Raw genomic sequence first — 60,948 nt, 5'->3', positions numbered from 1 at the left:
ATCCCTCTAGTAACACTGGAGCCAGTGCCCCCAGGGAGGACTTCAGAGACGCCTCAGTCAGGGCTTCTCCCCTGCTCACGGGAGCTGCTTTCATGAGGTGACTCTGACTCTCGTCCCCACCTGAGCTCCAGCTGTGTCTCTACCAGTCTCGAGTAGGTCCTGGGCCTTGGCTACTCTGACAGGTGATTTCTGATATCACAATGGCACCTCTGATGGCAGTCTGCCCTTCTGATAAGAACCAGGACCTCTGCCTGGACCTATTTAGCTCTCACTGGTCCTATCAGGGGATAGGGAAAAAAGAAAAAGAAAAAAACCCAAACCAAACCACATCTAGGAGTCAAGGAGGCTCTCACCAAGGGTCTCCAATGAGATATGCACTTGACTGGAGATACCCCACTTCTCTCACTACTGCCTGAGTACTGGGCACTCTGGGTACTCTGAACAAGCCCAGATCTCTCCCACCTTTTTAGAAGATGGTGGCAAAAAACAGTGATTGTGACATGAACCCCTCACCAAACCACAGGTTGGGGTTTGTAAGAACAAAACCAGCAAACGACACAAGCTGAAAGCAGGCTGAGGTTTCCTGTTTCAGCTCCAAACTTCATATATATAGATTGCCATTCTGTACCTGTCACCTGCCTGGCCTGGCCATAACAACTGTTTTGGCTCTTCAGAACAGTGGTAGAAGATGCTGCTTCTCCTTCTGCTCGCAAGTGCTTTTCTCCTTGTCCCATGGGCTGGGGTTGGTGAGTACAGACAGACGGGGTGTAGAGGAGGACGTACAAGGGCAGAAATGGGCACTGAATAGGAAATATGTCTGGTGCCTGCCTTGTCTTTTCTCATATCTCTACTCTCTACTCTACTCATATCGCTCAGCTCAGACTGTGGCTGAAACCAATGATGCATTACAGGTAGCCATGTAGTGTTCTTTGACAGCATTTTAGACATCCAGAGTCAGGTGTGGTCAGTCATCCCCAGGAAGTGTTTGTTTTTCTCTCCATTGTGCATAAGAAATGCTTTGGACAGCCCCAGGAAGGAGAGTTATTGGCATCATTGGCATATGACATCAGAGGATGACTCTCTCTCCTCACGTAGCTCCGAACTTGATGGGAAATAGTGGTGTATGTGATATTAACACTTCTTATCTCTCTTCCAGGAAGGATCATTGGCGGGTCAGAAGCTAAGCCCCACTCCTGGCCCTACATGGCTTATTTATCAATTAGAAATGAGTTAGATGATAACATTTGATGTGGAGGATTCCTAATTCGCCCAGATGCAGTGCTCTCATCAGCTCACTGTGCGGCTGAAGAAACGTAAGGCCCATTCTTACTTGTATGTGGAATTTTTTCACAGTCTCACACAGTCATGAAGAGCCGCAGTCCTGCTTTGGGGGGAAAGAGTCCTCTGTGTCTCTTCAGGCACAGCAGGGCTCTCTGTGAGGTGATACATCCCCTCTGAGTTGCAGGAATTGTCTGCCAGGGGCTGTGTGCCCCTGGGACGGGACTCCTTGGCAGTGGTCTCCTGGTCCATGGTTCCAACCATGGCTCGGAGCTACTTTTGCAGAAGAAAGGCCAGTGTCTCCCATTCCCTGCTTCCCTTTATTCTTCAGAATGGGACACCTCAGCCCTATGCCAGCGTGGAGTAAGGGACCCCATGTGGTTGTGGTCAGTGTAGCTGAAATGTGTTGGTGTTTCCTGGCAAAAACGTGAATATCACTGTGATCCTGAGAGCTGACAATGTAAATAAGGGCAAGCCAAGTCAGCAAGCTTTCCATGTTGGCCACTGGGTCATCCACCCCAATTATTCAAGTCATCCCTTTAAAAATGACATCATGCTGCTGAAGGTATGCCATCACACATCCTTGCTGACTGAGGGATCTCCTCCTGCTTGCTTCCCCAAGCCCATGAACTTGTTTCCCTTCCTTTGCCTGCTCTAACCCCATGCTCTCTCTGCTTGGCAGCTGAAGCGAAGGGACAAGAGAACTAAGGAAGTCTCTTATATCCACTCTTATATCCAGTCACAATGAGCATGTGAAACCAGGAAGTAAATGAAAGTGTCTGGCTGGGGCAACACTTTGGTAACAGGGGATAAGACACTGATGGAGGTGGACCTGGAGTGCAGCGTGACGAAGTGTGTGAGGGTCATTTCAAAGCGGGACGATATCTGCGTCAGTCTATGATCTGTGCTGGTGATAAGAATGGCAAAAAAGCAGTTTTCGAGGTAAGTGTTGTTTTGGGCTCCAAGTTTGGGATGAAGTTGGGACTAGACAGTCAGGTTGGTTCTCAGGCAGGGGACGAAGGGGATTAAAATGAACTAGATTCTTCAGGATGATGTGCAGAGGTTCCTTTCAGGAGGTCTGGAGCCCAACTGTCAGCATCGTGTGCCTTTTTACATGCCTGGGAATATTCTATCCAGCATAGCCACTCCTCCACCAGGCTGCAGATCTCATGCGAATCCTTCACTATATCCTTCTGACACACTGGGATGGCTTGGATATGTCCACATGTCTGAAGTAGGACTAGATTCTTCTTTTTGGGGATGTGAATGCAGTTTTTAAATCTCAGATACAGATCAGCTTAGAGGAGTAGGCAGCTACAAGGCTTGCAGAGCTGGATCTGAAGAGAGCTAGTCCAATAAGAAGGTTCTTCATGTGGAGGGAAGCAAGATGGCCAGTTTCTTCCCTAGGGCAGGGGGAGCTGTGCTCTGACATGTCTGACCCCTCCCACTCCTTTTACCTCACAGGGTGATTCTGGTGGCCCATTAGTCTGCAATGGGAAGGCTCAAGGCATTGTTTCTTACAGACACAGACATTGCATCTTCCCTGAAGTGTTTACTAGAGTCTCTTATTTTGAGCCCTGGATAAGTGAAGAGCTGAGGAAGTTTGCACTCCAAGACCTACCTGGCTCTCCCTCCTCTGACTAAAATGCTCAGTGCCCCATTTCCACAATGCATCAAACACCTGCTGATGCTCAGAGGTTTCCGGGGGCAGTTGAAGTGGAGTCAGAGATGCTCTCATGGCATATGCACAGGCTTCTGCGCTTAGGAATATCTTGATGGCAAGGTAAAAATGCAGGTCCCAAGTACATGCAGTTTCACATTATTCCCTTCCTCTCTCTCACTGCTGCCCAACAGTGCTACCTCTTGCTCTGCTTTCTGGCCACCAATAAAAGCATGTTCAAACTTGCTTGTGTGTGCAGCCTTCTTGGAAACAGGATTGCACACTTGAGGGTCAGAATCCAGAGACTCGGTGCCACGTGGTAGTGATGGGTAGTGAGCTGATACCAGCAGGATATTGTGATCTTTCTGTATGGGATGCCAAACAAAAGAAAGCTATTCTGTGTTATTTCCCTTAGCTGAGGTTTATGACAGAAAGCATGATTAGTAAATTTGAGGGACAAAAGTCCACTGAAAGTTACTGAACAGGAAGGAGAAAACAATTAATTTTGCCAGTTCTAGAAAAGTTTTCTAAACTGCCTTTGGTATCATGGGGTAGATACAGACATTTCTGACATCCTGTTGGCAATTCTATAGCATGAATCCCTACTTGCCATGCAGACTATCATTCAGAAGAAAAATGCCCTCAACGTGCTTACTTCTGTTATTCAAAAAGTAACTGGTGGATGACTAGTTTGAAGAGTACGGGGCAATAACATTACCTGGGGAATTAGTGCCTTTTTATTACAGGTTATTCCATTTTGTCTACAGCTGCTGCTCCAGATGGTACACAGTACATCCTGTGTTGTATCACCCAAATCATGATAATGACTCTGATACCCTAAAAAACTTCTATTTAAGTCATTTTTGAAACTCAGAGGGGTGATCACATTCAGATGTTCTAGTATGTTCAGCCCCTACTGTAGAGGAGCTGAATCTTGCGGTGCCCTTGCACCATATCTACTAGCCCTGTTCATGTTGTAGTCCAGAGCATCTAAAGTAGCACAAGGTGTCAGTAAAGTAAAGCTCTTCACTAGGAAGTCAGACTGCCTTTCCTATCCCTACGTGTTCCCTCACCAAATTTAAGTAAAAGACACCAGGTCTCTGTCATGGTTTGGCCTCAGACAGCAGCAAAGGACCACGTGCCGCTCTCTCAGAGCTTCCCTCCCACAGGGAAGTATCAGAAGAAAAAGGCAAAACTCGTGGGTTTAGACAAAAGCAGTTTAACAGAACAGCAACAGGGAACAAGAAAACCACAACAATAACACAGATAGAGGAATATACAAACACGATTACCGAACCGCCACTCAGAGACCTATTATGGAACCACCGCTCACAGACCGGACCTGGGATGCCCCAGCCCACTCCCAAGCAGGGACTTCCTGCCCCCTACCCTGGCAGCTCCCAGTGGGCATGGCTCACATGGGATGGAATACTTGTGTCCCTGCCAGAGCCTGGGGAGAATTAACCCTCTCCCCGCCGGAACCAAGACAGTCTCTCAACCATGAAGGTGTCAGACACAAGTATGGTTATGACAGCAACACTTTTCTTCTCCTGTTCCAAAATCCACTGAACAGGAGCAGGGTTGTTTGACAGATGTACAGAACAGTCACCATCACATAAGCTGCATCACCTGATATTCTTTTCCCCTCCCACGTTTTTCCCCTTTATCACTGGCTGCCACTCTCAAATAAAATGCCCACCTCTGCTTACCCTTTCCTCATTAGCCTACATTTTTCTACATTTAATGACAACTTGGATATTTATGACGTGGTTGCTCTGGTAATTTCTACCTTGTTGATTAGTTCTGTTAAGCTCATACTCCTGATTTGATATCAATTTCCATGTTGCTGTTTTGTTAACAAGGCCCTGAGTCAGGCCAAACTATATGCACATTATACCCCTTTTGCTGCCTGTAATGCCTTCTGATTACTCCTGTTGATGTCTCTTAATGTAGGCCAGGAATGGCCATTTGTACACATATCCTAATGCCTATTTTTAGATGTCTATACATAGGTCCAGATCAGATGCTGAATCCGATCACTGATGTTAGATAAGATTCTTCCCATCCTAGCTTCCTAAAGCTTAAATAAGATGGGTTCCAGCAAGCATGACATGAATTACAAAAACCTACAAATGTCACAAATTGGACACTAGTTCCTTCATTCCTTCATCAGTGAAAAAAAAAATGCAGCTATTTTAGAAAACATCTAGCATTCTTCCCATCTTCACTCTCTGGATAATAGGAGTACCCTATATATAGCCGATACCCTTTATCCATTGAGGCTTTTATGTATACAGCAGAGACTGATCTATCACACACTACGTATCACTGAGACTCGTGAGGATGGAAGGCTCAGGCCTTCAAAGATATTCAAAGATAGCTGATGATATTTTTCCCTCTGTCTCATACCTTTCCATCCTCTCTGATTCCATTCCATTGAAGGAAGGAAGTGTTCTATGTGTACAAGTAAATAACACAGTGATGTTTGCACAAAGCCCTTTGTACTTCCCTTCGTTCTTCATGTGGACTTGGACTATCCAGTAAGAGAGTGATTTGTGGACTAGCCACCACTATCCTAAATCATTCACCATGGAGAAAAGAAAATCAGAAAGTTTGTGGGAAGAAAAAGAAAGGAGAAAGAACATAAAGCATAATTTAACTTTCTGTAATTTACAAGATTATTGACAATTGTTTGAAGATGGATTGATGAATAGGTGGGTGGATTAATGGATGTATGCATGCATGCATGCATGCATGTGTGGATGTTTAAGGAGAGACAGGAATGTTATTAAATTGTTTTCTTTCCTGTTCTTGATTCACACAAGAATTCATACATTCAACACCACCTCAAATTTCTGGGCGTTAGAAATAATTATACTCCATTTGATGCTTTCGCTTAAGGCCTCCCGAAACTGTGCGTTCCTTAAGCTTCAGATATATGGATCAAGCAGAGGAGATACCAAAGTATTCAAGATGGACACCACCTTGCTGAGGTCTAGTCTGTTGGTCTGGGTGGGTACATGAAGACACACCTGTCATACGTCATAGACACCACAGTGAGGTGAGAGGCACAGGTGGAAAAGGCTTTCTGTCTGCCAGGCACAGGGGGGATTTTGACCACAGCAGTAATGATGTTGATGTAGGATACAGTCGTAAAAGCTAGGCTACCCAGTAGGGTGAACACTGCTGAGATTAAATTCGTGCACTCTAGGACTTTGTTTTTTCCACATTAGAGCTAAATCTTTGGTGTGCTATCACAGAAAAAAATGTTTAATGATGTTTCACCCACAGAACAGCACTTGGAAATATACTGCTGATGGAGAAAGAATGAGGACAGCCCCACCAATCCAGGCAGTAATCACCAACAGGCTGCAGGCTTGCAAATTCCTAATGGCCATATACTGTAGAGGTTTGCAGATGGCCACATACCTGTCAAAGGACAATACAGCTACCAGGAGAAACTCAGTGGTACTTAGCATGAAGTAGAGAAAATTCGTGTGAGACAACCCCTTAAAGAAATTAGGTTTTTTTGCCTAAACCAGGGTGGCCAATGCTTTGGGGATGACAGCGGTGGTAAAGCCAATCTCTAAAATGGAGAGGTTCCTGAGAAAGAAGTACATGGGAATCTGAAGATGATGGTTTATCAGGGTGATGATGACAATGTTACCTGTTAAAGTCAAGATGTAGGTGACTAACAGGATGGTAAAGAGCACATACTGGAGTTGATCATCATCAGTAACACCCAAGAGGGTGTTGTTTGATTCTCCCTCTGTAGCTCACCTTTAAACAGATAAAACTGTTTCGAGGGAAGAACACACCAAAAAAAAAAAGTAATGAGCAAGAGCCTCCAAAACCTTGTTCCTGAAATCAGCGAGTGTTCCTTTTTTAGTGGGTGTTCTTCCAAAGAAGAGGATTCATCAAGGTTCAATCTTATTGATCTCGACTTTGAATTGCCTCCTACCGCTCCTCACTGGTTTCTAAGATGAAGTCTACACTGCCTTTCTGAGCAATACTCCCAATGCTAAGCGTGTAAAGGTAAGTGAATCCATACTGTAGAAGAAGGTATTGAGCAGTGATCCTTCCTTCCTTCTGTCTGATCTTCAGAGTCTAAAGAGACAGTTAAAACAAAACGGGACGTGACAGGGGAGGGGGAATGGAGAGTTAAAGGACTGGAGCTTTACAGCGGATGACCCTGATATAACTTGTAAGCATAGGCATTCCCAACAGGAGCTCTGAAGAGGAACAACACTTGATTGAATGTAGCCTTTATGAATACCTCCACTATTTCCTGCATTGTCTATAACTATCCCTTAACCAAAAAAAGACAAAGATGTAGATTTCAGTTTAAGTGAGAATAATCACACTTAAGGTAATTAACCTACACTTGGACAACTGGGATGGACCTCAGTTGCTTAAACATAGATGTCTAATAACATCTTAGGCACCCTTGAATATCCAGGACATTGATATAGTGCTGGCAGATTGTACATGTATTTATAGTTTTCTGCAAGCCGGAAATGAAATGGGACACTGTAAGGCATGTAAAATGTCACTGAGTTATTCTATTGAATTTTATACATTGACAGAAGGATCCACTTGAATTCCAAGACTAATGAGACACCTAGAGGAGTGGCAGACACCGTGGAGGACCATTGCCCTTGGGGACACAATTGGAGGCTAGTCAGGTAACCTTAAGGCATTTCAAACGGAACTAGAGACCTGTATGTATGCAACCAAATCAGACATTTAATGCTGCCAAATGCCCTAAATGAGGTGTCTAAAGCTTGTGCAAGTTTTGAGTTAGTCACAGCAGGTTCTTCTAATTAGTTGATGACAATAAGCATTGGCAGGGATAACTTAGCTCTGTCTTAAGCAGGTAGTGAAGATAAGTCTGAAAATTGCCTTCTGGACCTCTCTTGCTCTCTCCACTCACAATACACTGAGCTTAAAGTACTTCCTCAGATTTTGATGCCTAACTTGCAGAGATGAATACTGCCTGCACTCTTGTGCAATGATTTTAATAAAAATACTTTAATTCATGTATCTTACAATGAAAGAAGTGTGAATTACTCCTAAAGATTAACAAGAATCCTGACATGAATCTATCAACAAATCTTGAATTACAGCAGAGACAGTAATAATAGTAGGAGTAATAACATAGAATATTTAAATTGATAAAGTGACTATTTCTAATAAATTAATTGTACAGTACATTTAGAGAACTTTGCAAGGGTTAGAAAACCTCTTCTTTGGGGGAGAAGACAATACGCATTGTCTCAATAGGCAGGTTTTCGTCGCCTTCAGGGAGTTGGATCACATGTCATTCTTCAGCTCTACATATTACTAAAAGGTTCAACACCAAATGCCCAGAAAGAGAAAATTCTTAATTCAGTGCCATTAAAATTGCTTCCATTTTGCAATTACTTTAAAGGGTACCAGACTAGCAGCCCTAGCTTCTTCTGAGAGCTTTTTCTGTGTGAGTCATTACATCAGTGCTATTTAATTTGGTTTGTTCTAGTTTTCTCCCTTTCCAAGATGACGTGCGATGATCTCCCCAGAGAGATCCTTTGTGGTCTTCTGGGAGTGTAATTGTCACAGACGTGCCTTCTTTCTTGGCTTATTCAATTGCCTGGGCTTATGGTTCATTCCAAGAGGGAAAAAGTTGAGACAGCAGTAGATACGATTCATCTTACCTGTCTTTAATATCAATGCTATAGAGCTTTGATTCAGTTCCCTGCACACAGATCTATAACAGCAATTTATACCTTAGGATATCCAGGCTTCTTTTGTGGTTTCAGAAGGGTTCAAGAATATCTGCCAAAGTCTCAAGGTATCTTCCATGTTGTCAAATCCAACACCTGCATGAGGTGCAAAGGACAAGATTAAGGACAGGATTCATCTGAGGTGACACTTTAAATCCAAGACAGTGGTTCAAGGACTGTCTTTAGTCAAGAGAGGACGACTGATCCCTCCAAAGGGTGATTTATACAATAGTTTCAGCCATCAGCGTTAAGAATAATAAATCACATTCCATAGATCCTTTTTGGCCATGCATAAAGCAAACAACTGTAACTTAGAAGTAAAAGTCAGAGGTCACAAAAGCTTAGGAAGATTCATGCCACTTTTTTCCTTGGGTCTGTCTTAAGCACATTCTCTTTTGAAAAGGATGCTGGCTTGTAATGATCAGGCCACGAGGGTGACAAGGACATGAAGCACCAATGCAAGCCATCCTAAATTGCAGAGGGGAGAATCAGCTGCAGATGCAGACTTCTGGATTTAGTACAGTGAAGCTTTGTGTCTGTGATGTGGGTGTCTCATCATCTGATACAGTCACTACAGATCCACTTAGTGAATTAATCTGATCAAATGCAGGTCTCCTCTAAGGTGAGCTGAAACATTCTCTTGCTTCATTGGCTGTGTTGAGCAGCTCTCCCCTAATAGTTGGGGAATCAGAAGATCAGAACTTGGGCACCTCACAAACGTGGGGACACTGACATGGAAGACACCAGAAGCGGGAGGAGTCCAGTGTCTGAATACTGATGTCTGAATATTGACATCTAGTGACATCTTTGCACGCTCAGGGACCCCACCTGCCCTCCAAACAATGCTCCAGGGGGTAGCATCCCTGAAATTAATCTAGACTCAGAAAATTCCTATCTTCAGAAAGTTCTTAGTACTCCAGGTACATGACAGGGACCTTTACATTGCATAACTAGCCATAGTGCTGGGCAACACCTTTGGATGAAGTATATCAGTGGTGTCTAAAGTGGGGTGCACAAAACAATCCACTGGGGCATAGGAAGAAACTATTTTATTACCATTAATATTTTTAAAATAATTTTTAAAAGTGTTTATTTCATCTTCATCTAATCCTGTTTTTATTTCTATTTTTATGTATGTTTCATAATGTACATAATGCGTTAGTGAAGTAGTATGTGTATATAATTTATAAATAAATATACATATATTGGGAGTTGTGCTCAAAAATTTTTTACTGATGTGTTGTGCAGTCAAAGAAGTTTGGAGACCACTGAACTAGATGATGCTATGGCCTATGATCACCATGAGTACCAGACCTCATGGCAATCAGCCAGAGATCATTTGAAGCACTAACTGTATATCTTCGATGTCACTATACCTCTCCAGTGGAAGATAGTCATAAGCAGATGGGCAGGGGAAGAGGCAAACGTCAATGAGGTAGATGCAGGAGTTGAATGGAAGTTCGCTGATGATACTAAACCAGGAGGTGCTGCTGACTGTCTTGAGGGATAAGAGGCCTTGCAGAGGGATCTGTATAGATCGGAGCATCGGGCAATGATTCCAATGGATGGAATTTAACAAGTCCAAATGACAGATTCTGCACCTGGGATGGAGTAACACCAGGAACAAGTATAAACTGGGAGAGGAGTGTCTGGAGAGCAGCCCTGCAGAAAGGGATCTGGGGGTGCTGGTTGGCAGCAGGCTCAACAGGAGTCAGCAGTGTGCCCTGGCAGCCAAGAGGACAAACCACAGCCAAGAGGACAAACCACAGCCAAGAGGACAAACCACAGCCTGGGGTGCATCAAACACAGTCCAACCAGCCGGTCAAGAGAGGGGATTATCCTGCTGTATTTAACGTTGGTGTGGCCTCATCTTGAGTACTGCGTGCAGTTCTGGGCCCCACAATTTAAGAAAGATGTGAAAGTACCTGAATGCATCCAGAGGAAGGCAACAAAGACAGTGAAAGGGCTGAAAGGTATGTCCTATGAGGAGTGAGTGAGGACTTTGGGTTTGTCTAAGAGAAAAAGAGTCTGAGAGGTGACCTCATTGCTCTCTACAGCTTCCTGTGGAGGGGAAGTGAGAAAGGAAGGTGCTGATCCCTTCTCCCTGAAATCCAGTGACAGGACACATGAGAATGGTTCAAAGCTGCATCCAGGAAGGTTCAGGGTTCACATTAGGAAACATTTCTTTACTGAGAGGGTGGCCACACATCGGAACAGCCTTCCTGGAGATGTGGTTGATGCCCCATGCCTTTCAGTATTTACGAGGCATTTGGACAATGTTCTTTATAACATTCTTTAACTTTTGGTCAGCCCTGAAGTGGTCAGGCTCCCCTCCCCTCCCCTCCCCTCCCCTCCTCTCCTCTCCTCTCCCTCTTTTCATCTGAAATCATATTAAGAAATAAAGTGCAGATGTAGCTTTAGATTGAGGGAAAACTTGGAAAATTTGACATTTTGATGTTCATATGGAACTGCAGGGCCTTGATTCAGGTTGCTCAGTCAGGTTACCTAAGAACATCTCTGGATACCCTTTTCCAATGCTTGACTGCTTTTCAAGGTGAAAAAAGTTTTCCTTTAAATACAGTCTGTTTTAAATTTAAGCCTCTTATTTCACATCTTCCCACCTTGCACAACTATGAAGAGCCAGGCTCCTTCCTTTTCATAACATTCATAATGTACTGAAGGGCTTGCTGTTAGGTTTCTCTGAAAAATTCCTTTTTCCAGGATCAACAAGCCATCTTCCCTCAGCTCTTCCTCACACGGCATGTGCTAAGGTCACCAACCACCTTAGTGTCCTTCCTCTGAAATTGCTTCAGTTCATTCGCTTCTGTTTCCTGAACCAGGGGACCCACAACTTGATGCAGTAGCCTACATGTCGTCTAATGACTTCCCACTAGAGGGAAACAGTCACTTCCTTTGATGTAGTGACTATGCTCCTGTTAACGCAGCCCAGCGTGCTGTTGATTTTCTTTGCTGCTAGGGCATACTGCTTGTTTTATGCTCAACTTGCTGCTCACAGGGTCCTCTAAGTGCTTATCCATAGAGCTGTTCTCAAGACAATCAGTCGACAGTCTGTATTTTCACCCAAGGGGAATGTACATTGTTCTTGTTAAATTTCTTGCAGTTCCTTTTGTCCCCCTTCCTCCTGCCTAAGTCCTTCTGAACGGCAGTCCTGCCTTTAAGAGTATTGCCTGGTCCCCTCAATTTGGTATCATCTGTGAAACTGACAAGAATGCACTCTCTTGCCCCTCCTCCAGGTCACTGATAAACATGATGGGTTCTAGTACGGACCCCTACAGCACTCTACTTTTTATCAGCTTCCAAGTTGAGGACAACCTATTAACCACTGTCTTCCGAGTACAACTATCCAAGTAGTTTTTTTCCACGTCTAACTGTCCACTCATCCAGATTATAATGACCTAACTTAGATACAAGGATTTTATGGGAAACAATGAGGAAATCCTTGCTAAAGTCAAGGTAAATGATATACCATGCTCTCTCCTGGTCCACAAATCTAGTCAATTTATCGTAGAATCATAAAATGGATTGGGTTGGAAGGGACTTTAAAGGTCATCTAGTCCAATCCCCCTGCCATTGCTGAAATCCCTGACCAACCTGACCTTGAACAGTCTCAATTATCTGACTTCTACAACTTCTCTGGGCAACCTGTGTCTCATCACCCTCATCATAAAAAATGCTTCTTTATAGCCAATCTAGAGCTACCCTCTTTCAGTATAAAACCATTGCCCCTTGCCCTGTCACTACAGGCCTTGGTAAAAGGTTGCTCTCCATCTTTCCTAGAAGCCCCCTTTATATACAGAAAGGCTGTAATAAGGTCCCTGGACCTTTCTTTTCTCCAGGCTGAACACAGCCTTTCTTCATAAGGTAAGTGTTACGACTCATCATTTTATCAAGTGTTATCATTTTTGTGGCCTTCCTCTGGGCCTGCTCTAACAGGCCCACATCTCTCTTTTGCTGGGGACCCCAGAGCTGGATGCAGTACTACAGGTGAGGTCTCATGAGAGTGGAGCAGAGAGGCAGAATCACCTCGCTTGACCTGCTGGCCATGCTTCTTTTGATGCAGCCCAGGATATGATTGACTTTCTGGGCTGCAAGTGCACATTACTGGCTCATACCCAATTTTTCATCCACCAGTATCCCCAAGTCCTTCTCTGCAGGGCTGCTCTCAATGGATTTATCCCCAGTCTGTACTGATTCTGGTGACAACCTAAACCAGGTGCAGGACCTTGCACTTGGCCTTGTTGAACTTCATGAGTTTCACATGAAGCTAATAATCAAGCCTGTGAAGGTGAATCTGGATGGCATCTCTTCCCTCAAGTGAATCAACTGTGCCACTCCTCTTGGTGTCACCTGCAAACTTGCTGAAGTTGCCCTCAATTCTGCTATCTATGTCATTAATGAGATCTCCTTTGATGGCTTGGCCCTTAATTTTTATCCACAACCTCTCAATCTGTTCATTGCTGTTTTTCAAAGACAGTAATAGGCAATCAGGTTGACCACGTTGATCAGATCGGTACATGCAGACTGACTTTTCCCAAGTAACCTTTGTCTCCTATATATGGCCAGAAAAGTGTTCCAAGAGGAGAAGCTCATACGTTTTCTAGGATTTTTTGTGTCATTTGAGATGCCAGAGTTTATGTACAAAATCAGTACAAGACCGGTAGAGAGTGCAGGACCCAGCAGTAAGTCGAGCAGCAAGGTATGATATCCTGGGGTTATTTTGAGGCATCCTCAGTTGCCATGCACACCTCTGTGAGCAGTTGAACTCTAATGTTGGGTGAGATGGATCACATGGTAACTGTTCACTATTGCTCTTCCTTTATTCTTTTGAGCCGACACTCCAGTCCCAAACTCCATGCCTTTTAAGATCAAAAATATTACCTGGAAGGCAGGAATCAAGACACACTGAAAAGTTTACAGTAGTGTTCAAACAGTGAAGGATGCAGAGAGCGGACTAGGAGGCTGTGAGATCACCTAGAGCATTAAAATTGTGTGACACAGAAGTGTTTCTGAGATCATGGCTAACACCTCTCAAAGACTTCCATTCCCCCTCTGGTCTCTGCACAGACAGACTGAGCTGGGAATTGGGAATTCTGACTGAGATCATCTGACTGATTTACTTGAAAAGGACAAAGTAGAGTATCACATTGGTATTTTCTAGCTTTACATGTAATAAATGCAGCAGAATTTTACTTTGAATCTCAGCTTATGAACAGTACAGAGCTCCAGGGACTATGTTGAAGAAATCCTTAGAAAGAAAGACTCCCATTTCATGCGTGAAAGCCTAGAATATGAAAATGCATTGCTCACTTGAATAGTAATTCTGACCAGCTCTGCCTGTCACTTCAGACTCAAAAGGAAGAGTGGGGGATTTGAGCCATTTTACCCAGCAGGCAGCACAGGGACCAGAGGGAGAAAAGTCAGATCAACAGAGGACAGGAACCTGAGCTGCTTTTACAGGGGGAGGACTTTGCTCCCCCAGTCCCTGTATCGTCATGTGAGTTATGCCTCTATGCTTCAAATGTACTGACTGGAGAGCAAGAAAATAAAAGGACTTGAGAGAGACATTCAGGTCCCCATAGCAAGAACACTTATATTTGATCAGATGTTATAGATTGAGGCCCAATAATTGACAGGAACCAGTCCAATTAATCAAATTAGTTTATTAAGCAAGCGGCAACAAGCAAAACAGCGCTGGGCGGCCGGGGAGTCTTTGCTCCGCCAACGGTGCACCCCCACTTCCCGAAAGTAGTGATTATATACTCTTCTGGTTCCCGTATATGTGTCAATCCTGGTATATTCCGTGTCTGAGCGACGTGTTGCTAGGGGGTCGGTCTTGTCCCGCCTCCTGATGGTCGTGAGGCTGAAGGCTCCTCATCTTTATCAGTGTCCTTGGGGAGACTCTTTGCAGCTTATCTCACAATTTAGCTCTTCCCTTTGAAGTGTTAAAACACACCAGATGCCTGTGATTTAGGCCTTGAGGTGTCAAAGTGCCCCAGACAGCACACCGGATGCCTGTGATTTAGGCCTTGAGGTATCAAAGTGCACCAGATAACGCGCTGGATGCCTGCGATTTAAGTATGTGAAGAGTCGAACAGTGTAAGTTTTCACCAGCCTTTAAGAAAGCCTGATTTGATTAACAAACATGATTCTTTTTTTTGGCTCCATTGGTTGTTCTGACCGTTGGATGCCTGATTCACAAATAAATACCAGGATTTGGGCACCCCAATGTAGGTCCGTTAATCTCTCCTCAGGTTAGCTAAGAGTAATCCCACCCAAGAACATCCACAGGAGGTCAGACAGAAGCCCCACCTTGCTTGGTAACTTGATTTTTTAGGTAACCATTAGTGTACAGGCAAGACTGGAAGAATAAATCAAAATATAGTGCTAGGGCTACAGAATATTTTGCTAGCCTCCAGAAACTTGTACAGCAGTATATGCTGTCATTCTTTGACACTATAGCTTGTTTAATTCCAGTAACTGCATTAACTGGACCTGCAGGGATAATAATGAAGATTTAAATGCCCAATTTACATCTTCAGTTGGACACCTAGATTTAAATATCCTCATCTTCACCTAATTCTTGCCCATGCTGACTACACAGCTGAATCACACTGTCCCCTATAATGAAGACTTCTTCACTGGGTATGAAGTAATTGCAGATATTTGGAATGCATAAAGACATCAGCAAATGAAAACTAAGCATCAGGCTTTTTCCTAACAAAAGAACTAGGAAAGGAAAATATGTTTTGTACCCATTTTGGTGAAAATAGATTCTTCCCTACAAAGTCTCCTGGGGTTTGTCTTTCCCAGAAAGAAATGGATTTTCTTTAGTGCTGTCAAATAACTCTTCTGATTGCTCTTGGCACCTGGTCCTCTGAATGTCCACAGGGTGGAACTGACTGTCAATTACTTGTCTCCATCTGGAGTGAAACAAACACGTTTGTAGAGTAGATCACTCCAGGAATCCCTTTCAAAGAGGCAACATGGATAAGATTGGAACAGGTTTTGTTCTTTCTGCTCTACACTGTCATCCAACGCTACCTAGGTAAGCTCTGCAGTGTCTACCACCTGCAATGGCTCTCAAGCAATTCCTTCAGGGCTACAATGCAAACCCTCAGCTCCATGACATAGAAGTTTTCTCCTGGTTTTTTTTGGTGACTACGCATAGCCCTCATAATAGTTCAGGATTTTTGAACAGGGAAAAAAAAAATAAAGCCTCATGTAGAACCTAGATGGCTCTCTCTTAAGTAGAAATCTATCTGCCAGTCAGACAAACCGTGCCTGGAACTCAGATGGCTGCACTGGCTGGATCTCCAATGACTATTGGGAAATATGCTTATAGATGCCTTGATGTAGATATCTTAATACTGAAGTAAGTCCTGCCCTTGAAGTTCTAATCTCATAAATTCCACCCTTTCTGAACTTCAAAAAATGCTGTAGGTCCCCAAATGCAGTTTAAACATTGTTCCTGTCAAAGAGCTCGGTGTAGGCTCTAAGAAAAGAGCACCGGGTCCAAAACAAAACCAGAGAATAAACATAAAAATTGAAAATACAGTTTCCCTGGTTCTCCCCCAACAACTAACAAGAGACATTTCAGCATAATTCTGATTTCTAATTATTCTGCAGAAATTATTTTCTAATTATTTTGTACAATATATAGTCTGCCTTCATCATCTGAAGTGCACACTGCTGAGACACATTCAACACCTTGTTCACCAGGCCTCCAGCCTGTCCTCTGGAGGGGGCTTATTTTGTCCCAGGTGCAGGACTTTGCAAATGACTAGCTATACTGAAATTACAACAACCTCTTCTATGATGTAAATAAATACTGTAAGAAGGGCTTTTGGTGGATTTCAGCTCAATCCACTACGTTCACTCAAAATACACCCTCAAGTCCAAGCTGCCTTTGGAGGGTCTCTCAAGAGTCAGTCTGCTGAGAACATCAACTGGAGTCTTGTGCACTTTTCTAGAAAAGTCAGAACATGCAAGGCTTGGAGAAGAAAGCTACTTTAGTCCATCCCTGGAATAAGTACTGACACCCAAAAGCAAAACGTTATGAATGCCTTAATAATAAAAGCAAGAAACAAGCAATAAACTTTAGAAGGAAATACTACTTCACTACACCAAAAGATTTTTTTATGATCCATACATTTTTAACTGTAAGAAGTGTTGATATTTGCCTCTTTCCCATCTGTCTATTGATTATAGTTTGATTATAGATTGATTATCTCATGATTATATTTTTGTCTTGTTTTGCTATTCGTTTGCTTTTGTTTGGCTATAAATAGTATAAGAATTTTAAATGAACAGTTCCAACAATTAGTTTACCATTTCCAAAAAAATCACAGAATCACAGAATGGTTTGGGTTGGAAGGGACATTGAAGATCATCTAGTTCCAACCCCCTGCCCTGGATAGGGTCACCTCCCACTAGACCAGGTTACTCAAAGCCCCGTCCAACCTGGCCTTGAACACCTCCAGGGATGGGGCATCCACAACTTTCCTGGGTATCCCTCTATTTCAGCTGAGTCCATTCTTCACATTTGAAATGTCTTTGTTGTAACTTCCCGTGTTCCCGACATGGAAATGTTGAAAAATGGTGTTAACTTTGGAGAAGAAAAGCCATCCTAAGAGAATGCTCCTGTCCATAGCTCTACCTCACTAACGCTGTAATTCCTGAAGCAGTCAATCAAGTCGATACTCAGTTGTCCTGTCCATCTGCTAAATTATCTGGCAAGCCAATGGCATTCTCTTCTGCATGAGCATGCAGTTTTCCTGAATTTATTCCTGTTCATCCCATTGTTTAAACATTCCGTAGTCTAATTGCCCCTGAAAATTTCTATCACCTGTCCCTCTCTCCATTGAGCCAGCTATTTTCAGGGTTCATGTCCTGAGGAAACTGGAGGTCAGTGGGACCAGAGTAAAAGATATCACTTTCTTTAATAGAGATTTTTTTCTTTCTTTCATCAAAAAAGACCTTGAAATTGTTTTGCAGTGGTGACGAACATTCCTCCTGTTTCTGTGCATAGTTAGTACCAGGTAAAGACAGTGCTAATTAGAGCAGGCAAAGGCTTTGCAAGGAGAGCCTTTGACCCTGCTGTGGGCTGCGGTGACAAGAGAATAGACTGTAATAAGAACTATCTTATTCCCAGCACATGAATCAAAGTTTGACTATGGCCACTTGTTGCTTGGCGACAAAGATACTTTTCCTCTCTCTGCCTTATTCCCTCCAGGATATAAGCGGGGCTAATTTCCTTTCAAAACACCTTCATTTCTATTCTTCTTGTCATGCATAATTAAAACAAATGACAAATGAAAATTATACTGTACTTATTCATTGAAACACATCTGAGAGGCCCCTGATCAGCTACAGGATGCTTGCAACTCTATGGGGAGTGGCAGAAAACCACACGCAGAGCTCATTATGTCTGTCAGCATTTTAATGAGCCCCGTGAGGAATGTGGTGCTGCCTCCCTGTTACTTTGTAGCTGTGGCAAAATCTGGCAAGCTGCCTTGAAGAAATGACAGGCAGAAGCAGAAGGAAAAGTTACTTGGAGTTTAATGGAGCCCAGTGTGAGATGCGAGACCAGAAACGTAATTGGACAATGTGCTCCCACCAGGACTCAGCAGAAACTCACAGACTTTGATTACAGGCAGCACAGAAAGCCATAGACATCTCCTGTATCAAACTTCCCTTACAGAAGTCAAACGGCAATCCCCAGGTGCCGGGAAGGTGGTCCTCTCAGTCAGCAATCTCCACACACGGCACGTGGAAAGGAAATGGCCGTGGACCCACCTCTCCAAACCTGCCCTTCTGAAACACTGGCAGATGCAGGGGTTCTGCTCCCCAGGCTTCCGTTATAACGATCAGCCAAGACACTGTGACTGCAACACACACTGCTGACACATTCATGAACCACAAGCCACCCTAACTCACAGCTCCCTCCTTCCACCTCGATCTGAGCCATCTCTGGATTCAAACACCTGCAGTCTTAAATGTTGCACCGCAGCCCCCATCCTCTGTTACATTTGACCTTGAACATCTCTTTCTCTGCTCTGTGAGATCAAAACCATGGGCTTAATGGCTTTTCTTGATGTCGTGTATCCCACTACCTCTTGCCAGAGCTCTGATAATGCTCCAAGTAAGGACCTACAACAGTCTACTTTATGGTGTAAGAACAAATTCCAGCAATGTTCATTACCTCCTTGTTACAATGGAGATAAAAGAGACTGACCAAATGATCCTTTGGTACTGCCCTCTGCTTCCCAAGTTTTGCTCCCTGCAACTCACGGAGAACACTCATGCTGTCACCATCACTGAATGAGCACTTGTTCACTTCTTTGGAGTGAAACCTCAAGTCTACATCACAACAAAGGCAGAATATGGGCTTGCAAATAGTTTGAGATTCCCTGGAGTACCCCACCTGGCATCCAACTGCATACTCAGAAGAGTGTGGTTTTCTTATAGTTTCTACATCATATTTAGTGGCCTGATGAGAATGTCCAGGTACCCCAGGGCACCTCAAATGTTTGGACAGATGAACTGACCTCTGTACAGCTGTATTTGGCAACCCAAAGATGGGCATAAATTCCAGAAGCCAAAAGGAGTTCATTCCATCTTCGCTGCTGTAATAGTCACAACTAGACTACAAGAACTGGCCCAAGAACTATCTTTTCGATCTATAGTACAACAAAGATGATATATCAAGTCTGAAATAGTCATGTTTGCTCTAGCTGGAGTCCTGGAGAGAGAGAAACACCTCCAGAAGACAACTCTTTCCACATGTCCTGGAGACATCCCTTGCCACTATACTCATCAGGCACCTTTTTCTCCGCTACATGTCTAGATTTGCAGCATTATTATTTTTCACATGTACTGTGACTGACAGAGTCCCTCTAGATGCACAGGGTGCAACCAGGGTGTGAATCACATAAGTTTTCACTCCATTCCTGAATTCCAAGTTCCAACCGTCCACAAGAAGGCAAACTTCATTCACTCTTGGGCTAATCCACAAATTCCCTCTGTGTTGTGGTGAGACTCTCCAGCTTGCTTGTTTCAGGGACTATAACCACAGACAATAGGAACAAAATCTCATTATTTGGCTCCCTCTGCAGTTCTCCATCAGTAACGCAGGAAGTCTTGCAAACCCAGACACTGCTGGTTGCCTTTGCACGTCATAACTGTTGAAACAGTTTCCTGCATGTTCCTTGTTCATCCTTTTACAACTAATGTAGCAATAGAAGGGACGGAGTTAACTTTCCCCACAGCAGCCCTCACAATGCTGTGCTTTGTAGCTAGAACTGTGTTGATAACACACCAGTGTTCTGGCTACTGCTGAGCAGTGCTCGCACAGCATCAAGGCTGAATGTCCCACGCCCTACCCCTCCGTCCCCAAAGGCCAGTAGGCTGGGGGTGGGTTGGGAGAGGACATTAGCCAGGACAGCTGACCCAGTCTGACCAAAGAGATATTCTATGCTGTATGACATCATGCTAAGCAATCAAACCTAAGACAAAGGAGGAGGAAAGGGGCGCATTCGTTATGACGTTGTTTGTCTTCCGAAGAAACCAGTATGTGTACTGAGCTCCTGCTTCCCGGGAAGGGGCTGGACATCGCCTGCTGATAGGAAGGAGAGAATAAATATTTTTTTCCTTTTTTTTCCTTTGCTTCTGTGTACAACCTTTCCTTTTGCTTTATTAAACTGTCTTTATCTCAGCCCACAAGTTTTTCATCTTACTGCACTCTCCCAGTGAGAAACAGCCAGGATGTGCTCTGGGAGCAACACATCTGAAGTCCAGTGCAATTTGGCCCTTCGAGTGTCTTGGTGCCCCGATGAGGTGGGTTGTCTCAACCAGGGGCTGGCTGCCAGGGAGGCATGTGCATGGGGCTGGCTCCTGCACGGAGAATGGAGATGGAGCTTCCCGATACAGCAGATGAGAGGACACACCCATGTCAAAAGTAGGTATATAAGCCTGAGCTGGTGTGCAAACTCTCCCCATTCCTCAGCTGGCCAGTATGTTGGGTTTGCTTCTTTGCAATCGACCGCCCAATTAACGGCCTAGCATTATTCAGCGTATGGCCCTGAGCCCAGTCTCCAAATCTGCAGTCGGTGCTGCAGGCCTGGCAAGGGGACAGGTTCCTGGTGGGACGAGTGCCACCTCCTCAGCCACCCAGAAGACACCGCCCTGGTTGCAGAGCCCCCTTGGCAGCTGCGGCCCATTGCACCGGGTGTGAGGGCAGAGCGGAAGGGCTGGGCAGAGCCCCTTTGGCCAGGAGCAGGCCTGCAGGGGCCTCTGCAGCCCCTTCCTCGGCTGTGCCCGGAGCATCCTGCGCTCGGGCGCGGGCGGGGCGGGGGCGCGGGTGCTCCCGCCGCTGCAGCAGCTCTTGCCGCGCTCCCGCCCACTCGCCACTTTGGCTTCCGAGGCGGAGTGAGGGGTCCAGGGACCCCGGTCAGATTCCCTCCACCGGGGCTGTCCCCTCTCCATCCCACAGCCTCCCGGCGGTGTCCGCTGCCCCCACAGCCCCCAAGGGAACCAGTCGCCCCGGTGCCGGGGAGGAGGTTTGCAGCGATCCCAGTGCCGATCCCAGTGTCTCCGCCCCCCTGCCCCTGCCTCCCCGCCTTCCCGGACGTCTGTCTGTCCGCCTGCCCCTCCACCTCTCTCTCCATCACAGCCATCCCTCCTCCTTGCGTAGCCCTGCATCTTCCTGCCAGACCGAGCATCTCTCTCTGTCTCTGCAGCCCTCCCCCCTCTGTTCCCATATCTCGTTCGTCTGCCCCTTACCCTCTCTCCCCCTTCCTCTTCCATCTCTCCCTCCATCCGTCTGATCGTCAGTCCGTCCCTGCTGACTCTGGCCTTGATTCTGGTGAGTGTCTGCTTGTTTGTGCTTCGTTTTGTTATTCTGGCCTTATTCTCTGTTCATTGTCCCTGTGCGCTGAGGAGAGCTCGCTCCTATTCAATCCATCCCTCTCTCCATCCCTCACCCCTACTCCCCCAAGGACGTACACCCTAGTTGCTCTGTCTGACCACCCTGTCAGCACAATGGTGGGGTGGGGATTTTTCTGGTGCTCCCCACCCTGTCACCCCAGAGTGAGAAGGGGGGAAATTGAGGCAAATGCGTCTGAACCAGAGAGATCTATGTGGATGGGTCTGGAGTGGAGGGTGGTCCCTTTCACCTCCTGGCACTTGGCTGGAAGACAGCCAGATATGACTTGAACTACACCCTCCCCCTCATGCCTTTCTGGGATTTGCTCTGCAATCATGTCCTGGCCTCATTTCTCTCTCCATCATGTTCCTCTTATTACCTAGACTTTCAACCTGCCCTCACAAGCTACTCCATCAACATATCCTCATGTGTGCGGTCTCCTGTGCAGCTACATTGACACAATACTGTTAGTGATGGGTACCTGCTCATCTCTTCTGAAACGGACCCCTCTGCCTCTCCATCTATCCATTTCAACAAAAATTCTGATGTCTCTCTGCCCATCCATCTTTCCCAAAATGGACCTTGTCTGCCAGTCTGTCCGTCCAGCCATGGATGGAGAGCCATGTATTGTTCATCCCAATTCAGTCCCTCCCTTCCTTCCTTCCTTCCTTCCTTCCTTCCTTCCTTCCTTCCTTCCTTCCTTCCTTCCTTCCTTCCTTCCTTCCTTCCATCCATGCACTCTTGCTTTCACACCTTCTTCCCTCTGTCTTCCCTTGCTATTCCTTAGTTCTCTTCAAGATTCTCCCATGCTGGGGGTGGAGTCCAGACCTCTTCAATGCAGAGATACTCCTGGTGACAACCCAGTGCTCATGAACAGGGATTCTGGACCCCTGGGTTTGCTTTGGCTATACATGGTGGGTTGGGGCTTCCAGCTACGTGTGTAGGACAGGAAATGACAAGGAATCTTCACCAATGAGGGGCTGACATGGTTTCTGTGGATCTCTCCTCTTACAGAAGAACCTTCTTGTCTGCAGGTCTCCAGAAATGTGGCATCAGAGCTTTGGACTTCTAGGAAAATCCTACGCCCATGACAGTGAGCTGGGGATCGGACAGCTGAGGGACATTTTGGTGATGGGAATGCTCCCAAGGGGGGACAAAAAAAGGAGGACTGTAGGCAGCTATAGGATGAAACAAGGATGAGAATGGTCAAGAACTCTACAGGAAATGGGTGGGGACCAGAGATATGGGGAAAAAGGGAAAAAGGGGAGTGGAGGGCAGACACTGTTTGCTGGTAGGCTCACAATAGACCCTCAGTAATGTTGGTCACCTAGTCTTGGTTTTCAGAGTGGGAACAGCCACATAGTTGAAGCAGCCCCAATCACCTCCTTGTGTCATTCATGTGTGCTGATGGACAGGTTGCATCTCTCCCAACAGCAACAGGATCCTTTTTCCTGGGGAAGTGGCTCCGCGTACCCCTGTACCCAGTATCTCTGTGCAGTGCTGTTGTAGATGTTGCTATCCAGGATTATGTGGCTGATGTGGCTGCCGAACTTATCTACCAGAATAAGAGTCAGACCTCCACGGAAGTCCTCTTCGTCTTCCCCCTGGGCCCTCACATGGCCATCTACTCCTTCCAGGCCCGCAGTGAGGATGCCAAGGTCCACGCTGTGCTGCAAGATGAGGTACCAGCATCCAGGGATGAATGGGCGAACCACCACAGGGGCATGGGATGAGCAGCCCATGGCCTGCCTGGTGATCAGCTTTCTGTCCCTCCCTGTCCCTCCCAGGTCCAGCAGCCGCACGAGGCTACAGGGGGCTGGGAGAATCTGGAATACCTTCGGGATCAGTCTGAGTATCCAGGCGAGGCATTTGCCTGCTTCCTGGGCACCCTGTCCCCTGGCAGGGAGGTGGTCGTGACCTTGCGCTACGTCCAAGAGCTGCCACGGGAGCCAGATGGAGCAGCCCGTTTTGTGCTGTCACCCACACTGAATCCCTACGGAACACTCTATGGTGAGTGACCCCACAAGGAACCTGCCCTCCCAGTCACACACCCCACAGAAGGATCACAGGGTCCCCGTGTACTTTATGAACAGACTTGATGCAACTTCCCTTGGCACCCACAGGGGGACCCATATTGGTTCCCCATGCAGCCCCTGAACAGATTCACATATTCTTCCTTGTGCCCCATGTGGGGATCCACACCTCCCACACACATTTCCCATAAACAGACTCTTGGACCCCTCCATACACCTTATTGACAGCCCCCAATTCTCTCCACATGTCCTAAATAGGGGTGCAAAATCCTGCTGCGCGCACCCGCACAGGGAGAGCCTTTGTGCTACCCCGGGCCATGTTTCTCCTTGCAGTCTGGAATTGTCGCACTAGCAAGCTGCACTACAGCCTGCTGCTCACCGCTAGCCTACAGTCACCCCGTGGAGTGGTCGATGTCCAGGCCAACTTTGCCCTCACCCCTTTGATCTACACTGCCCAGGACCACAGCACTGCACAGGTATGTCCTCCTGCGTGCCAGGATCCCAGGGGGAGCTGGGGAAGGGTGTCTTCACTGAGAAAAAGGGGATGCACTGGTGTCAGGGCCTGTGCTCCCGGCCAAATGCTGGCTCTGGTCCCCTCCTCCTGTGTATTACCAGGCACCCCTTCTTCAGGTCTCACTGGCTGGCAGCCCCCAATGTCATCATGATTTGGAGCTGCTGGTATATTATGGAGACCCCACTGCAGTCAGTGCTGTGGTGGAGAAGGGAGACCCTGAGGCCCCTCCAGGTGAGTACAGCTGGGGAGGAAACATGGAGGCACCTCTGGGTTGCAGCAGGCACTGGGGCACAGGGTGACACTAGGAGGCGAGGTATCGTTGGACACTGGGATGGGAATAGTAGGCATTCAGATGGCATAGTTTGGGTCCTGGTGCTCCAGGGTGGGGTGCTGGGGACACTGTGGTGAGCTATCAGCTATAGCAGGATGCACATGTGAGGTTCTATGTTAGGTCTCACTGGGTAGCTGTATTGGAGACACTGGATTGGAATACATGAGGCACTGGGCTGTGCAATTGGTGGACAGTGCAGTAGGGTATTGAGGTACCAGTGTAGGGCACCACAGGCTCTGGGATGGTGGAAGCCCAAAGCACAATGAGAATCAGTACCAGAAGGAGGAGGGAGGTCCTTATCTAGCCTTCATCCCACCCCATGCCTCCTCCAGGCTCCCTCCTTGGTGACCCCATGGTGTTGGTGACGCTGGCACCCAGCATCCCTGAGGCAGTGCCTGGGCAGCGCCAGTCTGGAGAGTTCATCTTCCTCCTGAACACCACATTCCTCGAGCATGCACAGGTACCTCCTCAGAGCAGGGACCAGGATGGGGTGGAGGAGCAGGCTGAGGGGGAGCGGGCCAGGGCAGGTGTTTATGCAGGGACAGAGGCATGAGGGGGGATTGGTGGGGCCTGAAAAGGGCCTGAAATAACTTGTGTGACCAGCAGAGTTCAGGGCACTGGCTTGGGTCACCCAGGAGAGACCAGAGGCTTTAAGAGGACCAGGCTATGGGCCAAGGCACCTGTACTCCTTACAAGTGCCTCCCAAGACCTGCCTGCTGTGTCTTTCCACAGGACTCCCTGCTCTTCCTTCTCAAAAGCCTGCCCCTGGGCTGCTACTTCAACATCTACTGCTATGAAGAAACCTCTGTGGGCATCTACTCGTAAGCAAACATGGCACAGGCTGGGTGCTATGGTGCTGGATTGGGTGCTGTGGGTAGGGCTGGATACTGTGGGGCATGGTCAGGTGCTGGAATGGGTGCTATGAGGAAGGGTTAGATGCTGGAGGGCACGGGTGCATGTTCTGATGCTGGATGGTATAAGGCAAGGCTGGGTGCAGGAGGGCTCGACTAGCTGCGGGAGGGCAGGGCTGGATTCTGGGGTTGTCCTCTTTGTGGCATTATGGGACAGCACCTCTTGGGCTTCTGCTGAGAAGAGACTTGTAGGAACTACGAAGCCAGGTCTCTGGAAGAACTACTACGGGGCGGGGACTTGCAGAGGACCTTAGGGCATAGCTGTGGGAAGTGCTATGGGACAGGGTCTCAGGAGCACTAGGGCCAGCACAGAGCAATGTGCTCTCCAAACATGCTCTGTCCCCTGCAGGCAAAGTGTCGAATATACTCAGGACAACCTGACCGAGGCCATGCGGCGCATCCCCTCCACCGGCTCCAGTCTGGGTGACTCCAATCTGCTGGAAACCCTCCGCTCAGTCTACAATACCCCTCGTCCCCACCGCCATCCACGACAGGTCTGGGTACAGGGGCATGGAGGGGTGGAGGGACAGGTGTCCAAGGGGAGAGAGAGAGGACACAGGAGTGTGGGTGGAAGGAACCACCCAAAGTACACGGTGGTCACAAGGGAACAAGGATGGTACTGTGGGTCGGGGAGGGGGGAATGGAGAGGTGGGTCTGTATCTTTGGGGGTTTCTGCCCCTGAGTGGATATCTCTCCCTAGGGTACTCTCTCTACAGAGGGTCTCTCTGCTGGACCCCTCTCTCCATTTCAGGGGCCTGCTCTCCCCATTTGGGGGTCACTGTGCCAGACCCCCACCACTCATGTCCCCTGTCTCTCAGCTCTTCATCTTTATGGCTGGGCTACCCCCTGATGTGGAAGCCATTGCAGCTGAGGTCTGCCGTCACCGCAACAGCCACCGGTAATGGAGACTCGCTCCCCAGTCCTCCAGTCATCCTTTGCTTGCCCAGTCATTTCCATCCCTTCCATGCTTCGTGACCAGCAGAAGTAGGGAGGTGATTGTCCCCCTGTACTCAGCATTGGTGAGGCCACACGTTGAGTAATGTGTCCGGTTCTGGGCACCTCAATATGAGAGAGATATCGAGGTGCTGGAGCGAGTGCAGAGGAGGGCAACGAAGCTGGTGAAGGGCCTGGAGAATAAATCTAATGAGGAGAGATTGAAGGAGCTGGGACTGTTTAGTTTGAGGAAGAGGAGGCTGAGGGTAGACCTCATCGCTCTCTACAACTACTTGAAAGGACATTGTCGAGAGGTTAGTGCTGGTCTCTTCTCACAGGTAATTAGCGATAGAACAAGAGGGAATGGCTTCAAGCTGCAACAGGGTAGGTTTAGACTGGACATTAGGAAAAAATTCTTCACAGAGAGAGTGGTCAGACATTGGAATAGGCTGCCCAGGGAGGTGGTGGAGTCACCATCCCCGAATGTGTTTAAGACTCGTTTAGATGTGGTGTTAAGGGATATGATGTAGGGGAGAACTTTGTAGAGTGGAGTTGATGGTTGGACTCGATGATCCCAAGGGTCTTTTCCAACCTAAATGATTCTATGATCCCTGATGAGGGTCCCTGTTCACTAGTGCCTGTCCCAGTCCTTGGGTGCCTCCAGTGTCCCAAAGACCCTTCCCACCCAGCACAGCTCTCCAGTGCCAAGCTCCCATGTGGCAGTCTTTGCGTACTACTCCCACAACCAAGGCACCTTTCACAGAGTGAGCAGGGAGACTGAGGCACAGGGCTTGTACACCCTGATGTGTCCCTAAGCTCTCTCTCAGCCCCACTAGACTCACCCCAGCTCTGCCCCAAGTCCCAGCTCTCCTCTGCCAGCTCCCTGTCTAACCCCAGCTCCAACCCCAGGCCCTCACTCCCTGCTCTTCCTCCTGCCCCCTTGTTCTGCAACCCAACTTTGTTCTTCCAGCTTTAACTCCAGCCTGTGTCCTCCAGCTCTACTCCACATCCTTGCGCCCACCTCTGGCTCTCATTTCTGACACCTTTCCCTGCTTCCCCCATAGGTGTTTCTCCTTCTGCTTCTCTGAGGACAGCGCTGCCCTGGCTATGGCCCTGGCCAAGGAGACAGGGGGTGAAGCTGCCTACGTCTCCTCTGACAGCAGTAGGAGCCTTGTGGTAGGAACCCAGGAGTCCTGGCAGGTCCCCCTCTATTCCACAGGCACACTGACTTCCAAGTACCCCAGCACCTGCACTGCCCACACACAGTAGTCAAGACCCAGCTGCCCCAGGACCCCAGGCACTCACTTTCCCTGACTCTACCCACACTGAGAACCCAGGTGCCCAGGCTTCTACCCCACTACAACCCACAGACATCACTGCACCCAGGGAACCCAGCTGGCACAGGTCACCCCACACATTCCACTGTCCCCCAGAGACCCCCAGCATCGGGGGACATGGGCTGAACCCTGGTGGAGCTGCCAACTGTGGTGTCCTGCCCTCTGTCGCCAGGTGCTGAAGTGCCTGAAGCAGGCCCTCAAGCCAGCAGCTGAGGGAGTCTCTCTGAGCTGGACCCTGCCCCGCGGCCTGGAGGTTGAGGTGCTGGGGGGCACTCCTCAATCCATCTTCCAGGGTCAACACAACCTCCTCTATGCCCAGATCCATGGACAGGCACAGGTGAGAGCTGGGCCTACAGTTACCTTCCAGTAGCCTCCCAGTAATCTTTCAGTAACTTTCCAATATCCCCCAGTAACCATCTTGTGTCCCCAGTAACCTCCAGTAGCTTCCCATGTGTTCACAGGATACAACAGTGGCCAAAGGGGTCATGACCTTGCAGTACAGCCTGGATGGCCAAGATGTCACTTACACCATTGAATTCCCCCTGTGCCCACAGGGAGATGGCCGGTGAGAGCCCGTCCTAAGGGAAGATGCATGCATCCCCCACATTGCTAACATTGACTCCAGCTGAGGAGGAGCCCAGATAGATTACGCATTCCCACCTTCCACACACAATCCCAAACTGGCAGAGAACCCAGGTGTCCAAGCATGCCTCCCTTCCCTGATTTGACCCCACAGTGGTAGGACCCAGAAACCTGGGCATCACTTTCAGACAGACAAGGACCCAGGCGTCCAGGTTTCCCCTCTGTCCATCCTCAGCCCTGAAGGGAAAGAATTCAGGTGTCCAGGCTCTCTCTCTGTCCACCTTCTCCTAACATGAAGATAAGCCAGGTGGTCAGGCTCACCCCATTCTGTCCCCAGGCTGGCTGGGCATCGTCTGGCTGCGAGGTGCTTGATGAAGAGGTTGTTGCCAGAGTCTGTGAGTGGGTCAGGGGAGGAACCAAGACATCGTGCAGTTGAGATCAGCCTCACTTCAGGGATCATCTGCCCCTTTACCAGCTATGTGGGGGTTCGCACACCACAGAGGGTCACCTGGTACCAAAGTAAGGAAAGACATTTCTGGGAAAGAGCTGGTGGGGCAGCTCCATGGGATGTTTTCATTCCACTGGATCTGGAACCCCAGCCACAGGGCACCCCCAGTCTTGCGGGGTAGGCCCCGTCACCACCAGGTGCTTCTTTCCCATCTGTTTAATTCAGCCCCTTGCCCTCTTTGCTCTCAAAGGGCCCCTGGCACTGTTGCCACCCCGCCAGTCACTCATCCCCTGCCAGATCGTTGAACTTCGTGGCTCCAGGATCTCTTCCTGCTATCCTAAGAGCATCTGGGTCCCACCTGGCTGGCTGACAGCGGTGCGTGCATCATGGCTTGCCCTCCGTCAACTTACCCATGACATTGCTGCCCTGCCCCAGAGGAGAGCTTGCTCAAAAGGTATGGGGCCTTGACCCACATGGGAGATGTCGGGATAACCTAATATCTTATAGAAGGGTTATGCTGCCATGTCTTGCCCATGGCATGGAAACCAATGAATTTTGCCTTTACCCCTTCCCTTAGTTACCCTTAAACCTGCAAGTCCTTCAGCAAATATCAGACCCAGCTCAAGGACACCCAGGGATGGGGCAGGGATGGTGCTGGATCATAAATACACGTTTGGATAAAATGTTTTGGGAGAGTATCAAGGGAGGTCCTGGGACATGGCTTGGAAGGAATGACAGGAGAATAGGCAATGACCGAGGTTGGAGATGAGTTAGGGGTGTCCAGAAAGAGCTGTGGATGGGTCTGCTCTGGGGACGTACAGGAAGGAGCTTAGACTGCAGGTAGCTGCCTAAAGAAGAGCAGAGATAATGTTCTGGAGCATTATTATTGCGCAGGGGAGTAGAGAGAGGTCAGATTCCTGTCATTCTCCCAACCTTGCTGTTCACATCTCCTCCCACAGCATGTAAACCACCACCACCACTTTTTTCTTCTCTCAAGTATGTGGATCCCATGGAATTTGGTTTGTGCTCTTCAACTTTGTGGCGATGGTGCCCTGAAGCCGCTGCCAAGTGTCAGGAGCTGGTGGCCCTGCAGAATGCAGATGGCTCCTGGGCCCTCAGCTCAGGACTGGCCTCTGTGCTAGAAGTTGATGAGGATGAAATCAAGGGAAAGATGCCTGATGAGGTAAGGGGAGAACCTCTTACGGTGGCAGCATGTCATCCTGGAGCAGTGGGAGCCCATTGGCTGGTGGCAACACTGGCATCCAAAGGGCAGACAGAGAGGAATGAAGGGATCAGAAACCAGAAGCCACAAAGGAAGGGGTGGGAAGCAGTGAGGGGGCAGGGAGGATGCTCAGCACTGCGTGCTAGTCTCAGTTGTTGTTCTACTACAGGTCATGGAGCCAAGCATCTGGGCCACAGTGATGGCTGTGACGTGGCTACACAGACATGACGAGTATTACCAAGACCTCTGTGAGCTGCTGGAGGCCAAGGCTGTGACCTGGCTGTGCAGCCAAGCTGGTGAGTCTTGATGATCCTTCTCCTGCTGATCCCCACAGAACAGCCTCCTCCATTCTCTCTCCAGTGGGACCTGCCTCACCCCTTTGCAGGACCACAATTTCCTGGGGGCAGGTGAAGGAGTCCTGTGTCTCCATTCTCCTTTCCATTTGTGGAGTCTCCCTCCTGCCTAACTTCCCTAGTGTGCCTGTCTCTCTCTGACTGCAGTGTCTCAGCTGGACAAGTGCCTGGAGACAGCCAACACCCTCCTTGGGAGCAGCGTGAAGCCAAGTGTTTTCAGGCTCTGAGCTCAACACGTGCCTGTGCTACAGATCAGCAGCACCTGCAGAGATAAAAAGGGCCAGAAAGTATAGCCTAAATTCACCTACCATGCTGGGATACCACTATTGCTACCAGCTGCGATCTTACATTACAGATGAATTCTCACTGCTTATGTCTTATACCAGTTGGGCTGAACCTGTAGCATGCCGAACTCCTCAAGAGAAAGCCTCTAGTTCAGAGCCTCCAGCGTGTTTGGTTTGGATGGAGGTGGGAGTGGGAAGGAAGCATCACATTCTCCAGTGGTTGCGCTTCCTGCATTTGGCTTTGGCAAAATGGGCTACTGGCCTCCACAAAGGTGGTGCTTAGGGAGATGGTTTAGTGGTGGTTTTGGTAGTGTTAGGTTAACAATTGGACTTGATGGTCTGCAGGGTCTTTTCCAATGCAAATTATTATATGATTCTATGGTTTCTGTCCTGACGAGAGACTGCTGTGCACACCAGAAGAGTGTTTAGAGGTGTCAACGGCAGTGGCTCCCAATGAAGGACTCCTGCTGCACCCCACTCACCGAACTCTTCCCTTTACCCCATAAGGTCAGGCTGTGTCAGGAACTCCCGTATCTGCGTTGCCATGTAAAACAATCATTTTGGAAGTAAAACTCTCATCCGCATCAGTCCCAGCCCATCACAATGTCCAAGAGAACTCATGTGGGGCGAGATTGATTTGAAAACTAGTAGTATGTTGGAGGTGGAACAGCAGGAGGTTTTGATTAGCAAACCAGTCATGAAATGTACCACCTCCTGCCCCAGCACCCTTAATTCATGGGTCTCATGCCGTGTTGGCAAAGTCTCTGATTCATTTTCCAATAAACAGTGAATCTTCCCTAAGCCAAAAGGTGCAACATAGTCTTTATTTCAGTCGGGTCTATGATCCTTCCTTCCAGGGGCCATCTATAAGTCACCAGGAGGGGCACGAAAGGTCGCTTCCCAGAGAGCTGTGTATTGTAATACAGTGAATAAGGGACTGCCATTGCTCTTGGAAGAACATAGATCTGTTCTAGGTTAGCAAGACAAGAGTTAAGGACATGCCAGGCTTTTTCTAGACTCCTTTTGGCTTGAACTTATTTCAGCTTGCTCTTAGAGGTACCGGCTGTAGCAACATTTGCCCAGCAGATCGATGACTGATATCTAACTTATCCTAGCTGTAACAGAAAAGTTGTCAGGTGATTAATGTCCAACTTGGTTTTAGCTTTAACTTTTTAACTCCATTGGAGCATGCGACTCTGAAGATAAATGCTGTTCTCCCTTTAAGCTTCATCTCTGCTATCTGGAGCAGACACAGCGCTAATGTCTGAGTGCATTGGCAACCCCCTCCTTCCCTGGGCGTCAGTGGGGAGACAGAGGAGTCACCTTCCCCAGAGATGCAAATGGGATGGGGCTGAGAGGAATGTCCCTGCCACACTTCTTGGGGTGCAGAAGGAGGAAAGAAGGGCATTGGGGACCTCCCATTTTGGAGAGGTGAATCATGGCTGTGAGGAAGTACTGGTAGCTCAGCTTACTTCAGCCACCAACAAATGCATTGTTGACCCAGGGACAGGTTTTGGCTTCTTCCCTCCAAGATACTTCCAAGGGTTGATCGAACTTGGTCTCCATGGCCTGGAGGGAATACCAGACTCTGCTTCTTTCTCCCCATTGACCACTGGCAGAGGCTGAAAAGGCAACCTCAGTCAGCCACGGCCGCCTAATTCTGAAGGAGTCAATCCTACTTTAGTCTTCTGCAGAATGTGAGCTGAATCCCCTTTTCGGAGCCTCACCAGGCTCTGCTGCATCAGTTTGGAAAAGGCTGTGCTTGTTGCCCCACCTCAGTTTCTCTTTTTCTCACAGCAGGCTGAAATGCTTTGGAGGTCTGGGGAGGGACAGCCATTGCCTGAGGTGTTGAAACAGTTTGCACCCACTCAGAGCTTTCATCCTCCACAGGGATACACTTGTGCAGTGCTCCCTCCCTGAAATCCCATAGGAGGCACCCTCCAGGACACCGATTATTTCCATAACACCAGGATATGGCATTCAGGTGCTTCAGGTCCAGAGCTCCATCTATGGAAGGAAGAGTGAAAAAGCTAAACTTTCTGTTGGCCTTCCTGCGAGGTAAGGGCTTTCAGAGAGAATAGGTAGGTAAGCGATATGGGGCAGAACAGGTGACACCCAGACCTGAGTCCTCATTCACAGGCACCATCACACTCTTCATTCACAGTGTTCAGCGGGGGAACCTCTCCTAATTGCACTTGTCATTAACATCTCCAGACACAATTCATCCCAGCCTCAGAGAAGGGTGCATTCGAGTTTGGGTGCATCACTTTTTGAGCAGCCCACCCATCCCAGAATTTCTATGGACCCTTAGCTGCTTTCCTTCAGCATCTCCATCTCCCTCTAAAGGCTCAAAAGCCATGGGGAGCAAATAAGCGGGGACATCATTGTGCTTACCCACAATCTTGGGAAATTGGGAAAACCCTAGGATGCACTCTGGGCAGAGGGTTCTGTTCCTCAAGCATGGGCTTTCCCTGAGCATGCACGCAGGTTTGTAATGGGTATTTACCACAAGCACACACTAGATGCTGCTCCTTCCCCACTCCCCACTCTATGCACTCAGCAGCCTCTTAATGGCAACAGAACACAGAGCCCTAAAACCACAGCTGGGAGCCCAGAGGTACTCAGCACCCGCGGTGCCAATTCTTCTCCTGACAGGAAAAAAGGCATCTGATATGATATGACATCAGTTGTGTGTTTTCCTCTGTTATTGGGGAGGAAAGCATAGAGCAGCATGAGCCAGTGAGGGAAGAAACTGTGACTATAGGAAGTACACGTGGAGAGATCTGTAATACCTTACCTAGGCTGTGGCCTGTGGTTATGATAATCACAGCAATAGCAGGCGCATTTATGTCAGTTATGTCTCTTTAAATTTGCCAGTATGTGACTACAATATAACTGTGATATGATTGACTCTAACAATTGGCAGTGGATACCTATCAAGCAGTCAGCCACACAGCCATGGTCACTATTAGCAGTGCAGTGTTATAGTTATGCAGGCACTTTCAGATGCCTTTGGACAAGCACTCTCAGATCCCCGAGAGCTACCAACCTGCTGAGTTCCACAAGACCTGCATGGAGAAAGGGAATGGGAACAACAGAGACTGTGCTTGGGAACATCTTCATTGTTGTGCTGGTGGCAACACACCAGCATCTCCCCAGCCCAGTGGAGAATTTGTCCAGCTTGGAGATCTGCTACGCTTCCATCGATCTTCCTAGGCTGCTGGCCAGCTTCCTGACTGTTGCACCACCTCTGCTCAGGACTGCTATGGCTCAGCTCTATTTCTTTGAATCTCTTGTAGTCTCCAAGTGTTACCTGCTGACCACCATGTCCTACGAACAGTACCTGGCCGTATGTCACCTCATGTTCTATACAAGAATGGTGAACTGGAAGGCGTTTTTCCAGCTGGCAGTTGGCTTGTGGCATGGAGGAACGACTAGTTCCACAATCATCACATACTTCTCAAGCCTATTGAAGTTTTGTGGCCCCAACCCAATTGACAATTGACGTCACAACGTCTGTGATTTGATCTCTTTGCTGGAGCTCTCCTGTAGTGACACCAGGCTGCTATAATGTCCATCCCAGATGCGGTCTTGCTATTTTTATTCCCTCTGGCATCCTATGTCTGCATTACAGATTCCATCCTGAGGATCTCATCAAGTAAGGGGAGGCAGAAGGCCTTTTATACCATGTGTGAGAACTGAAAGCCTTCTCACACATCCCTGTGGTCAACATTTTCTAAGGGACACTTCTTACTGTCTCTTTGCTGCCTGGGACACCTCCACTGAGTAACCTGAACAAAACCTTCTCCTTTTTCTATACCATCTTCCCACCCCTGGTCAATCCACTGTAAGCCTGAGGAATGGAGAGGTCAAGCAATCCTTGAGAAAAGCTGTCAGGAACACGGTGGCCTGCCCTGAGAGTGCACCCTAGCTGTGCATCACTGGCTACAAAACACTCTTTATTTCTCCTCAAAACTGTAGGGATGATGTGGAGGGAATACATTACGTAGCAGGTATATCTCTGGAGGTGTCTGGCTGTCAGAACAATTTTAGAAAGGCAGGCAGGGAGAGAGAAGAATTCCTTTCAGAAACATGAGTCTTCACTAAAAGGTAGTGGAACAAAATGTTTTTGCTTTATTCCTTTGAGGTAAAAAGAACATTCTTGCATGTGGGAACTATATACACAAGAACTATAGTCTTTCTGCATGAGATACCAAGAAAGACCACCTAGAAGGCTACTGGGGGCAATCAGGCATGTGCATCGTGAAAATCAGCAGTTTCAGCTATCTTCTTGTCCCAAGAAGTGCCGTGCAAGACGCCAACGTACACAGAGACCAAAGGTATTTTATTATAGTTTATTTGCGCAGAGATGGGCACTAGGTGGTATTCCACAAAGCTAGCGTACCTGTTCACAAAATCTTCAGTACATTTATATGAATCAAAACACAGAAGTACATGCCTTTAGTTATGATTATTGGTTAGTACCTTATTTTAACAATTTCAATTGGTTAGTATTATTCCTTGCTTTCATTTAAAGTTACAGTGCCCTTTAATTGATATGCACGTGCTCCAGTACAGTGGGGGGTAAGCCTGTTCATCTCCAATTGAGTTGGAGATCTCCCCCTGCCACCTTTCCCTTAGTTAAAGCTAACTTTTGCTGACTTTATGGTTTTTTTGCAATTATTTGGCTTTCAGCACCTCCTGGGCTACGATGTTTTGTTTTTATCAGCCTTTAGTCCTTCTTTATCAGCCTTTCAGATCTTCTTCAAGGATACAGTCATTAGTAAGGCATGCATTAATAAAGTAGCCAAGCTTACTTATTACAAAGTAGAATATCCCTTTTTCTGCTGTACATTAATCCGGCAGGCTCGTACAGACTGCTGCTCCGGGGGTGTGCTCAGAATGGCAGGTTTAGGGATTGTGCTGGCTGTTTGGGGTTAGCCATGAAAAATGAGCTAGACATGAGAACAAGGGGTTAGAAAAGGAAAAAGATACTTGGAGAAGATTTCACCCTCCCCCACGTAGAAGTTCACAGTTCAGGTGCTAAAACTTGTTCATCTCACCTGTTCTTTTTGGTTTGGTTTGGTTTTTTTTTGTTCAGTTGTTTGGTTTGGGTTTGGGTTTTTTTGTTGGTTTTTTTGTGTTGGTTTTTTTTACAGTCATTAACATTTACTGTTCTTGTTTGCTTAGCATTTGCAAAACAACCACATCTGTTTCCAAATTTGTGTCTTCCTTCTGGGTGTTTAACACCTTTCTTTCAAAACCAGCCTATTCAGCTAAGGAAAGAAAAGTTCCTGTGTGACTGCCTAGAGCCAGAACCTGCCAGGAGCTCTGGCTGCAGGGAGATATCTCCAGAGCCCTGGCTATTTAGTGTGAACAAGGGCTGACTCATTGCCAGAAGGCTTATGGACAGTGCTGAACAACATGTTTCTCAGGTGTCTGGTGAGGTAATGCCTGATACTTTCTTCTGGCCTCAGGTTATTCAGTTGCCAACAGGATGTGCTGATATTATCATTCATGCTCGTTGTGGTCCTTTTAAGATTTTCAGGCCAGACCCTTTTTAAAGTTTAAGACTTCAACGTCCCTCTTGTACAGAGGGGCCCAGAACTGAACACAGCACTCGAGGTGAGGCCTCACCAGCGCCGAGTACAGAGGCACCATCACTTCCCTGCTCCTGCTGGCCACGCTATTCCTGATAAAAGCCAGAATGCTATTGGCCTTCTTGGCCACCTGGGCACACTGCTGGCTCATGTTAAGCTGGCCGTCCACCAGCACCCCCAGGTCCTTTTCTGCCGGGCAGCTTTCCAGCCACTCTTCCCCAAGCCTGTAGCATTACTTGGGGTTGTCATGACGGAAATGCAGGACCCGGCACTTGGCCTTATTAAACCTCATACAGTTGGCCTTGGTCCATCGATCCAGCCTGTCCAGCTCTGTAGAGCCTTCCTACCCTGAAGCAGATCAACACTCCCACCTAGTTTGGTGTCGTCTGCAAAGTTACTGAGGGTGCACTCAATCCCCTCATCCAGATCATTCACAAAGATATTAAACAAAACTTGCCCCTAGACTGAGCCCTGAGAGACACCAATGGTGACGGGCCGCCAAGAGGATTTCACCCCATTAATCACAACTCTCTGGACATGGCCATCCAGCCAGTTTTTACCCCAGCAAAGAGTACACTTGTCTATGCCATGATTCGCCAGCTTCTCCAGGAGAATGCTGTGGGGGACGCTGTCAAAGGCCTTACCAAAGTCCAGATAGACAATGTCCACAGCCTTCCCAGCATCCAGAAGGCAGGTCACATGGTCATAGAAAGAGATCAGGTCAGTTAAGCAGGACCTCCCTTTCCTAAACCCATGCTGGCTGGCCCTGATCCCTTGGCTGGCCCTGATCCCTTTAAGGTGGTAAACCCTCCTTTTATTCCTAAGTCCCTTCGGAAGTTCCTTATTCATCCAGACCGGCCATTTTCCCCGCCCTTTAAACTTGCGACACTTGGGGACAGCCTGCTCCTGGGCCTTTAAGATTTCCTTCTTGAAGTGTGTCCAGCCTTCCTGGACCCCTTTGCCCTTCAGGACTATCACCCAAGGGACTCTTTCAACCAGTGTCCTGAACAAGCCAAAGTGCGCCCTCCAGAAGTCCAAGGTGGAGGTTTTGCTAACCCCCCTCCTTACATCACTACAAATTGAAAACTTGACCATTTCATGATTGCTAAACCCAAGACGACCTCCGACCACCACATCTCCCACAAGTCCTTCCCTGTTTGTGAACAGTAGGTCCAGCGAGGCACCTCCCCTGGTAGGCTCACCTACCAGTTGGGTCAGGAAGTTCTCTTCCATGCACTTGAGGAACCTTCTAGCCTGCCTGCTCTCTGCTGTGTTATATTTCCAGCAGATACTCAGCAGGTTGAAGTCCCCAACCAGAACAAGGGCTGGCGATTGCGAGACTTCAGCCAGCCGCTTACAGAATACTTCATCTGTCTCCTCATCCTGGTTGCGTGGTCTATAGCATACTCCCAGCACAAGATCTCCCTTATTTGCCTTCCCCTTCATCCTTACCCATAAACACTCGACTTTATCATCACTGGAATCTAGCGCTATACAATCAAAACATTCCCTGATGCACAGAGCCACACCCCCACCTCTCCTTCCTTGCCTATCCCTTCTGAAGAGCTTATAGCCATTCATCGCAGCATGCCAGTCGTGACAGTCATCCCACCACGTTTCCATGATGGCAACTACATCATAGGTGCCCTGCTGCACAACGGCTTCCAGCTCATCCTGTTTGTTGCCCATGCTACGTGCATTTGTGTAGATGCACTTGAGCTGGGCTACCGATTTCACCCCCATCCTTGGCCCTTTATCCCTAGGCTCGTTACTAGTGGGCCTGGTTTTATCCCCTTCCCCCTTCGTTTCTAGTTTAAAGCCCTGTCCATGAGCCTTGCTAACTCCTGGCCTAGTCCCCTTTTCCCCTTTTGGGATAGGCTTTTCCCATTCTTAGCAAGCAGGCCTGGTGTCCTGCAGATCAAACTATGATCACAGAACCCAAAGTCCTGCTGGTATCACTAGTTTTGGAGCCAGGTGTCGATCTGTCCAATTTTCTTGTTTACCCATTCGTCAGTCCCCAAAACTGGAAGGGCAGAGGAGAACACAGTTTATGCTCCCGAACCCTTGACAAGCCGTCCCAACGCCCTGGAAACTTTCTTCATTGCCCTCAGACTTCTAGTGTCCAGCTCCTCACTCTCTGCCTGTACGATCAAAAGAGGGTAATAATGTGAGGGCTGTATCAGGCCAGGAAGCTTCCTGGCTATATCCTTAACGCGGGCCCCAGGGAGGCAGCAGACCTCCCTGTGGGAAGGGTCCGGCCTGCATATGGCACGCTCAGTTCCCCTCAGAATGGAACCCCCTATGAGTATTGCCCTCCTCCTGCTCTTCACAGAAGCAGTCTTAATGCCTGGAGCTGGCTGCTTTGGCAATTCCCCGGATGGGGCTTTATTGCATACTTAATTACCTCATCGTCTGTCTCCAGAGGCCCGTATCTGTTCTGTACGGGCAGATCCCATGGGCTTTCTCCAAGAGCACTGCAGAGTTCATCTGCACCTATGCGGATACCACGAGTAGCAGGTGGATCCCATTCGTCCAGAGCCAGACTGTGACTGGCTCACAATAAGATGTGACTGCCTATCCTGACCATTGCCTGTAATTAACACCTTCAGTTTTGCAGTGAGGTTGACCTCAGCTCTGTGTATAACTAGAAAAGCTAAAAATATTATTTCTAAATGCCAGTAGTCAACCTGGAACCCGTCCTCCCTGATGTGCGCTGTAGAGAAATGAACATCTGGAGACAACTGTTTATTTTCCCTAATATTTCTGTCCAAAAAAAGTGGAGTTATGTGGCTGCCATGTGGATGGATCCTGCCTGCCTTTATGCTCTGGCTCAAAGGAGAGCTTAAGGGTTCTAAGTTGCCTTTGCTTTGTAGTTCTTAGAATTGTAAAGCTGTGTGAGTCAATTATTCCCTCCCTTCGGGTTGGGGATGAATTGCTTAAGTATGAGCATCTTACGCCATAGGAGCTGGCAGGTAAGGTGCAAGACACACACGTGTCCTACAGGAGTATCACCTGTTGGCTGCAGAGATTACTTATTACTAAATTAGAGATTACTAAATTAGAGATTACTAACCAAAATGTTACCAAATGTTTATCTTTAGGTAACTAAAAGCTACCAGCCCCAAAAAGTAGCTGAGAAGAATCCCAGGCAGCATTAGAGTTGGTGTGCTGCATCCCTTCTTCTGATTGAACTGGAGAGAGGCTGATCAGCCCTTTCCTTCAGCATTGTGGATTCTCTGGAGAAAAGAGCTTTATGCAAAGAAAGAACAGATAAAGTGTGAAGAAGCAATGAGGCAGAACCAGGAGAGGTTGTCCCAGGGGGTGGAGAGACCAGTGTATCTGTGGAAGAAACGCTTGGACAATCTAGTGTAAAGGATGTGGCAGGTAGGATCTCAGCTGCAGGGCGGCAGGTGGAACTGGACAGCAAGAAGTTTTGGGGTGGCGTTTTGGGAGCTGGGTCCTCATATGAACAGTAGTCTCTGTCACAGGTCCCTGACATGACTGGCATGGCATTGCTCTGTAGAAGTCTTTCTCTGCACGGCTTTAACAGTGTGTCCCAAGTCAGGAGCTCTGGCAGGGCTGCAAAACTGTTCAATATTTAAGGTGAGAACATAGGCATACAACATTCCTTTCACTTGCAAGAAATAAAAACTCTGCTGATTAAAATCAGCATGCCATTTGAAATAAAGTGCACTCATTTGCCTTAGGATTTGGTATGTATTACAAATATTTGTAAGAGCAAGATGTAGAGACAAACCCTACAGGCTCTGAAGAAATTACATAGGTGTCTCCTAACCTTCCCTAACGTAGCTGATTCTGAACTAAATTTACTTCATCTGGCTGTCTCTGGGATTGTTTCCCACTGGAACCAAAAAAGCATAGATGATAAGATCAGAGGAATTTCGTTTCACAGGTGGTTTCTAAAGTTTCATGAGGTCACTGCCCTCCTTACAGCAGGTAAAGTTATTTCTTCTTTGAACACGTGATTCTTAATCTCTAAGAAAAAACACCAAAATACTCCAAAAATAGTTGTATATCCTCTAGAAGATAAACTCTCTGAAACCGTAAGCAAAATGCAAAGGCAATATGGAGAAGATTAATTTTTTTTTTAATATTTGTTTTTAGATCGTTAAGTTCCTCAGTCTTTCCTTTCCTCCTTCTTTCCTTCTATTATGGCAATAAAAGGTAAAGCAACCAAGAAAGCAGTGAAAGTAATCATCGGTTTACTGAAAGTGAGCCTACATCCCCTAAAATTTCTTCCCCAAAGTGTTAAGTAAAGTAATTTTGTTAACATTTTTTTCACTTTGTTCAACAAGATGGAGTTCCACTAACTGTGACGAGGATTTAGAAGTCCATCTCTGGTGGACAAATATCTGCACCCCATGAGGACAGGAGTGTATTCTGAGGCATACAGTATATCCTTCAGAAGACAAGTACACACAGGATTTTACACACCATCTAAAAATCCAAGGGCACACAAATAGTTGTAGAAGCATATCTCAAAAATAATGTATTTCTATTGTTATCTACTTAGGCTGTTTCTTTTTATTGTTTTCCTTTGCAGTGTCTTAACAAAAGTAAATCTGGAGAAGAATGAGGGAAAATCATGACCAATAGCCTGAGATTGAGCAGATAATCATGGAGATTTGTTTCTCATAATATTAAATGATGATTTGATTAATGATTTTTATGTTCTTAAGCAAAGATCTGCTTTTCTATATAAAAAACATTAGAAACATAAATGTTGGATAGTTTATCAATAGGTGGGCTGAGGTAATGGTAGGAGGGCATTCTACTTTACAATAGGGAGAAACAGACCTTTAAGGGAGAATCTCAGAAGCAGAAGGAGGTCTGGAAAATTCAGAGGCATTACCTCTTTAAAGCGCCTTTTCCTCTCTGCTGACCAAAACTAGAGATTGACTCAAGAGATCACTGGATTCAAAGCAACAAACACTTCTAAGGTACACTTCACCTCAGCCTGCTCTGAGTATCCTCAGTTCAGATTATTTCTTCTTAAGAACTACCATTGTTGCAGCCATACGAACTTCACTGAAAACAACATCACCCTTATTAGCAGCAAAGGTTGACACAACACTGCGACTACCCATGAGCGTGGACCATGCAGAACAGGGCCGACAAGGATGGGGATGTGGCTACGTGTATTAACTTTTCCTGAGAAATGATACAAATTCACAGAATGCCGCTTTGATGACTTTGTTTCGCAAGCTGTAGATCAGAGGGTTCACAGTGGGAGTCACCAGAGCATACATAATGCTCACTGGTTTGTTTTTCTTTTCTAATAGAGCGCTAGTTGGCTGGATATAGGTGTAGATGATGCTGGAGTAGAACAAGCCAACAACAGCAAGGTGTGAGGAGCAGGTGGAGAAGGCTTTCCACTTCCCTTCAGAACCCTGGATCTTCAGGATGGTGATAATGATAAGGCAATAGGAGAGGATGACCAGCAGGAAGTTTCCCATGCCTAAGATGATGTCTGCCGTGTAAACCATGATTTCACTGAGATAGGTTGAGCTGCAGGACAGGGCAAGGACTGGGGGTATCTCACATAAGAAATTTTGGACTAAATTTGGCCCACAAAAGTCCAACTGTGCCACAAGAAGGGTGTTTATGAGGGAATTGACAGTACCGATTCCCCAGACACCAGCCATTAAAGTGATGCAAGTCCCCTTGCTCATCATGCTTACATAGTGAGGAGGCCGGCAGATGGCCAGGTACCGGTCATAGGACATGACTGTTAACAGTATAAGCTCTGTTGAGCCTGAGAAAGTGAAGATGTAGAGCTGTGCTACACAACCCTCAAATGAGATGGTGTTCTTGCCCAGGATCAGGTTCTCCAACATCTTGGGCAGCACTGAGGAGATAATTACCAGGTCAAGGATGGCCAGGTTGGAGATGAAAAAGTACATAGGGTTGTGAAGCCGTGGGTGGACAATGGTAGCTATAATGACAAATGAGTTGCTGAGGATAGCAGTGAGGTAGACACACAAAGATATTGCAATATAGAGACCTTGGAGGTGAGGGTTGTCAAAAACACTCTCAAGGATGAATTCAGAGACCTTGGTGAGATTCTGTGGGTGCATTTGCCTTGGGGTCCCCTACGTAGGAACAAAAATAAAGACATTACTGCATCATGGCCAGAACATATTCAACGCTAACAGGACTTTTGGGGTTTTTCCTTTTTTTTCCCTTTCTCTTCTTTTCTTTTTCTCCTGAAATAGTATCAGAGACATTTTAAAGCAATCACATTGCATAGTGGATCTTCCCTGACTGTGGTATGGACTTAGACTTCTACACACGAATCCCCAAACTTAGATGCTGAAACCTAATTTCTTCCAGTGCTGTTTGGGTGCAAAATAAGTCTGCATTGGGCTAAAAGCAACACCTTTCAGAAGTGAACGCAAGGAGAGGAATAGGGAATATTGTGTCGTTGTACCACAGAGTAACAGATAGACAGAAGAGAACAGCGATATTGATTTACTAATTTATAAATAAATACGTAATGTAAATAATTACTTTTTAAAAAGAATTTCAGTGTTCCCTGAGGAACGGAGAAACTTGTTTAGCAGCTGTGTATCATGCACCCTACATACTTTAACTATGACCGATCAGGGTTATGAAGGGATCTCAGCTACTGAAGGTACATGCCTATTAATTGCAAGCAGAAAAGGTTAACGTTTCTGACCATCTTTGGTGATTGTCCTCCAGGAATCTGGCTGATAATGGAGAGATCAGAGACTGTCTGCATGAGGATTTACTCAGCAGTGTAAGGTTGAAGCTGTCTCTGGGCTTGCATTTCACCAAACTAGAGTGCTGCTAGCTGCAACTGGCGATCTTCCCAAATATGGTCATTACTAGTAGATTTTACATAGTTCCATCTGGTTCATCCCATTTTGACAATCTAAAATTGTGCCTGGGATTCCATTCCAAATGACCAAGCAGAGGTTCTCATACTCAGGTACAAGAAACAGAGTTATAATTTCTGCCTTGTAGTGCAATGGTACAAAATTAGCTCTTCAGTGGAATTCAACTCATCTCCCTGCACTTCCAGGCGACCTGCAAACAGAGTCTGATGGAGATTTCCCCTTTCACTGGTGTCAACTGAGAGAGACTGACTCATCTATAGCACACTCATCTCTTGATGAAGACACAAGTCTAAGATGGTTTACCCGAATCACCGTGCAGAGGCACCAGCATTTTCTCCCCTGTGTTGATTAAAACTTAGCTCAGAATTAGGTGACTAACTTGGGGTTGAATGAATCTCCAGTGATCATATTTTTCATACAATATTAAGGCATTACTGGAATGAAAAGTGTGGACCAAGTCTCTGCTCATTTCCCATTGAATTGAAGATGGAGATATTGAAGGTGGAGATATGGAGTTCCTGACACTAAAGTATTAATTTAAGACTGTAATAGTTAGTTCTGTTTACCTATAGCATTGAAAGAGTCAGACAAATATAGAACAAGGAATATAATTCATTGTTGCTTTATTAGACCCAGTGAAGAATGTACGAAAGAGAAAACAGCAAAGAAAATAGAAAAGGACCCAGCAGCAAAGGATTAATATTCTCACCTTTCATCAGAAGCACAAATAGTCTTCACAAGCCTTTCTGAAATAGTATCTTAAAATGCACCCCATCTATCAAGGTAATTTCTGCTGGAGGTTTCTCCTCCCTCATGAATGGAGGCTAGAATGAGCTCAAAAGCATGCCCCAAGAGGAGGAGGCAAGTACTTCTAACTCAGTTCAGCACTGAAGTCATGACCTGCAATAACCAAATGCCCCGTGGAGTGAGACCCAGACAGGTTTGTTACCTAATTTGCCTCTAGGGGAGAAGTTTCTCTTCATTTTCCCTCCTTGACAACCCTGGTATTAGTAAAGCTGATTTCTACTCAGACTTGCTGGTTATGATTCTTGGGCTTGAAAACTAACAGTGTACTGGGCTGTATCATGAGGAGGACAGCCAGCAGGCTATGGAGGGAAGTGTTTATTCCCTTTTACCCAGCACTGGTTAGACAGAATCTGGAATAGCACATCCAGTATGGGGTCCTCCTGTATAAGAAAGATGTTCATAAGCTTGGGTGAGTCCGGTGGAGATAAGTAAGATGGCCAAGGTGCTGGAAGAACACACTGTATTTGATGAGACTCAGGGAACTGAGTTTCTTGTTCCTGGAAAACAGAAGGCTTAGTGGGACCTTATGACAGCTTAATAATTCCCAAGGGGAAAAGGAGGGGTTCCTGTAAAAAATAGCCTAAAGAAGGATTAGTTCATGGTTTTTCTCATATTTTCATGCACATCGCCCCTATCCTGAGGAGCTGTTAAGGTGGCAAACTATGCAGGCTTCTGTAAAGCCTGTATTCATATTAAACAGGAAGAGAGGAAAAGAAGTTTCAGAATGATTCCTTTAACCATGAATGAAACACAGAACTTTATTCGCAATGGGATGGGAACAGGGAAGCTGTTGGTGGAGGTCCCAGGTCAGTTACTGGGTAGACTGAGTATCTCAGCCCAGCTGTGGGGAGATGCACAGTGTGCCTGTGTGGGATTGCTCATGTTTGTGGGAGGTTTGTAGGTCGGTCTGGGTCTGTGCCAGCTGTTGTAGTGGTGCTGGACCTCAGGACACACAGGCCCATGTGAGGGTAACTGGGGATTCAAGGACAGGCACTGCACACTCTAAGTGTCTAGGGCAGTGACTGGGAGATCTGTATCGTATGTGTACATGTATGTATGTTTACACTCGTATGTATGCTCCACTGACAGATCCTCAACCTGATCAACCAGAGGTGAATCGGGATAGGTGCCATCAGCATTTGCAGAGTGTTTCTATCCACATTGATCTGTGTGGCCAGCCTGAAGATGTAGTCCTGCCAGGGGTGCACATGTGAATGTGCCTGGAGGGGTCCATCTGCTCTGGGAAACCCTGGCAGGAGGCACTGCAGCTGCTGCTTCAGTCCCTGTGCTGGGTCCTAGATCATGCGATGGCCCCTGCAGCTTGGGGTGAGGTGTCCTCTGGGACCCCAGCCCTCCAGGCACTGCCACTTCCAACAGCTGCCTCTGCTTTGGCCTGACAGGAAATGAATTTTGGGCATTCATTCAGAAGCAGTAGTAAGTTGTGCATTACACGAAATCTTCCATTTACTCCTTCCTGATCTCACCTCAGCTGTCATCACAGACCTTTCACTGAGTACTAAGGCTGCAGATTCCTTCTACCAGCACGCCCCAGGGAATCCCCTGTCCAGAGCAGAGTGTCGCCTTCAAGTCATCCTAGGCTTATAAAAGTATTATTAAATGTATGATATTGATTGTACTAACTTATAGGTATAGTAAATGAAAAGACTGCATGGATGTCTCCTTCTACATGATTTCTGGATATAACTGCATCAAGCCATTTAGTTATGTGACTTCTGTGTTCAAACACAATACAAGCAACTTAGTATGAGGTTTCCTAAGATAAGGGAGGAATGATCAGTGCATGCAGAATGCTGCATGAACGTTGCTGCAGATTACTGCAGGTTGATATGTTTCTTTCTTTTTTTTTTTTTAATAATTGACAGCTGCTCCCTCATAGCGGCAAGCAATCAAGCATGAAGACAGCAGTCACCTTTTCTTTTTTTTTGATGTAACAGTGCTACTTATACTTGGAGATGTTTAAACCTCAGCTCTCTAGGATGAGAGCAACAGTATTCTTTGACTGCTTTAAAATGCTTCCAGTACCTGAACCCTCAGTATCTTCTTCCTTTCTCTCCCAGCTTTGTCTTCCACGCAGTCTGCCCCTTCTTTCCCCTTCTTTTCAGCAGAAAACAGACGGAGATGCCTTCTGTACAGATGGGAAGATGTTCCCTGGAGGGACATAGAAGTGCAACAACATGCAGCTGTCCTTTTTGGCTGTGGCACGGAAATGTCAGAAACACAGGACTTATATGCGTCTGATCTCTGAGATGCTTCTAAGAGGCAATTTTCCTGTGTAGTACAGCACACTGGAAATATTTCATCCTCTATTTATTTATGTATTCATTTATTTATGATTTATTACGATCTTAACCAAACAACAAAGAGTGAACGTGTGAAACTTCATGGAAAATATTGCCTAAATTCCCTCCTATGCTAAATGAGGGTCAAGAGCGTAAAGCACAGTCATTATTGTTTTCAGAATACACCAAATACACCATTAGTGGCTTTGCCGCCAGCATATCACGAGCTCCTATTAATTTTCCCCATGGTGGATAGAAGAAAAATATAATTCCTTAATTAAATATTTCTATCAAAATAAATGGTTTTGCGAGTGTAAGTTACTTTTAGTCTCAAAAGCAAGGCTTTTAAAAATCTTCATACATGACGTAAATCAAAATAAACTCTCTCTAGCTTGCCTCTCTCTCAAGCCTGTTTATGTTTGTACACAAAAGGAATGAAGGCGTAGGAAATTTGACTTGTTTTGCTGAAAGGTAATTTTACAGATTTGAAGACTTCTGTTGGTGCACAGATCTAGCAAGTAAAGGTCTTTACCTCATTGTGAACACGAGCTAGAAAAGTCCATTTCTTGCCTGTGGTGATGGACAGAGTGTAGAGGTAGACCTGTTCCCTTTTGGAGGTACAGGTGGTTGCCAGAGGAGACATCCTAGGATGTATCAGGTGGCAGCAGGTGTGTACGTGTGGGTGACTGTCTTTAGTCCTTACTCAATACATTCAGCCGCATATAAAGATCACCTCATCTGAGCAAGTGAGGGCCCACTTCTGAGTGAGCTGGTTCATTCTCCAGACTCCACTGACTGTATCAATTAATGCTCTGTGGGGGTGACTCAGCCGACAGCCAAACACCCACACAGCCTCTCTCTGACTCCTTTCTCCTGTGGGATGGTGAGAAAATGGAAGGAAGGAGAGAAGATTCATGGATTTAGATAATGGGAGTTTAATAGGAAAACCACAAGCTGCGTGTGCAAGCATCGCAGCATTCATTTATTACCTCCCATCGGCAGGCAGGCATCCAGTCAATGCCTGGAAAGCAGAGCATCAGCACATGCTGCTGATGAAAATAGAGCATCAGCACATTGGTTGCTTGGGAACACAAATGCCATAACCAATAATGCTCCCCCTTCCTCCTCTTTTCCCATAGCTTTTATCGCTGAGCGTGATGTCATATGGCATGGAACATCCCTTTGGTCAGTTTGGGTCAGCTGTCCTGGCTATGCGCCCTCCCAACCTATTGCCCTCCTCCAGCCTACTCTCTGTGTGTGCATGGGGGCAGGGGGCAAAAGAGAAAGCCTTGATGCTGCGCAAGGGCTGTTCAGTAAGAGCCAGAATGTTGGTGTGTTATTGTGATATATTAATGTATGCTAAAGGCGGAACTCCCACCCAATTGGTCTCTCATTTTCCCTCCTCAACAGCACAGGGGGAGAAAACAGGTCAAGGTAAAGTCAGGGAGATCACTCACCTTAATACCGTCACGGGCAAAACATGCTTCACTTGGGGAAAATGAATTTCCTTTACTACCAATTAAAATAGGTTTGAGTAATGAGAAACAAAGACAAAAATTAGAACAACACATTGCCTCTCCCCTTTTTCCAGGCTCAGCTTCTCTCCATTACTCTTGACTCCGCCACCCTACTCTGACTACCACCTCAAGCAGTGCGGAGGGTGTGGAGGATGGGGGCGTTACGGTCAGTACATAACGATTCTTCCCTGCTGCTCTTTCCTCCTCATCTTTTCCCCTTCTCCAGTGGGGTCCTTCCCATGGCCTGCAATTGCTTCAGGAAACATCATGCTGCTCTTCTCACAGAGGCCATTCCTGCAGCCTCACCTTTGTACCCACGTTGGGCACCAAAAAAGACTGTTGGGGTTTAACCCCAGTTGGCAGCTAGGACCATACAGCCACTCTCTCAGTTCTTCCCCTGCCTCCCGGAAGGGCAGGGAGAAGAGGGAAAAATGGAGAGGAAAAGGAAAAAATACCAAAAAAACAAACTTGTGGGTTGAGAAAAAATAGCTTGATAGAACAATAACAGAAAAGGGAAATAGCAATGACAACCATTATAATGGTAAAAGAATATACAATAAAAGGTAATACAACACAAGTCACTCTCACCACCCAGTGAACCGGATGCCTAGCCCATCCCGAGCAGTGATCGCAGATTCCTGCCCCCCGGCCAACCCCTACTTATATATTCACAGAATCACAGAACGATAGTGGTTGGAAGGACCTCTGGAGATCATCCCCTCCAAGCCCCCCTGCCAGAGCAGGGTCACCCAGAGCAGGTGACACAGGAACGCGTGCAGGCGGGGTTGGAATGTCTCCAGAGACGGAGACTCCACCACCTCTCTGGGCAGCCTGTGCCAGGGCTCTGCCCTCTCTGAGGGTAAAGGAGTTCCTCCTCATGTTTAGGTGGAACTTCCTGTGTTCAAGTTTGTGCCCATTACTTCTTGTCCTGTCACTGGGCACCACTGGAGTAGGTCAAATAAAATACCTTGTCAGAAGTGACTGAAGAGCTGTCTAGGGAAGATGCTGTGATGGACCTAATACTCATAAACAACCGATAAGAAAACATTTTGCATGTGAAGGTTTAGGGCAGCCTTGGCTTCAGTGACCGTGAATCTGAAAAGCTGACAGAAGTGAATAATATAAATAGCATAACTACAACCCTATATTTCAGGAGAGCAGTTTTTGCCTTTTTCAGGGAGCTGCTTGGCTGGATCACACAAGGCCTTGGAGGGTCAAGCGGCCGCAGAAGAGCTGATTGATCTCTGAGGAGGACTCTGACTCAAAACACAAGAATGGTCCTGACCAACACATAGAAAGTTGAACTAGTGCGGTAAGTTTGGCTGACATGGATGAATGAAAAACTCCCATCTGAACTCGGATGCAAAAAAGAAGTACTCAAAAGGTGGAAGTGGCAATGGGCTACCCAGGAGAAATACAGGCTATATAGGTATGGAGTTAGGAAAGACAAAACTCTTCTGCAATTGAAAGTAGCCAGGGATATGATGGTTAATAAGATGTTGCCCGTAATTCCTTGGCAGAAAAAAAGAAAGGAAATGAAAAGATAATGTTGGCCTACTGCTCAGCAGTGCAGGGTAGACAGTGACACAGTACTTGGGAGAAGCCGAGGCACTCCACGCCTTTTTTTTTTCCCTCAGGAACAACAAGGCACAAGGCTGCGCGTAGGCACACCTATAACATAGTTCAGACGAGGAAGCAAAGCAAGAGTTTGACATTAAAAGCAGATTCCAAGCCAAAAGATGATGGTTCCTGAGGAGGCCTCTCACAGCATAGCTGTTTGTTTACTGGTCTGATTTAAGGTGCCAGATCAGAGCTGACTTTAAGTATAGGGAGCTAAGTCCTGTGGCATGGGCAGAAGGAGGAGGAGGCTGCAGAACCTCCTGGTACACTCAGGCCCTGGCAACGGTTTGGGATTCACACAGAATTTCAAAATAGGCCAAAACAATGTGAACTGAGAGCACACCCAATCTGCAAAGATTTTCAATTGTATTGTACGAGCTGGACAAATAGTAACATAAAAAGTTAAGGGAAAGCTATTGCATACTGACATATTTTTCTGCTTTCTTTTTCTCCCATATCTTCAATATGAGAAAGAAATTTTTCACTATAAGGATGGTGAGGTGCTGGAACAGGTTGTCCAGGGAAGCTGTGAATGCCCCATCCCTGAAGGTGTTCAAGGCCAGGCTGAATGGGGCTTTGAGCAACCTGGTCTAGTGGGAGGTGTCCCTGCCCATGGCAGGGGGGTTGGAACTAGATGATCTTTATGGACCCTTCCAACCTAAGACATTCTATGATTCTATGAAATATATTTAAGTGAAAATTCTAATTTATAAGCATAATTGTACTAATATATTTATTCAGTTCATGGAACAAAGATGCTTTGCCCTAGTTTCAATTATGACTATCTTGTTATGTGATGAATCGTTCTCTGCAGATTCCTCTTTCTCATGGCTCTGCAGACTATAAATAACTAACTTACATGTAAACAGTTAACTTGAGGAAGGTCACAATTCTGCGACATAGGTTTTACTTTCTTTCTGTCTTTCATATCACATTTTCAGACTACAAGTTAAAGATTCTGTCAATCACTCATAGAAGAAATGGAAAAAAAGATGGAACATTCCTTCAGTCTCCAAAAACAGAGAACTGTATATGCTTTTCCAGTTCCAAACTGGTTGTGGCTGTTTCCCTTTGAGATTCCCCTCCTTGTAGGTCTTTAACAGAAAGGTCATGGTTCAGGTACTGTTGAACAGTAACTGCACTGTAAGTGTAGCGCTTACTTTAAGCTCAACTCAAAAAACCCCAACAAAAGAGATGAAAAATGTGGCTGTTCTTTGAGAAAACAAAGATTTCTTATCCATTTGAAGGACAAAAATCCTTTTTCCCAATGTCTCCATAGAGTACTTTAAGTATTAAAGCAGGTGTCTAAGGGCGTCTCAAAGAATTCAAGAAACAAAAGCTGTAAACTTGCCTGATATTTTCCGTTCTCACACTCTTGACAATGAACAACTTAAAAAGTCTTAATTTGAATATTGTCTCATGCAATAATTGGTTCCATGGCTCTTCAGACTCTGCATGTCAGGGCTACTTAGATGAATTAAGTTTGTAGTACCAATCCTAAGTTAACCGAAAAGTATTTTTTTGTGTACTTCTAGAGAAATTTGCTAGTAAATTTGAGACACTCCTTACATAATTTTTAATTCCTGGTGCAAACAATGTGATTTCTTGTGTGAATCAAAATAATTCATGTGGCTATGCTTCGTCAGATCAGACCCAATGTATGCTGGACCTGAGTCACTGTTAGGCTGAAATAATATAGTGTTCAGAAACAGTTGTGATTTTAAATGAGATTGAGGTTATATTCATTCTCTAGTAAGATGAAACCCACAGAAAGGACATCAGTTTGGACAGATTCCACAGAGCAAGTCCAAATACTGCACACTTAGTAAAATATTTAAGCTAAATAGTGTGTGGCCATCTACTCTTTTCTGTCTTTTAGGTACTGGATGTCAGTAGTGATGACACTGCTGCTGAAGACACAGCACTTAGAGTACCTAGAGAATAACATTTTTTTTTCTGATCTTCCTTGGCAACTGGGTTACTCAGAAAGAACATGCATTACAAGCATGGGACATTTCAGAGCAAAACTTGTGTAAAGACAGCAAAAATGGAGAAGTTTTTATCTAAACATTTCTGGTTCTCAGGCCATTCTAAAGAGACCTTCAACAATTGGTTGAAGCTGAAATCCTCTTCATGGAAATACACGGAAAAGATCATGCGAAATAATCAAAGCCAAAAATGTAAAGACAGATCTTTGACCTATGCAAATAAGGTACACCAGGCAAAAAAAGTGAAATGAAATCCATGAATCCAAATGCGGAAGAAACTATAGTTTTGTACTCAATGACCAAGTCTTTTATTTTCAATGAATTTGCTTCTCATCTGTAAAAGAGAGGTTGACTAAATTTAAGTGCAACTTTATTATGGAATAGATACTCAGAACCTTTTGTTAGGTTGTCAATAGGTACACGTTTAATTCCAGTAAGTAATTCCAGTTCAAATCTGATTTTTGTTTGTTTGTTTGTTTGTTCCTACTGAAAGAAGGAAGGGAAAAAAGGAGGGTGAAAATGGAAATGAGGGAAGGGAAGGGAAGGGAAAAATTCAAAGTTAAGATTAAAGATTCAAATGTGAATGAAACCTCTGCTACAGGAGATAGCTCTTCCTCTAATCCACTGCAATTAGGCGAAGGCAGTAGGCTAGATCAAGCTAATTCTGTCCTTTGAATCACACATCCCTTGATGTTTCCAGCTATTTTTCAGCTGGTTCAGGATGCACAGTTCATAGCATTAGTCATGTAAGACATGATATGCCTAAATCTGAAGGAGTCACTCTGGTCCCACTTTGCAGACTATGGAGGGAAAGTTGCCATTCAAAATAGTGTTTCATCTGCTGTTGTAAAGATATCATTACCTTGTTGCCTCCCATTGCCCACAGAGAGAGCATTAAGTTCTGAACAACCAACTATGACATTTCTAAAATCAGCTGAAATCAATCCCACCCATAGGTTAAATGGGGATTTCAAGAGAGTCTATTTAATCGTGGAGTAAGTCATGTATCAGAGGTAGCTCAGCTGTTCTCCTCTTGGCCACAAAAAATAAAGATGCATTAAGGACTCTGTCTTTTCAGTTGCACCCAATTCAACTAAATTGAAACAACTTTAACAAATTCTTTTACTTCTTCTCTGTGAGGTTAATCTTTGACAACTAGCATTATGACATCTGTGTGAAGGGCAGGTAAATTCCATTTATCGTGTTTCAGAGAAAACTTGCCTGATGTCCCATGGAATATACCATGTGATAATGTCACAGATTATTCAAGATGTGGCAGGAGAGAATCTACATTTAACATACAATTTAAAATCTGCAATGTAAGCTGACTGTAGGAGTCATCAGCCCAACACTGTCCTTAATGTAAGAAAACAAGGGAAATACTTCTAGTGAAATTTGCATGATCCGTTCTGGATGATCCGTTCTGCATGATCCACTGGATGACAGAACTGCTGAAGGTAGGACACTTACTTCAAAATGCTCTTTGTGAATACATAAAGCAAATCCAAGGAAGAGTGAAGACCAAAACTTGAAGGTCCTCATAGGCACTAAACAAGAATTACACAAAGTGAGAGTTGTTTCTCTCAGTTGTTTCTCTCAGTTTCTGTTCAGTAAACCAATGACTGCTGTGAGACTTACTGACTTTAATTAACAGCTGATGACCAAAGCGATAGTCTAAAACTTTAGTAAGGGATCAAAGAGCAGAATTAGGTAGATTCAACTTCAGGTGCATGGATCTGACAAGTTAAGAAAACTGGTGTGAATGTGTGCCATTACAAACTGCAGAAAATATTTGATGTCATTCTCTATTCTGTTACGCACAGGTTATATTGAGGTATCTCTCAGACTTTGGAGCTTCAAATAGCACAGTGTTCTTTCATTTCTTTGTTAACGGAATCAGTCAAAACCAGAAAGATTCCTTTTAAATACATCAGACCTTTAAATGCCCAAGAACATTAGGAGTTTCTTTATTGTGCTTGTAAGCTAAAATCATCTGTGACTCCCAATTCCACAGCTTTCATTTTCATGTTCATGTCAGAAAAGAACGCTGACAGAAAGGCATCTTGTGTGAGTGAAGTTTTGGCAGAAAGAATTTAGATGAAGTCAGTATGAGAAATGATTGCATCATGGCAGGGCTGTGTGCACTGCTCTTGCTCTGATGATGTGTCCTTCTCTATGAGTGGTGGTCTGTTGACCAGGTCCATGTGTGCACAGTGGAAAAGGTGCTTCCCTGCTGTGTGCCCATATATGCATACATTTCTGCTGCCCAAATGCATTCTGTGCCTTGAGATTTACTGGTGTCGTCCACAGGTTGGTTGCCCCTTTGGGAAGAGATGACAAGTCGGAAGAACGCAGAATTAATGACCACTTTCTCCTCTGTGCCAGGCTAATTTCTTCTCTCCTTCTGTGCATCAGTTTCCCATTCTGGGCAGAAAGAAAACACAGAGGTACCACGGCTGGCACAGCGCTGCATGAATATCCCATTGGCATCGCACACACAGCAACACTCACCACGGTAATGAGGCAATGTGACTAATGAAGGAGATGGTACTGAGCTTCACCCTCTACACTTTATTAGTGTTCTCTGTGGGTATCTTTCCCTCTAATTACTCCTTCTTCCATTTTTTGTCTGTATACAATGGGTATTTGGGTTTGCTTTGATTTGTTTTGGTTTTGCTTTCTTTGGACTGTGGGTGTTTTGGCTGTCAGCTGGGCTTTCTCTGCAGTGCAGAAAACACCTACAAAACCACTTGGGACCACAGACCTGACATGTGGGGGGAGCCCATGTTCTCAGCAATTAACCATACACCCATAATGGAGCCAACCCTTAAATACTAACTCCTCATAGTTGTATGCTTGGTCACTGTCCCAAACTATGAAATGTAGGGAGTGCTAACATCACGCACTTGCAGCACGCATGGACATTGCCTTCTTCCTTTGTTCAGCTGAGCCCTCTATAGAGTTTCACCCTTTGATCCAGTGGCTCTCCAGGGATTTCAAAGAAACTCCTCACTTCAGCAACTGGCTCTGGCTGAAGCACCGTGATCTTGGTCCAGTGACTACCCCTCTGACAGTCCGTCCATTTAATTCCTCCCAGATGAAGCCAACAGATGATCCAGAACCAGGAAACCACACTCTGCTGACTGGATTTGTCCTCTCTGGATTGTCCAGATACCCAGAACTGAAGCACTTGCTGTTCTTCACATTCTGCTTCATTTACACCATCACCATCTTTGGGAACCTTCTCATCTTCACGGTCACACTGCACCCCTCCCTCCGCATGCCCATGTACTTCTTCCTCCGGGTGCTGTCCTTCCTGGATATCTCCACAGCATCGGTGGTTGTTCCCAAGATGCTGGTAAACTTCCTGTCAGAGGACAGGAGCATTTCCTACATGGGCTGTGTCGCACAGCTCTACTGTGTGATTTTTTTAGGAGCCACTGAGTGGTACCTTTTGGCAGCCATGGCCTACGACCGTTACGTGGCCATATGCAACCCCCTTAGATATGCAATCATCATGAACAGCAGAGTTTGTCTTTCCTTGGTCCTGCTGTCATGCTGCAGTGGTAATGTTGTGTCCGTGGTGCAGACAGCTTGGGTGTTCGCATTGCCGTTTTGTGGGCCCAGGAAGATTAACTACTTCTTCTGTGATATTCCCCCCCTCATCATGCTCTCCTGCACTGACACTTCTTTGTATGAAAAGCAGATCGTTATAGCCACAGCACTGGTTATCGTTATGCCATTTTGTCTCATTCTGGTATCCTATGCCTACATCATCTCCAACATCCTGAAGATTTCCTCTGCAGAGGGTAGACACAAGATCTTCTCCACCTGTTCCTCACACCTAATTGTTGTAACATTGCACTGTGGAAGTGGGACCTTGATTTACTTACGGCCCAAAGTCAGTTACTCTCAAGACGCAAAGAAATTTATGCCTTTCACATACACAGCCATAATTCCTATGTTAAACCCTCTGATTTACAGCCTGAGGAATAAAGATGTGAAAGAAGTACTAATCAGAATGATGTCTGAGCTGATGAAGAAATAAATCTTTTCTTGTCCGAGAACGTGTGTTTTAAAAATGTTATTTCCACTTTCAGTGGGTGTGTAAGGTTTACTAGCTCACTGGAAACACCAGAAGCAAAGTGTTTCATACTTGAGAATATCTTGTCCTTATTCTTGGCTTCAGAAGCAAATTATTTAGAATTTCCATTTACATTTCTTCCTGAGGAGTATGAAATGTATACCAGACATTTCTTCTAAAACAGAGCAGCCAAAACCCACCCCACTTCCCACATCTTTTTCAGGTATTCAGGCTTGAAGTTCTCACTTTCATTGCAGGAGTTCAGCTGCCCCTCTCACTTAAGATATATTCTTTTACAGTGAACTTTTCAGGATAAGCATACACAATTGATAGTGAGTAGGCAGGTTGCTTTCACTTTTTTTTTCTTTTCATTTTATATGATTTCCATTCCTTCCAGCAGAAAAGGGATCCACTACATGAAAGTGATAAAGACATTACTGCAGTTCTTTAAGAGACTCATGGTTTTTATTGAAGGTGTGGAGAAGGCAAAGGAAAGGAAGAGAAACTAGTGCTCATTTGTTGTTTCTAGCAAGAACTAAGCATTTCATATAGTACAGTGCCCACAAGCATCTTAGAGTCTGAGTCATGGGATAATTAGCATTCTGCATCACTCAGATGGAGAGATTCATCCAGGCACGATCACGGGACAGTTCCAAGAGGAGCAGCTGAGATCTCCACAAGCACACGGAGAAAAAGGTATGCTACGACCTTGGAGTAATCATTTTTGGGGAGGGGGGATGGGTGTGGGGGGAAGAAAATACTGCTAGCCTTCTCTGAGAGAGAAGGACACTGAAACTAGTCTCCTGCATGACCCAGGTAAGTTCTGTGTCCGCAAGTGGCCCTGTGAAAGTGTGGCATCACTCCGTATGTGCCATTTCACCTGGTAATCTCAGCGCCTGGCCAGATTTCCCAAGTAGCTCCTGTGGTTTCTTCTCCAGTGCAGTACAGGGGAAACTTCCATCCCTACGGCCAGGCTCCAGATTTGACATTTTGGTTTCTAAAATTGACTGGGAGCAGAATTTGTGGTTCAGGAATGGGAAAAAAATAAAACCAACAATCCAACAGAAAACCTAAAAGACCTCAATGAGTGTACATCTACAGATGTAGTTTAGTGACCTGTTTATACACTCACATGTACCCATGAGGGTTAAATTTCAGCCTTCTCTGTAGTTGCCTAAAGATAGTGCTATTTTGGATACAATCATGGAGCTTGCTGGTAAAACCCATGGCATACAGGAAACTTTTGTTCCTTTTCACTGATAGCTCACCCTGCGTGAAAGCACTCTAGATGCCATGGGGTCTTAATTTTGAATTTTGCCCTATCCCAGCTGCCTGGTTTTAGATTGTTGCTGAGTCTTACTGAAAGTCAAAGGGATGTAATGAACACATTCAGAAGGAACGTTGGCCCAGGTTTGTGTTTGGACACAATGCATCTCTTTGTGAATGTATCCTTATGCCAGTACTTATAAAAGCATCCAAGACAGTTACTCCTGGTTGAGTCCAGGGGCTTTTACATTAAACTTGGGTCACTTGGTGTGGGATAATGGGGTTTCTGGGTAGGGTAAATAGGAAACAGGGAACTGAAAAGAATAGTAGAACCTACAGAGACGACACATCTGTGACTGCCATGAGAATAAATTCTGTCACCATGGCTTGGTTTTGCATATGAGACAATCTTTAATCATCTGCTTATTGTAAACAAGACTTTCCAAAAGGGAGAAAGGAATCCATAGCATTCTTCCCTATGGATGAAGTTTAGTGACCTGCTGTGAGCCCAGGTTTCTGTTGGGATAGGGTTGCATTACTCTCTTTAAGATCTGTGAAATCCCACATGGTGTTTGTATTGAGTTTATGTGGCTTGGGTTGAGGGTGGAAGTGGGAGGGGAGCTGCAGAGGTGTCCTCAGTGAGAAGAGACCAGGAGCTACCCCCATGTCAGACAGAGCCAAGGCTCCAAGACAGACACACCACTACCCAAAACAGAGCCAATGAGCGATGCTGGTGGCACCTCTGTGATAACATATTTACACCGCACAGCAGCTGTGAGAGAGGAGTGAGAAAATGTGAGAGAAACAGCCCTGCAGACACCAAGGCCAGTGAAGCAGGAGGGGGAAGAAGGGCTCCAGGGGATGGGTGCAGAGCACCTCTTGCAGCCCATGGAGAAGATCATGGTGGAGCAGGTTCTCCCCCTGCAGCCCACGGACAACCACAGAGGAGAGGATATCCACACCACAGCCCACTGAAGACCCCATGCTGGAGCAGGTCGAGATGCCCCGAAGGAAGTTGTGACCAGCGGGGGACCAATGCTGGGGCAGTCTGTTCCTGATGGACTGTGGCCCATTGAAAAGGACCCATGCTGGAGCAGTTCTTGAAGAACTGCAGCCCGTGGGAAGAACCCACGTTGGAGAAGTTCATGGACTGTATCCTGTGGGAAGAACCCCATGCTGGAGCAGCGGAAGAGCATGAGGAGGAAGAAGTGCCAGACAAAACATGTTATGAACTAACTGCAATCTCCATTCCCCATTCCCCTGGGCCACTCAGGGCGAATGAGGTAGAAGAGTCAGGGGTAAAGTTGAGCCTAGGAAGAAGAGAGGTGGTGGGAAGGTGGTTTTAGTTTTGTTTTTATTTCTCAGTTTCCTACTCTGTTATTGACAATAAATTAAATTCATTTCCTAAAGATGAGTCTCTTTTGCCCATGATGGTATCAGATGAGCAATTTGCCTGTCCTTATTTCCTCCCCCGAGTCCTGCTGAGAAAGAGGAGGGACAGAGCAGCTTGGTGTGCACCTGGCAGCCAACTGAGGCCTGTTATTAACCAGCCAGGGAGTAGGCTGGGAGTGCACAAGGAGTTAGGAGGGGACACAGCTGGGACAGCTGACCCCAACTGACCAAAGGCCTATTATCATGATGTCATATACCATATGACATCATGATCAGCCTATAAAGCTGGGGAAAGAAGAAGGAAGAGGGGAACATTTGGAGTGGTGTTGTTTGTTTTCCCAAGGAACCATTACATGTGACGGAGCCCCGCTTTCCTAGAGATGGCTGAACACCTGCCTGCCAATGGGAAGTAGTGAATGAATTCCTTGGATTGCTTTGCTTGTGTGCGTGGCTTTTGCTTTACTTATTAAACAGTCACCTATCCTCTCCCAACACCTGGTGCACTCCCCGCCTGCTCACTGGTGGAGTGGGTATGAGGAGCAGAAATGGCCTTGACTCTGTGTAAGCACTGTTCAACAGTAACGAAAACATCTCTATATTATCAATGCTGTTTTCAGCACAAATCACAAATACAAAACATAGCCCCATACTAGCTACTGTGAAGAAAATTAACTCTATACAGCCAAAACCAGAACAGAGAAGAAAATCCCTGAAAAGAAATTGATGAAATCTGGCTTACTGAAATGCCACAAGGTAGGAAATAGAAAATGTCACTGTTCCAGAAGCAAATCAGGGTCTGACCATGTCTGTTACTCCACAGTCATGCACATGGACATCTGACTACACTGTAGCTGCTCCTCTGACAAGATCATGCCCAAGCTACCTAGTGCACTTTGGTGACTCCGGCTCTCAACCTAAATAGTCTGTCCTCTGGGGAACAAGGAGATCTCGGTGCCCCTCAAGAAAATGGGACCTTGTCTTCTGATGTAGGCCCCCAGATTTCATTCATATCAGCACCCCTTCCATGTCTGGCGCTTTCGCATTCACTTTTCTGGAGGTGTATGACTCCAAGCAAGCTCAGCAATGTCTAGAATAAAGACACAAGATGGACATCTCTTCTTCCAAGTTTTTCTCACTGGTCCAAAACTGCCTTCCTACCTGTATCCTCTTGGACATGCTGAGGCCCGCTGGAAAAGGAAAAGTCAGGGGAGAGTGTCAGGAAGGCAGGGTGAAGTGCTTGTGTGGGTGCACTTTGGCTGCAGGAATGGGATGGCTCCCTGGTGCAGCAGCCACTTCTGCTTCTGGTGGGGAGGTGTTTCCCAACCGGGAACATGGGAGCCTTCCCCTGATCCCACCCCTCCCTCAGCTGCCTCCAACCCCCCCGCAGGGCAGGTGGTACTGGGCAGCTCCCCCTCCCCTGCCCACCCCGTGCGGCACTGCTGCAGTTCTCTCCCCAAGACGCCCCTGCCACACACGAGAGTCCTTTCCAAGGCAGCATCCACAGCTCAGAGCCCCCAGGACAGTAAACAACCCAGAGCATTGTCTCTATTAGTGCCCTCTGCTCCTCCCAGCGTGGGTCCCCAGTTTGGGCCCAAAAAGTACCCTCTAAGTGGGTTCCCCATCAATCCCGCTTTCTTCGGGGCTCCACTGACCTCCCAGAGCTGCCCAGTGACCTGGAGCACCCCTACGCCCACTGCCTCCTACCCATCCCAGCAGGCAGGGATGGCAGCATCTCCAGTGCCCCTACCTCATCCCAGCAGGCAGGGCGGGCATCATCCCTGGTTCCTAACTGCATATCCCAGAGTGCGCATTTGGCAGCATTCCCTTTCCTGGAATCTGGCCAGGCACTGCGGCTGTAACCGCAGCTCCCACCCGTCCCTGCTGCTTCCTGCAATGACGCAATGATCAGCCCTCCTCCTCCTCCAAGAGCGCCTGTGAACATCCTTTCCTGCTGCAGCTGACAGGTTTGAGTCCTGGGGCCATTCCCGTGTCTGCTCATTGCTCCTGCTGCAGGCTGCGGTTCCACGGTGAGTGCGTTTGTCTGTGCATCCATCCTTCCTTCCCTCCACGTGGAATGCTTGCAGACCTGTTCTGTGTGCATGTGTGCTTTTGCCTGTCTGTGCTTGCCATACCCTGGCAAAGGCTTGGAGGCTTCCGTGTCTCCGTCTGTGTTTGCTGCCCCAAACTGCCAGGCCACTTAGTTCAAATGGTACCTACACATTTGGGATCTCTAAGGTCGCGGACAGCAGGCTATGGTCCAAATTCAAAATGAGGCACATCCTCCATCATGATATCTGTAAATTCAATCTCTTACCCTGACAGAAAATAATGTTTTATAATGATAACAGGGATGTCTGAGCATTCTGTTATTGGAATCCTTAAACGCAGTTGTCAGTAAACCAGGATTTCTACTAAGAACAAAAAACCACAGCTTTAGTTTTGTATCGATTTAGCAACTCTCGGTTTCATCAAATAGGGGCTATTTGCCCAGGAATTCCTCTGACAAAGGTGTCCTCCAGAACTTGGAGGATTATCCAAGTACAGCTTGAAGGATGGATGACTAAAGACAGAAGTCTCTGAGAGCACCAGAGAGCGAGAGTGTGTGCTTCGTTTTTTCATATGAGTAAAGTGAGGAGAATTATACCTGTCCATCTGTTTGGTGGTGAGTGAAGTCCAAATCCCTGGTGTTGGGTTTGGACCTGCTGGCTTTCCTTCATTCCTTTTTTTTCCTTTGACTTTTCTCACTCTCTGCTTTTGCTCTGGGCAGATCCCAAACTTCCACGAAAAAATTACCTTGATTCCTGTGGAGTTGTTTGAGATTCCTGTGTGTTAAGAAAAAGGGGCCATTAACTCAGAAGGTCTGCCTGGGGCAGCGCTGGCCCAGAATAAAAGACTGCTGTTA

General features: G+C 46.4%; 5 protein-coding genes, 1 long non-coding RNA gene and 1 pseudogene across 18 annotated transcripts in view; 5 read left to right on the top strand and 2 right to left on the bottom strand.

Annotated features, from left to right (window-relative positions):
* The first annotated feature begins 688 nt into the window (after positions 1-688).
* On the top strand, positions 689-2,922 carry LOC141732637 (cathepsin G-like; annotated as a pseudogene).
* A 1,476-nt stretch (positions 2,923-4,398) lies between these two features.
* LOC141732636 (olfactory receptor 6C1-like) lies at positions 4,399-13,237 on the bottom strand. The gene is given in 5 exon segments (XM_074561895.1): positions 4,399-4,503; positions 5,773-5,957; positions 5,960-6,121; positions 6,282-6,713; positions 13,069-13,237. Coding segments are annotated over 5 exon segments (1,053 nt in total).
* Positions 13,238-21,401: 8,164 nt separating this feature from the next.
* LOC141732845 (von Willebrand factor A domain-containing protein 5A-like) lies at positions 21,402-31,395 on the top strand. Of its 10 annotated transcripts, none has more exons than XM_074562281.1 (19): positions 21,402-21,583; positions 22,431-22,557; positions 22,678-22,736; positions 23,078-23,325; positions 23,431-23,653; positions 24,010-24,152; positions 24,292-24,421; positions 24,854-24,981; positions 25,254-25,342; positions 25,782-25,926; positions 26,251-26,330; positions 27,430-27,541; positions 27,875-28,039; positions 28,164-28,267; positions 28,622-28,803; positions 28,983-29,186; positions 29,692-29,915; positions 30,124-30,250; positions 30,455-31,395. In XM_074562281.1, exons 3-19 carry the CDS (start codon positions 22,688-22,690, stop codon positions 30,532-30,534), a joined length of 2,433 nt encoding a protein of 810 aa, XP_074418382.1. In that variant the 5' UTR covers positions 21,402-21,583; positions 22,431-22,557; positions 22,678-22,687; the 3' UTR covers positions 30,535-31,395. The 10 variants fall into 10 exon arrangements, with proteins under 10 accessions (XP_074418382.1, XP_074418386.1, XP_074418385.1 ...); XM_074562285.1 differs by having other exon boundaries at positions 22,658-22,736; positions 23,281-23,325; XM_074562284.1 differs by having other exon boundaries at positions 22,658-22,736; positions 23,206-23,325.
* Positions 31,396-41,353: 9,958 nt separating this feature from the next.
* Positions 41,354-42,656, bottom strand: LOC141732635 (olfactory receptor 13G1-like). The gene has a single exon (XM_074561894.1). It carries the CDS (start codon positions 42,287-42,289, stop codon positions 41,354-41,356), a length of 936 nt encoding a protein of 311 aa, XP_074417995.1. The 5' UTR covers positions 42,290-42,656.
* Positions 42,657-54,401: 11,745 nt separating this feature from the next.
* Positions 54,402-55,352, top strand: LOC141732926 (olfactory receptor 10A7-like). The gene has a single exon (XM_074562536.1). The coding sequence runs from the start codon at positions 54,402-54,404 to the stop codon at positions 55,350-55,352; it is 951 nt and encodes a 316-aa protein (XP_074418637.1).
* A 591-nt stretch (positions 55,353-55,943) lies between these two features.
* On the top strand, positions 55,944-58,063 carry LOC141732927 (uncharacterized). Its single transcript, XR_012584186.1, has 2 exons — positions 55,944-56,084; positions 57,427-58,063. It is a non-coding gene; the product is annotated as an uncharacterized LOC141732927 (long non-coding RNA).
* A 1,871-nt stretch (positions 58,064-59,934) lies between these two features.
* Positions 59,935-60,948, top strand: part of LOC141732924 (von Willebrand factor A domain-containing protein 5A-like) — a 16,080-nt gene continuing 15,066 nt past the window's right edge. For 2 of the 4 annotated variants that reach the window (XR_012584185.1, XM_074562532.1), the window contains exon 1: positions 59,935-60,073. The gene's annotated coding sequence lies outside the window, so the exon portion shown is untranslated. The remainder of the gene's footprint in view (positions 60,074-60,948) is intronic. The other 2 variants (XM_074562533.1, XM_074562535.1) reach the window with 2 other exon arrangements.

This window comes from Larus michahellis, chromosome 18, assembly GCF_964199755.1.
Source record: "Larus michahellis chromosome 18, bLarMic1.1, whole genome shotgun sequence".
NCBI classification, from domain to species: Eukaryota; Metazoa; Chordata; class Aves; order Charadriiformes; family Laridae; genus Larus; species Larus michahellis.
The sequence above is the reverse complement of the archived record's forward strand: the minus strand, read 5'-3'. Positions and strand labels throughout refer to the sequence as shown.

Bases quoted from the DNA above. Each gene is read 5' to 3' on its own strand.
- LOC141732845 (XM_074562277.1), top strand. From the start codon at position 22,450: ATGCTGGGGGTGGAGTCCAGACCTCTTCAATGCAGAGATACTCCTGGT. The intron at 24,153-24,291 runs GTATGTCCTCCT...GTGTATTACCAG, and splicing joins AGGACCACAGCACTGCACAG to GCACCCCTTCTTCAGGTCTC. The intron at 28,268-28,621 runs GTGAGAGCCCGT...TTCTGTCCCCAG, and splicing joins TGCCCACAGGGAGATGGCCG to GCTGGCTGGGCATCGTCTGG.
- LOC141732635 (XM_074561894.1), bottom strand. From the start codon at position 42,289: ATGCACCCACAGAATCTCACCAAGGTCTCTGAATTCATCCTTGAGAGT.
- LOC141732926 (XM_074562536.1), top strand. From the start codon at position 54,402: ATGAAGCCAACAGATGATCCAGAACCAGGAAACCACACTCTGCTGACT.